Source organism: Ammospiza caudacuta, chromosome 4 (assembly GCF_027887145.1).
Source record: "Ammospiza caudacuta isolate bAmmCau1 chromosome 4, bAmmCau1.pri, whole genome shotgun sequence".
Taxonomy (NCBI): domain Eukaryota; kingdom Metazoa; phylum Chordata; class Aves; order Passeriformes; family Passerellidae; genus Ammospiza; species Ammospiza caudacuta.
Genome location: NC_080596.1, coordinates 5,726,557 through 5,798,645, shown reverse-complemented (window position 1 = coordinate 5,798,645; position 72,089 = coordinate 5,726,557).

Genomic DNA, 72,089 nt, shown 5'->3' with positions numbered 1-72,089 from the left:
GATAATAAAATAATAAATCAAGCCTTCTGTAACATGGAGTCAGATCTCCGTCTCTTCCCTCATCCGAAAACCCCTGTGAACACCTTCGCAACTCTCATCAGTGTTGAAACATGAGCTACTTTTTGTTTTCCTCCTCATCTTCAGCAACCCTGCAGAAGGAGCTAAAAGGGTTAAAACTGGCATCTCATTGCCTTTGTGCAACAGAGAAACAATTTAGCTAAAGAAAATGACAACCAATAATGCTTTGCACTTCCCAAATTACCTGCAAATGCATTTTGCAGAGCTTGTCAAAAAATCTCAAGGATTTCAATAGCCAGAGGCTGGGCAGGCAAGAGGAGGATGGTGTGGTAGGAGGAGGCTGCACGGTAGCCCAGCTGAGCACAATGTATTACACTGCGCTCTGCTGATGCTGCTCTGGGAAGAGGGTTGGGTATTACTCACTGGAGGTCTCAGACTAGTGGAAGCTATAATTTTTTGGAAGGGCAGATTAACAATCAGAGGACTTTTTTCTGTCAGCTTGATGAGAGGGGGTTTTTTTTTATGTTTATCATGTCTATTTGAAACTCCTCTGTCAGGCATTTTGGATGTTAAAATAAGGTGTGAGGAGGTGGGCTAGTGGTGAAAGAACAAATAGTAAAAAGATGTGCATGAGAAAGACAAATGGAGATCTTTGTCACATATCACAAAAAGTGGAATAAAAAAAGGTGTAAAATTGGGTTTCAAAAAGTCTGCTAATTTTAAATGTTCTTCTACTTTTGGTGGATTTTTCCAATAACAAAAATATTTTTTAAATTAATTCTTTCATAATTGTACATATTTTAAGTGGATCCAGTACATTTTTTCAAGTTTTCCCCTAAAAATGTTTATTCGTATATAATAAATATAAGAATTCTTTACAAACTGAAAAAAAATGATGAGACATTTTTAACAGTATTTTAGTACTTTCCAGAAATTACAAACAGGGAATCAGAAGTAGAAAGCCCTATGATGTCCATGAGTTTCTTGATATAAATTGGACATTAGACAGTATTATTTATTTTCTCTATCATATTTTAGTCCCTCACAATACTAGAAGAAATTTAATTTATTACTGACTCACTCAAGCTTTTAGGCTGTTCTTTTGTGTTCTATAGAGAAAAGATGCTACTGAGTACTCTTAAATCAAATTACTGTGCATTCTTTTAGAGATCTTTAATTTTTTTCGAACCCAGAAAATAAGTTTATAGAAATACTCTATGCTATTTCCTACCTACATAATGCGACTGCATCACAGATCTTATCTTTATTATTGACAAAAGCAGTTAGTTCTTCAGCATTCAAACTTTAATATTGAAAAAGCTTGCAAAAAATTCCATTTCTGTAGAAGGGTAAAGGGGCATAAGTGCTTTCCTTTGTCTGTTAGTACTGTGATGCAGGAGGCGAGTGGTTAGATTGCTAAGGTTTATGCCTAACATATATTTAGCCTAATTAGCAAATGAGGTCAGCAATTAGAGAGCTGAAGGGAATCAGTGCATGATCCTAGCTATGTTGTAAAGGTTATAAGAAAAAAAAGCACAAGCTAAAATCTTTGCATTAGCCTTGAATTGCAGTGATAAATTGCCAGGGAAAAAAAAAAGCTGCTACAAAATTTCCTCACAGAGGACAGAAAAGCCATTTGATCAACGGCTTTGATCATTGCAGTGGCTGATCAGCAGGGTAATGACATGGGAAATTGCATATTCATTGAACACATCCCACACTTCATCTGCTAAACTGGCCTCCATCTGGCAGGTGGGGTTGGCAGGGAAGTGGGGGTGCTCTGCTCTCTGGGGGAGTCACCACAGGCTCCTCCCTGGTGCCAACAGATCCTGCGCAAGCAAACAGCACAGACCCGATCCCCACCACTTGTTGGGGTTTTAATCCTCGTTTTGCACGCTAGGGTACAACTTCTCTGGCTCCTCCATCACCTGCAAACTAAGCAGGATAGATGGTCTAAACCCCTTGAGCCGCCCATGAGCCACCATCTTCAGTATCCTGGAAATACTTCAGAGTGTTCTATAATCCAGTTTCTGGACACGAATCACAGAGGGAGGAACATAATATAGAGGGATAAAAGAGAAGCTGTCTTTAACGAGCACATGGCTCTCTGTCATAACAAATTACCCTGTGATGCTCATGATTAATTGTGCTGCCACTTGTTGTATGGCAGCACAGTAATGCAAGCCAAATAGGCACAATGCAAGTCTGTCTGCAAAATTCGTAGGCTTTTTAAACGTTGTATTTATCACTGTCTGCCAGATGTGACAATCCTTCAACATGTATGTGATCTTGCCTGAGATGTCCTGAAATAAAATGGATCATAAAAAGTACTGGTTCAGTGCAGGGCCAATGAACCTATGCAAGCTGATGAGCCAGAAGGTGCTACAAATTAAAATGAATTTTTCCCAATCTCTCTTGAGCTCTTTGTGATATTATTGTGTTCCACTCTGCCTCTTTTTAAGATATTCTGTCACCATGCTTTTCCATGTGCGTCATCTTCTTTTATTCTTTGCATACATTTCCTTGCAATTGAGATATATTTTTCTTTCTTGTACCCAGTGCTTATATTTTGCACCTGTTTCCAGATTACTAATATGGTGCTATTAAAACTGAGTCACAGTAGCACCACAGAAATCCCAGTCCAAATTCTTTGCTGAAATCAAAGTATTGGTTGTGTGTGAAGATTGCAGATCAGCCCCAGGTACCCTGCTTCCTGGGCTGGCAGCATGATCACTCTGCATCAGGTAATAAGCTATTGAGACACACATTACGAAAAGCATATAGTCTGAACAAAAAATTTCTAAACTACCACACCATGCTGCCTATGAATAGCTTATCACCTGCTGTCTTCGATTATGTTGCTTTACATTATTTTTCAAGGGAAATTTCTCAAATTTTTCAGAGGTAAATCTAAAAATTAGGTCCATGATGGCAAGTTATGTTTCTGGAATATTATTAGGAATCCAGATAGCCTTTGAAGATTTGGGCTTTGATATTTACTGAGCTTTGATCTCCCTAGGGTCCTACCACAGAAAGGACAATCCATACAAACTGTGCTTTTGAAAAATTCTCTTTCTAATATTAAGGGAGGCTATAACCTCAGGTTCTGGAGTAGACAGAAACATTTTTGCTCCCCAGCCTGCCTAACTGCACAACCACTGAACACTTTTTCCACTCCCTGGAAGAGCAGGTCAGTAACAGTGATTGGTTTTGTCTTAATGCTATAGGCACTGCACAGCTATGCTGAAAGTCACACCGTCTGCTTTTACACAACTGTGTCTGCAGACCTAGGAGGGCAAGGCTTTTAATGGTCTACTCAGCAGAAGAATATGGTGTTCTCAATGAGTAAACTGTGAAAAACCAGGGCAAAGTGGTTTGCAGAGTTGCATAGTCTAGCAAACTAGGACTGGCTTACATGGACCAAAGACACCATGGTCTATCTAAAAGATATTCAACTTGTAATTCTTCTGCCAGTAAAAATGATATTAATGACTATGTTTTTCTGCTGAAATATTTAAAAAAAATCTATGAGGTTTAGAATAATTATTGCAGCTCAGAAGTTTATCTGAGATGAAAGAGATGGGTTTTCAGAAGAAACACTGAAGCTCTGCTTCTGGAAGGAAATGCATTATTTAGCTTATTTATGGAGGGTGAAAAAGCACCAAGCAGTAAAGAGAAAATTTAGGACAAAGAGTTGTAAAAATAGTGACCCAAGTTTTTTCCTAGATCTCTTTCATTTTATTTTTTTTTTTTTAGTAGTGCAGTAGGAAAATGTTCAGCACTGACAGATGGAGACATGAAAGGATTCATCAGAATTATCTGTGACATCACATCACTTAACTTTTTTAGTACTTGAAAAAGAAAAAGCCTTCTTTCTGGAAGTCTTAATTTTACTCCTTTTTCTGATTTTTTTTCCATAATGAATTCTTCAATTATTTGGTTCATAGACGTCTGATTTACATATGGACTATGATATTTTTATCTGTGGAAATGCACCAAGGCTGACTCCAGTTCATATGAACTTTTCTCCCGCTAAGAGCTGTGAAATAAAAAATTATTAATTCTGGGTACATGATATATTGTGTAAGTTAGGAAAAAATCTACCTATGCCAGTGTTCCACTACTAAGGGAAACAATGAAACATGTGTTTAATAAATCCAAGCCCATTTCTGAGCTGTAGCTTTTGATCCACTCCATATTACTCCCAAAGCAAGAAAGTAACATCTCAGTGTTATGAATATAGCAGCACACCTTTCATTTAATAAAAACCAAATAGTAATTCTGTCTTTCTAATGCATGATGAAGAAGTAAGCAACAATTTTATAAAAGGATTCATTAGCCAGGCCACAGCTTTCAACCCAGAACCAGGACATTCAGATTCACTTGTCTTAAGAGAGTTTATGTGCATATCTTTCTTGGAAAGCTGTCTTACCCCTTGGCAAAGGGCTGCTCTGGGATTTGAGTACTGCCTTCCTCACCTGCTGAAAATCTAACACTGCAAAAACTTCAGGTTACTCTGGGCTGAAAAAATGCATCAGACTGTTGACTTGATGATCATTTTAAAGAATAGGAGAGTTGGGCTTCAGGAGCTCTCCTATTTAAAAGAATAGGAGAGTTAGGCTCTATCATTCATTTTATGCAACTTTCTCTTGAGTATTAAGTGCTGAAGCAGTGCGTCAGAACAAAGTGTGTATGTAGGACCCAGAAAAAGCTGCAGGCTGCCGTTCTGCTGTGTCTCTATTTCTCTGTTAATTCTGGCTTCTGTCCATACTGAGGGGAAGAAAAAAAATTTCACAACTGTGTCAAAACTGAAATGCCTTTGGGTGTCCAGGGAAGGGGGCTGAAAGTGCACATTGGGAACAAGAGGTATCTCTGGAGGCTGTGTTGAAGGGATAGTTTGTAGTTGACTGGGAAGATTCTCAATGTGTGACCAAATTTTGTATAAGATTCATAAGCCTTATCTTGGATGTGTATGAGTTACATATGACTTAATTTTAACCTGGTCATGATTTTACAATGCTTTTTAGACAAAGTAAGAGACCTTGCAAATAGATGGGACATAATTCAGAAAATATTTTTAATTTTTTTTTTAAACTCCATTGAATAATGTCTTACCTGGAGCTCTCTAGTAAAGTATCGAAGCACTTGCCCAAAACCATTAATATTCATTTACCCTTAAACATCCTTATTCCAAGATTAGCTAGATCCCAAGATGCAAATGACCACGCTTGACTGAAATGTTTTATGTTGTCCCACACAACTCCTACACACATTTTCATAAAATTGGTTTGCATCACTCTTGGGCTAACTTCAAGGATCAAATCCTGTCACTTTTGCTCCGGTTCGTGATGCCTCACTTTGCAAAAAATCACATTAATTTTGAGAGCTTCCTCTTCTCACGCCTCTCCTGAGCTACAAAATCACAGAGTCTTCCAGCAACATACTTGACGCTGACAGCAATTAACTCTGGAAGTTCTGCCAATAATCCCTCATTCCTCCAAGTGTGCTGACTTCACTGTGAGGTGGGATGTGCTGCCAGGCTGTGCACAGCCCAGAGCAGGAGACAGCCTGTCTGGCAGCCCTCCAGCTCCTCCATACCTCAGGTGGAGTTACTGCTTCCTTATCTTGCGTGTGAAAATTAGTTTTTTCCTGTGATATACCATGTTCAGACACTGCAGTGATGAACACCAAGGAAATGCACCATGGAAAAAAACTGTGTGTGTGAGTGGAACAGCAGCTGTTCCCAGACCTTCCCTCTGTGTCTGGGTTTTGCTGCTACTGGAGGGAAGCAATGCAGAAGGTCCCGTTATGCAATGTAGAGCCTCAGGTTATGTAAATCAGATGCAGTAAAACTTGACACCAAGCAAAGCATAACTTTGACCCTGTTCCAAATAGATTATTAAGCACCACAGTAATTTTCCCTATAGCACCGAAGTCTGAATCAATCTTAATATGGACATCATTTACCCTAGTGTGACTCCATTGATTTAACACAGTTTTGCATCAATGGGGGCAGAAAAGGGTCAGGAAATTAGCTGTAGGTGTCTTAGTAGTGTATAATCCACTCTTAAACACCAAGTATAAATGACCAATTTCATATTGGTTAAGCAACCATGACTTCATTTTTAAAATAAAAAATGGTAGTGGTATTTAGTATGTTTCAAAAGAAGGTTGTTCTTTACTGAGATGCCCAGAAATGGCTTCAGTTTGCAGTGATTACAGCTAATACATCTAATCCTGTTAGAGAAACGAGGGGCTCACTGGAGCTCATTAGCAGGAGAAACTAAATGCTATCTAATGCCACACTATAAATGTACTGCATTTGGAACAGCCCCAAAGATACAGTTTTATTGTGCAGTCATCTGATTCATACCTAATCTGAAGCAAGAAAAATATAAGGATGAGCCCTGACATTTTCTGTTTCTTTATAATTATCCTCTTTCAAATTCCTTGTGATTATATTGATTAAAGTTTTCTTTCAGTTTTTCTGTAGCTGAAACACATTTCTCAATTATAGAAGTTGGCTTTATTCTGTCTTTTCCTTCTGTTGTAAGCATATATTTAATGTTTATTTATAAGGATGAAAGTGAATTTTATTACAATGCAATCACTGACAGAGCTATTAAAAACTGCATTTTCTCTCAGCATTTTCCTGACATTGCTGAATCTGTGTTCTCTGAACACGAGATAGACCTTTACTTGTGAATAAATTTTTCACATTTCTTTTAACAATCAAGAATGCACAGATGCACATATATATACAATTTCTATAAATTTAAAAAGTCACATCCAAAAATTTAAAATATTTTTAATAGATAACAGGCAGAAGGTATAGACAGTCATGAACTGCCTTTATCATAAAACTTGGGTTAAAAATCAAATCTGTAAGTAGCGAGACCTTAAAATATAGGCAGAGAGAACAGAGAAAGAATAGAAATTACTTTCCCAGGTGAAAAGCAGCAATATCTTGGCAGCTTTTACAATGAAGCCCAAAAAATTTAGATTCCTGGCTCTCCTTTTCCACAGATCTTGCAACTGTGATAACAGCTACGGCAGTAACATGACTAAACCCTCAGTAAGTATGGTCTGAGAGGAGGACAGCAAACCAAATGCAGAAAATGGGGAGAAAACACCACATTCCCCTCAAAGCCCACCATGACTTCTTCACTAAACACTTGAGCACGTTCCTTCTGTTTCAGGCTGACGGATTTGTGTACCCAACCAAACCCAAGCTCCAGCCATGCCCTAGAGGGGATGTGTGGAAGCAGTGCAGGGGTTTCCAGCACAGTTTTTCCTGCAGAAGCTGTGGCCCCACGGCCCTGTTCTCCCACACATGCAGGGCTGCTCTGCCTGGCACAGCCCAGTGCCAGGGCAAACTCTCCATTTGCTCTGCCCGTTTGGTGCTCTGCCCATTTGGATTGAGCCTCTCTGCTTTGCCTTTCATAAGGATTGGGTTAATGCATTAAATACCAGCCATGCTGACAAACATCTGGGAACCAGGCAGTTCTGTGAAACCAAAGGGTTGCTGTCCCATTTGACTGAGACATGAGCTGCAGTGTGATCCTTCTGACTCTGAGCAGCTCCGCTCATGATTCCCAGGATGAATTGCTGCAGACGCCTCCTTCCCACTGGCAAGGGGAACAGAAGGGATCCCATAAATTCTGCATGCACACCCTGACTGCCAAACCTCTTTTAAGGCTTCCTTGATCAGTCTGTGGATTCTTCAACAGACTCTGTCTAAAATACCTCCTACTTTATCATGGGAGGTCTGCTATCCCTAATGATCATTAAGAAAGGTAAAGAAATTATTATTTTAAACAACTTCTGCTTTAATTCACAGGTTTTTTTTTTTAATTGAAAACTAAAAACATAGAGTATATTAATAAAACCATTATAAGTTTTGTTGTTCTGTCCTTCAACATCGTTCCTGCAAATAATGAGGACAGGAAATAAATTTGCTTCATTTCATAAACCTGTACTTGCAAGAAGTTACAGTCTCTGTGGGTTTTTTGCCAAATTAAAGTTCATTTCTTGAATTCACTATGCCAACACATATTCATTTTGCAGCTTTCTAACATTTTAAAATCCAAAATTGCATTGTTAGGTGCATATTTACATTTTAATTCTGAGACCTACAAAAGTAATTTATTTTGTTTACAAGTCAGCAATTCTGATATTACATTTCCACACATCATGTTGTCTATTAAAATTATGGAATTGCCATTAGTAAGCTAACATACATATATATTTCACATACAGAATATCTTTATCTCTCAGGTAATCTATATTTTTCATTACTGAAAGGGATCTGTATTTTTTTTCCTAAATATAGGTTAGCCTTTCTGTTTTACCTAACATTGTCTAATTATGCATAGTGAAAAACTGCATATATCAAGCATTTTTCTAACTTGTGACTTAATTGTGTTTACTTTTAATAAATAAATCAATTCCCAAGGCTGTTCTAGGTCCACATCAGATTTCTGTTTCTCATGGAAAGAAGGAGGGTGAGCAAGGTAGAAAGTTTTTCCTTCACCTCCTAAGTTCCATGTATTTTATCTCTGAAAAAAACTTTGAGGAAGCAGTTACAAAGAAAGGGAAGCTTTGAAACTTTGAATCACAGAGGAGAGAGAAGAAATGTCTAGGGTCTTTCTACAATTGCCTGAGCTCTTCTTATGAGAAGTCAAGGCTAAAGGTCTGCTGGATGAATGTCAGTGTCCTACCCCTGCCTCCCCTAAGGATGTTGCTGTTGTCAATAATATGTGAGAAGAAAATTATATAAGGACCTTTACTTTCTCCTGTCAGTTCCTTTCATGGGAATTTCCTCAAAAAATAGAAAAAAAACATAATTCCTTGAAAACTGAATTCAGAGCTGAAGTCCTGTATTATTCAGGTTCATGTTTCTTTCCTCATTCTCTGAAAGCAAATTAAAGCAAGAAACGGGGAAAGGGCTGAAATTATCAATTGGGAGGGCCATAAGTGGATTTTGGACTGGAAAAAAATGCTCAGACACTGGCAATCCTTAACAATACATCAAGAAATCTGATCATGAGCTGAGCTGCCAAAATATCATCACCACTTAATGCTTTTACTTCTTCATCATACTCTGCCATTTGAATAACTATTCTTGAAATTCCAGTCCTTCTCCTGCCTAGATCATTGATGTATGTTGCACTTCCTATTTCAGCTTTGCTAATCAAGATAACTTCACAACTCTCCAAATCCTCCTACACTACTGAGCCCATTTCCATCCCCTGATTTTTTTTCTGCCTCACTTTCCCAATGCAAGTCAGATAAATTAGTTCTTAAACTTTGGAAATACATTTCTGATGGGTGGAATTTTTAAGGTTCTAACTATTCCTTTTATTTTCCAAGACTACCACTTGTGATTTTCTCCACGTGGTGCTACTTTGGCAGTGGGAATGCTGTATGTAATTGTGTTTTTCCTGTATTTTTCCATATGCATTTAGTGCTTAAAGATTGATTAAAGAAAGTAATGAACTTGCCAACTTGAGTGGTCAAAACCACTTGTGAGTCCAGTCTAAGAAAGGAAGGTTATTCACTCAAAGGCAAAATACTGCATTACCAAGCTCAGAGAGAAAACCATTGCTTTAAATATTGCTTGGTAAGGAAAGAAAGAAGAATGTTCAGGTGTGCTAATACACTTCAGTTGAATAATGTTAACAAATATGCATATTCCACAAGTCCTCCCTAATATAATACAGAAATAGTCCCTAAACCTACAATTAATCCAGGAGGAATAAATAATATTAATACTTAATTCTGTTTTTAGTAAAATTTAGCAACTGTTCATAGTTAGTATCAAATTCTATCAATAAAAATCACATTCTTGATCAAAATATTTTAACTAGTATGTAAATTAGCTCTAAAACTTGTTCAGTTAATCCTGTCAATAAAAGAAGACATCTTTAGCAGTGTCTGGGGTTTGGGGTTTTTGTTGTTTTGTTTATTTTTAAATCAAGAAGTCATATTATATGGACAACCAAAATGTTATTTTTTACAGTCTGAAAGTGGGTTTAGCTTCATAAAACAGCTTGAACTAATTGAGAGATGAAAGGTAACTCCTTGCCACCTCCACTGCACAGGCACTATTGTATGACTGTAGATGGCAAAAAGAAATGTCTTCAATTTAATAAGTTCTCTCACCTTTGAGATTTACACAGGCCACCCTCCTAATATAGCAGACTAAACTGTGAAATTAGAGTTGTTGTTAAAAAACTGCATTTTTTTGTTTTGTTTTTTTTTTTTTGGTTTAATCTTCATCTTAGGTTCCCAGGTGCTCAGTGTACAAAAATTTAATACATGCAGTTCAGTTTTATATTAATGTATTATCTTGCTCTTAAAATTCTCGCTAAGACTTTTTTTCTTGGCTATTATTTCAGATAGATGTTATGCAGGGTTTTTTCCAAAGCTGCATGGAGGTTCATGCTGAAAGGGTGTTCCGGGTTTTCATATGGTTAAATCACATTTAGAAGACAACACAAGTATCAATCTTAAAAAGAGGGCAACATTCTGCATTGTTCAGGTCAGCTGCCTCAGTTATTACTTTTTTGGCAAGGCTTGGAAATTTTTATTGATCTCCCTTCTGCTCTGAGTTGCAGTTCAATAGCTGAATTACTAACCTACTTATTTCATTGTAAAAAGTGATAAATGATACTGCTTTTAGATCTACCGTGCCTTATTTCAGATTCTGGGTTTCTACCACAAATTCAGATACTGGTTCAAGCTAAAGGCTATTCCTTTTTTGTGAAGGATATATCAGCCCCTTTGAAAGTAGATTCACAGAATGGACATATGTGTTGTTTGTGTTTGCCAACAAAGGTCAGAAGGCAAGTATTAGCATTCAAGAACATTCAGTAATTTGGAAGTTGCCTGGAGGATATGTCTAGCAACTTAAGGCTCAAAATCCTGCCTCCATCTGTCTACTGCCAAAGCACAGTAAAATATGCCTGTGCTCCTTATGCTACCACTCAGAAATGTCAAGATAGTCAGCTTTCAGCATGAATCAGAAAGAAGCACTTCTGAAAACAAGCAGCATAATCTTCTGGTTTTCTCCTGTGATCAGAGGTCTGCACCATAAGGATAGCATGCAAATTTCATTAATCTAGTCACCTAACAGGGCTGCTAGAAACTGCTTAAATGTCAGGTGGAGATGTCCTATTGACAACATGCTTTCCAGCCATGATGCAGCTATGCCATTGCTTGAACACAGACCTTAGTGTCTTAGAGCTGAAAACATTATCAATGTACCTAATTCTTCTCATGCAGTGTTGTTTTCTCAGTCAACATATGCAGGACTCGATTCTGCTTTTTACTCTGAACAAGTCTAGATTCCTGTAAGTGTTGCAGCAATTTGTGTAATTTGCCTCATCTCTTCCTGGCTATGTAAAATCAGAAGAGGAAAGAATTTAACAGAATGGATGAAAGCATCTCTTAAACAAAATAAAAGTGAATCTATAGGTAGTGAAAGGGCTCTTGGGCACATCCACTCAGTGTTATGGCAATGATACAACATTGACCAGTAATGACCTCTCCGCTGCCACTATTAACATCATCAGTTTGTAATCATAAGTACTGAAAAGAATATCAAAAGTCTTCTCAAATCAGTTAGGTAAGTGAGAAAAAAAAAATAAAATCAAGCCCTTTATCAGAGTTTTATGCAGTAATAAAAGCCTCTATGCCTACAGGGCACAGATATTTGCAGACCAAGCTACTCATATTTTGCTTTCAAATGAAGAGCTCAATAGAACTGGCTAGCTCTTCTGTAACTTCGATGCTCAGCAAAATAATTTATTCAGCAGTTAGGTCTACATACAACTGAAGGGTGTCATTGACCCTCTTATTACCAGGACCCCTAGCCTGGTAATAAGTTACATAGACTCTATGTATTTATAGAAGGTTGATGAATTTTGTTATTAAGAAACCTATTGCTTTTATAGACAGCTACAATATAGGTGGAACTAATTGGTCCTCCAATCAAAACACCATAATCAATGGCTAAGTAAGAAACTACTATTTGGTAAACAAATCTCCATAACACATTTTGCATGTTCACAATATTAAGTGTAGCAAGTTAAGATAAGAATTGTTTCTCATTCTTTTGTCTGATCTTCTCAGAGACTTTCTCCAGAAGGATGCCTGGGAAAGTTGTGTTTCTCTGTGTGGCCAGAGAGCTGCTGCCACGGAAAGGTATCCTACTTTCCTGACCAGGGCGTCAACCAGTGACAGAAGTCTACTTTTCATTGTTTTCTTATCTCCCTGCCACTTCTAAACCATACCCTGAACCATGAACTGTTTTTACTTAGTTTTTAACAGTTATCTGTGGCATATTTTTTAAATAAAGATGGGAACAGAATAATTTTTTTCTGACCTAGAAAGATCATGGGAGACAATAAACATTCAGTTCACGAATGCAATCTTTTTAACAGTACAATTCACCACTTGCATCATTTAAAAATAAATTTAGTTGCCACAGACCCACATATGAGAATCAGAGTGAAATATCCAGATGGAACCACATATGCTGACGTTTTCCTGCATCATCATCAAATCATTCTTGGTTAAGCATGCAAAACAAAGAACATTATCTTCAACAAGGATCATGTTGTACTTATTGTCTACAAACATGAAAAAAATTGATTATCTGTCAAGTACACTGAGCTCCTGCAACCTCTTTTTTAAAGTAAAATGAGAGCAAACAAGACTTAATACCTCAGTCAGAATATGTGTCTATTATTCTGCACTTTTGATTGGCTGCTTGTTCCTTTGTGAGGCCTTCAATTAAAGGGCTGTAGGTCCTGTATTCTCGCTATACTTGCAACAGAATTACTCAACCCTTTTGACACCCTCTGTTCTCTGTGTGTTTCTGTGGAATAGAAATTTTCTCTCCACTGCAGATCATATTCAAAGAATACTTTTTCTTAACTTTCTGTTAGGGTTGATCCACAGTATAGCTGCAAATGTAGCACAGAGTTACTCAAGTAAACTTTCAAGAATGAGAACTTTGAGCCACATTTTGGTTGCCTTTATTTTGCCTGCTCTATGGACCACAGCTAGCATGAATTTGTCAACACTGCAGTCTGCTGTGGAGGACAGAAAGAGCCAATACAACGAGCAAATTAAATTAGTTTAGGATTTGACAAAGCTGTTAGACTGCAAATGCCATTATGTCTAGCCATTCCAGAATCATACATCCTTTCAGCAGCCACCCAAACCTGTGGCTGAGAATGTCAGCACGTGCTGGACAACTGAAGAAAGGGAAGGGCTTCAACTGGAAGAACCCATCCCATTTGTAATATTGCATTTTTCCCAGCGGCCCTGCTGCCTTGCCTTGTTGCACAGCTACAGGTCTGTGAGTCCTTCATGTGTCCTTGGAGTATCACCCAGCATTGTGGCAACACCTGTCAAAGCTTGAGCTGTTTCTGTGCTGTGAAGTTGGTCACCTTCTCATGCAGCCATTGTGGCCCCACTTGTCTCCTGAGGCAATATTTACGTGGATTTAAAATCACAATTAATCCACACCAAATTAGCCACAGAGGAAGCAGGTTATTTCTTCTGGCACAGCTATGGTCAGATTTTCTTCTGCAAGGAAATTTCCCTCTTGGATTGGCATGACAGTGAATAGTGAAAAAGTGAAGAACATCTCATTACTCAACCCTGTGGGCCACCTACACACTGAGGAAAGTATCATATAATGCTGTACATAACATTCAACATATAAAGTGAAACAATTCAGATTGTAATACCTTTTCCTTTTTCCACATAATAATTTACCTGGATGGCACCGGGTAATCAGTTTGAAAGGCGATACAAATGCAGCTTGATGAATAGCTAGGAATGGAAATGGTGTTTTTTTCTGAAACCATTCTGTTTCTAACACTGCTCAGATTGTTTCAAACTCCTAAGGTTTTGATTGAAATAATTCACATGTGTATTTAAAGTATGTCCTTTACTGCCACAGCAATCATTGGACTTTCAAGCTTTCAGCATAAGAAATTAGGTGTGCAGCAAAGGACTTAGCTTGAATTTGAGAAGAAATGTTGTATTTCTACCAGACAATTTTCCTCTGTGCATTCTCCAAACTGATTTTATCTTTTCAGGAAACAATACCTTAATGCTTCATTAGCATTTGTTACTTTGAATTAGTATTAAGTACTGCAACTGAGTAGCATATTTCTGAAGTCTCTGGAAGCCCACCTCTTCACTTTTAATAAATAGCACTAGAAAATACAACAACATATGGTTGCTTGCACATCAGTATCTCCCTGAATCAGCATGCCCCTGTCCAGAAGAGTTACTGATTAGAAAACATGCATTGGCATGTGTCTTAGCCAGTTCTTTATCTGGCTTCATATCCATATAATCTGTGAACTGTAAAATCCTAAACACCCAGCTAGCTGTAGATGAAGATTATTTACCACTTTATTGTAGCGCACCAAAATAAAATAAAATCAGTCCCAAGGAAGGAAAATGGATCGTGATAGGGAGATGTAACTTTATTCACTGCTCTGAGAAGTACTCAGAGGCCATTTTCCAAATGTTACATAAAGGAGGAAGAATTGAATTCACACATCAGTAGAGCCTGGAAAAGAAAGTTACATATCTGTGAAGGAATGCTGCAATTTCATATCCTCTCTGATAAGAACATTCACCAAATTTACATCTGCATTTGACAGTTATAATTTTCTTCTTCCCTTTTCAGTATTTAATGTCTGTTCTTGGTATTGTGAGACTGTTCTCTCTAGACTAATCCAGAGAAAAGGAGGGAAAAAGTCATGAGAGAGAGACTCATTGCCCAAAAGCTGAATGTGAACATTTTTATGTACAACAGTTTCTGGCAGTACACACCTGCTTGCCAGTTCTCCCACGCCTGCCTTTGTCTGAGATCCCAGATCTCTAAACATTAAAGAGGTCTTTGATTGACAAAACTATTTACAGAGAGCATTCTACCCCATGCCTACAGATTGTCCTGCCATTTCTACCCAGGTTCTACAGAGGTTTTATCATTGCAACAGAAAACTACAAATGGAAATTCCCAGAAGGTAGAGGGTCACTATATTTTAACATGAAAATAGTTGCATTTTGAAATCTATGCAGAGACAGAAGAAAACAAAAAAATATTAAAGTAATAACGTAACTGGTGATAAAGTTAAAAGTTTCAAAAGTATGACTTGTCTCCAGTTCCTTGGAAGAAAATGGGGCTGCCAGAATTGATACCAACATTCAGATGAATTAACCACTCAAAAATACATCCAAACTAATATAAATCAAATTATCCTATGGTCATGACCTTTCCTCTTCTAGAAAAACCTATAAAGTGAATAAAAGAGGTAATGATAAGGCTGCAGACACATCATCAGAAAACATGCCTTGAAATCTATTTGCAAAGTTCAGAATCAATTACAGTAACAAAATGAAAAAGCTAAGTATTAATCATATGAAACTGAATAAACTAAAGCTCTTCACTTGAACACATACCTGAACCTACTACAGAGAATACAAAATAAGGCGATACTTACAAAAACACATCTTGCAATGTATTGTGAGGAAAATAAATTTGTACTAGGGAGTTATTTTATTTTCTGTGAAAATATTTAGGGTCCAATGCACAATTCCAAAGAAAGAAAATTATCTTTACAGAATTCAGAGGCAAAGAAATAAACTATTTATTCAGCTTTACTGCACACAGAACTAAAAATCAACTGAATGTATTGGTCAACCCTAAATGTCCAGTAAATCTAGTTACTATAACAGCCATGTGTGTTGGCTGTTAGCCACACTGAGAAACAAAACCCATCAATAGAAATCCCTGTAGCTTTATTTTTTTTTTTTCATTTTGGTTGTATATTTCAGTGGTAGAAGGATAAGGGTAATAGTAAATAGATGTATGGTACAGGGGATTGCTTCTTAGCTTTCTGCCACCAAAATTATTCCCCTTGCATTAATCCAGCTCTGGTTGATGTTCAGAAATCATTGCTTAACTTAGGGTAAGAAAGTTCACAAGTTAATAATAGCTCTCCATTTGCATTTTGTCTTTCATTGTTAGACATAAAAAAGAATATTCCAATGCTCCAGTGATTCTCTCTTTTACCATTTAACTGGGACCTGAAAGATGAAGCTATGCAAAAACATCTGGGCTTATTTCTAACACTTGTAGCAACTCATAAGAATAGTATTTAATCTACTTAACCATCAGTAATTATTATTTAATGGTAAATGCATATCGACAGAAACTCTTGTACCTGTGCTCTTTCCAGCTGAATGAATACCTGCCTAATTTCTGCTTAGTGACATTTCAGTATTTTATGCCCTAAAACCTATCTATCCATTTTCCTTTAATTTAAAAATCTTTATTTAAGGAGGTCAAGGGGAGATAAATAAAGAAAAAAGCAAATTGCATATGGATGTTCCAAAAGTACATTTTTAAAAAATAAAACTACTGTACTAAAACAGAATTGGAAAAGATCTCTACTTGAAAGAGACTTAAATATACCTACAGTTTCTCAGAAGCTCTGTAAAAGCTACTGTGTCAGGTTTATACCAGGTTAATGTAGATTGTGTTACTAATGTACCTAATGGAATGAGAAATATGAATATTGTTCTAAGATAATAAAAATTTTTAGTTTTTTATTAATTACTTATCAATTAATGGGATGTGATGTGATGGTAGGGTTTTTAAATAAATATGATAAATAAATAGATAAATATGGCTCTAAATTAATGGGGGTTTCTTCTCCTACTATTTTATATGCAGTTTTAGTTATTCATAATAATAGGGTATCTCTAAAAATCATTTATTTCATCTGAGTGAAAACGTATTAGAATCATGATCAAACTAGTGGTAGAAATGTACTCCTAAAATATATATATGACAACATATTAATTTTAATTGCTTGTTAGCTTTATAGCTAGAGAGTTAATAAGAGCTCAGTAGTAGATACTTTTGTGGTGCTGAATAAAAAATGGTACAGCCTACATAACTGTTCACATAAATTAATGGGAGAAAATTATGAATATTTAACAGAGCAGTTGAAATTTAAATTGTTGGGAAAAGACATGACTATGAGACCAAAAAAACCATACTATTGGATGCCTGGCCTCCTTAATTTTTGCCCAATTCAGTATGTTTCTGCCACTTCTGCTATATGACAATGTGACTGAAATTCCAGCACAAATATTCAAATGTTTCAGAAGTCAACAGTATCAAATTCTTCAGAGTTTATTAAATCCTACTACTCATTTATACTACAATGCAAGCATTACCTTTGTGATCATGCACTAAGTAAGTACAGAACAAGCATGACTTTGCAATTAAGAACTTAACCACCTACTTCATCCACAGATGATGAAAGGCAGGTAATTTATTCTCAAACTGATTTTCTCTTGAAAAGGAGGAGTGAAAGAATATCCAAGCCTGGTGAATAATGGCAGTTGCACTCTTAAAGTAGCAGTAGGAGATTCTTGGGGGAAATGAACTAAAAGGAAGGAAAGGCAGACAGAGGAGTAAAAACACTGAAAAGGAGCAAATATCAGAAGGACCAGCATAAAATAAAGATGAAGTCAGCAGAAACCACAGTGAAGAACTATGTTGTTACTAAAAGGACATCACCACAGGCAAAAGCAATACATATAAGGGTAAGTTTCCCAAAGTCTAGGTAAATAATTTATCTGTTTCTCTCTGACTGACTCCACAGTCCTGCAGTCTTCTAGAGAGACTACAGAAAAGATGGATGGATATACCAAATGGATCCCATTTTTCTCACAGCATCTCAATTTGATTTTTAAATTTCACAAGAAATTATCAATTTATGAGGAAATTAAAGTGTCTGCTCTCAGCTATTTGTTCATTCATGCTTGGTTGGCTGGCACAAATATCTGATTGATGTGCACCATTAATTATTCTTACAACTTGAAGGACTCCATATGTGACTGTTTTGGCTTCACTTGAAAAGTAAGGTACTGTATCAAATGGAAGCAATGACTTCCTCATCATATAGAATGAGAGCTAAAATCTATTTTAAATTAAAACATAATATGATGAGACAAACTAACCTAAGGAACCATTTGAAAATGGAAAAAGACAGACTGAAAGCTCTGTTCTCAGGTCAGCATTCTTTATAATGCAGGTGTTATCAGAGTGCCTCCTGGACATACTGCTGCAAAGTAGCCAGCAAGACATAGCAAGATCTAAGCTGCACAACAAACAGATTTCAGAGGGAAGACCCAAGCCCACTTGTCTAAAACTCTGAATTCCTGGGGCATCCATCAAATTGCTCAGCCCCCCAGAATGAGTTACATTGCACTCGTTCTTTCCTCGAAAACAGTTACTTCAAAATTTGACAAATTCTTATAAGAGGAAACACATTAAGAGAAAGTAGCCCTAGACCGCTAATCCCATTTCATTGACAGCATCTGAGGCCTTACAAGTGATCTGGTACTGCTTTAGCCACCGCCTCCAGTAAGTAATAAATTATCTGTGACAGGGGAGATCTCAGAATCTCTTATTTTTCAGCCTCTAGCACATTCCTAGGCCAAAAATAGCATGTTGTAGACTCCCAGAAGAGCTGGTTGATTTTTCTGTTGCTTTCTTCTAATGGTACCCTTTTAAACAAGCTCAGTTTCATAAATCAACCATAAAGCCATTGTGCTTGACTGGAAGATAACATGAGTGCCTGATAGTTCTGCATCAAGTACAGTACATAGCCAACACATGCAGCCAGTGCACAGATCATAGGCAAAACACTAAACTCAGGAGAAATTTGTTGAGCATGCAGGTACCCCATGGCTCACTGGAAAAAGGAGGAATTCAAGTTCTTAATCAAATTTTAAGTTATTTGTACAAGAACACGGCGTCATGCCTCACCAAAGATTTTACTAATGAAACAAATGGGCATTTCTAAATGATATTTGCATTTATGCTTTAAGAGGGGACACCTTTATATACACTCTTTGTGTCTTTGCAAAGAAATAGAGCACTGCAAATGTTACAAAACAAGTATAAACAGCCACATAAAAGGACAAATTTCAGAGTATACTAAAAATGACTAGGTAGAACAGAATTGTTTAGCAGTGTTCTTCGGTGTTCCAAATACCAAACAGGGACTGTAAACACCTCTTTTGTTTTCTCTTTGAAAATATGCTGGTGTACATCAGTCTTGCCTTCATGAGCTGCCTTGGGACTTAATTCAAAGTTTCATCACGAAGTATCCTATACAAAGTTATGAGTGTTTAAAAAGAAATATGTATCATGGAAATTCCTTTTCATCCTCACAGAATTTCCCACTAGAGTCTTACCATTCCAAACATAATGGAGTTTAACAGTGAACACACCCTGCAACTTAGACTATAAAAACAAAAATAATGGCATACAGAATTCCTTCATTCTTGAAGGCAGTACTGAAATCAGAGTAACACAGACCCACAAAGTGCACCTAACCCTCTTCATTTTTCTCAGCTTTCAATATATAAAAATTGTCTTTCAGTATTCAACTGAATAGAAGAAGAAAAAAGAATTAATGTCCCTGTCCTGTTCAACACATTATATTCTTGATAGTTACCAGCTATAGAGGATGCACTTCAGTGCTTACTAGGAATTAATCATGCTCACTGCTAAAAGCAGCTTCTAAACAACTTCAAAATGCATTGGTTATATATTACTAATTTCAAGTTTGAAGGCACCATTTCATTAAATTCTGAAATTTACATCAGCCTCTTTCCTTGATCTGTCAGAAAGCTCTGGATACCTTGTCCTTCCTCAGAAAACACACTAGGGTGAATACACTACAGCTTCAGGAATAACAACAAATTCAAGTACCATTAATAAAATACCTTTAATCTCTAATTTATTTCTCTATTTCATTTCCCAGCATAAGATTGATGATTCAGAGCAGATCTGCTGCAACATGGATTAGAAAAAAGCAGTCTGCCTGTCTAGGTGAAAGAAAAATTTTATTTCCAGAAAAAATAGCTATCCAGCAATTATGCATCAAAAGTGCCTGTCATATGTCCTTAGTATTACTGTCTCCCACCCATTTCTTACTTCTTCTTTTATTCAATTCATAGATGGATGAAGAGTCCTGTAAAGCACATTTTGTGTCTAGACTTCTGTTGAAAGATTTCTCTCTGACACCTTTGAAGGAAGGGTCTGTGACAAACTATCATGGTGACTGCTGAACATACATTAATTTTTTGAAAAAAACCCCAACATCTTAAATGTTGTCAAAGTGTTAGTTTATCAAATTAGTGCTTTCAATATCAATTTTGCACTTTTAAGATTCATTCATGTAATTTTTTTTCAGTTTTTATATGTGAGAAGGGCAAAGTTTCTAATCACTCAAAAACTTTGAACTGCTTTTGCTTGAGCTTTTTAACTTAACAAGCAGGACTATTTCTGACCCTTTGGATGTAGGAACAGCTCAGTGAGACCACTGCAGAGACTGCAGAAAATGCTAAGGGGCTCATTGTATTCTACCTGACAGTGCTCTCACACTCAGTGCCTCCACTCCTCGTGGTGCAGCACGTGGGCATCTCACCCTTCTCCCTCTCGGGTAGAGTTGTGATGTGGCAGAGGTTTATCATCACCAAATGCATTAATAAAAATAGATGATTTACTCAGAATATAGGTGAAACCTCTTAACATATTCAATGTACATATTCATCTTCAATGTATATGTAACATCTTCAATATTCAATGCTATCATGGCTACTTGGTTGCATATTAATTCATGAGAAAAGAATGTAGAAATTTTTTTGGAAAAAAATGCGAAAAAAAACCCTGCAAAGTAAGGAGCAAAAGAAGCTACAGAAATATTCAAGTGTATTTAAAGTTCCAAAAATAAAAATGGTGTAAATTTCAGAAATTAGAAAGCTAAAGACTTACAAGTCCTATAAACATAATTTCTGATGTGTGTAGCCATATTATTGCCTCTAAAAAAATCCACACGGCTCCACCATGAATTTTAAGGGTTTAGCAAAACCTGACCTCTGTCTGCTGAGACTAAGTGTCCAGAACACATGAAGATAGAACACAGCATGATTTCATCTCCATTAAAGTGCATTCAGATACATTTATATCCATGTATGGATATAAACAGTACTTCAGAAGTAAATAGGAACGCAAAAGCAAACACATTAAAAAATTGCAGAATAAGGATACTTTGGTACATGAAAATGGTTTAACTAAATACGAGATTATGCATGACAGGTATTCATTTTATAGCTGGCTGCTTTTTTAAAATGTCCTTTAACTTGCTCTCCCTATGAATCCAGTAAAATCATTCAATTAACTAAACACATAAAGGTGTTGTTGGTACTATTGTTATTACTATTGAGTTCTGAGCACTTTTACTTAATAGATATGATCTAAAAGAAAGAGAGTTTTGTGTATCACATGACTGCATTAATAGATATTTTAGGCAGCTGAAGCACATAAGAAGGCAGAAAAGTAAACATCCAGATCAATAAAGATTTTAGTTAATATTCAAAGAAACTTCTCGCAGATCCAGTAAACAAAAACTGTATTGCAGTTACTAACACCTTCTCTCGGGAATCATTTCAGTGGCATAAATGATACCTAATTATACATGCCCAGTGTACTTAATACATCAGCTCCAATGATAGCCCAGAACGAGAGTCCGCAGCTCTGACAGCTGGTATCCTAGCCTGACCTTATCCCTGTGAACCCTCTGTGGATCAGCAGGTTCCATCTGACTCTGGGCTTCCTCACTGGGTCTGATCCTGGCCACTGGATTGATCTCCTGGACCTGGGACCCTCTTCAGCGCAGGCTGGCCAGATGCCCTGGGCTGGGGCTGGTGCCCCCTGTGCTGCTGCCCTTCATGGGGAGCCCCCACTGCCCCTTGCTGCACCAGGACACTTCAGGGCCCTCAGACACCTCCTCACACCCAGATGAAGAGGCTCAGCCTGCCCAACCCGACTGACAGCCGTGACAATCGTGCACTGGCCCCGTAGCCGCTGCAAAGTGCATCTTCCCAGCCTCCACCCCAGCAGGATTGCTTTCCTGCCAGCCTGATTGACAGCCGGGGAGATCGGATGGGCCGTGTAGCCAAAGATAGAGCATAGGGCTGACAGCTCTGAAATGGCTCCATTTGACGATGCAGCAACTTGGACATGTTTGTCAGTAACTCTGAATGCAAGCAGAAAGGGCAAAAATTCCTCAAAGCAATATTTGAAGAAATTTTAAAGAAATGTCCTGTTCTGCAAGATGCTTTGGTAAAAATTGCATCTCCTTAAAAAAAAAAAAAAAGAAAAGAAAAACAAACAAACCTGTCTCTATGCATATTCTGAATGTGCTGAGTCTGGAAATAAAAATAGCTGTTTGATGTTTTGTGATCTCATTTGCCCTGCAACAGCATCACAGCTAGAAGACTGAACTAAATTTTTGTACATCTTCAAGAGGATTTTTTTTCTACACCTAATCACTTACATCTGCTATCAGAGAATGGATGAATAACAGAGAGTTTGTTGCACAGCTGTCACTGATGCTCTAATTTGGCTTCTGGGTAATGGTGAGGGTGAACAAGATGGAAAGGAGTCAGCTTGGTTTCTAGAGCTCACACTGGGTCACTAAGAAAAAATTGGAGGAAGAAAATTATGTAAACTACCTTTGATCCAATAAAGAGCTTAGCCTCATGGTCAACATTAAACACATGTAGAAGTTCTCTGCCTTGTAACTTTGTGTGTTTTATACATCAAATTGAGAAGGAAGAAAAATTTACAGTGGATATCCATTTTCTGTATAAATGCATTTAAAAATAAATGTAGTCCTAGGAAATGCAAAGAAGTTAAACTGCACACAAATGCAGTTTCTTGTTTTTTTGGAATTATCTTATTGACTACACATCAGCTCTGAAAAATTTCCATTTTTTCTATATAGAAGGGACATCAGAGAAATTCAACCCTCCAGATAGGTCTACTCTGGGTTTAATGTTTTGAATTCAGCTCAGAAACAGTATATGGTTCCTCAAAGCTTACCTCAAACACTAGATTGTATTTTTGGTTTTCAAACCATTGATCTTATTTTGAGAGTCTAAAAATTATAAGGCCAGGTAAAATGGCATCTTCTCAATTATTGTATAAACTGCTCCCTGCCAGTGATGCTAATTTAGTATCATCCAAATACTGGTTGGAATTTAAAACACCTTTTCCTTACACAGCTGGGATTTTTTCAAAGCCATTACATAAGAAATCCAAATACTCCTCAGGACCAACCAGGAGGGAAAATGGGGACAGTAGCCAAGATGATGACTATGATTATAGCACCTTTCTGACAACCATCTCCCACACAGCCTCACCAAAAAACAGGTGACATCAGCAATAATATTTTACATTGAATGAAATAATTGAGACATATCCCAGGATTTAAGAGATAATGTGGATACTCTCGCAATGTAGTAGAAATAAATCAGTACTTGCAGCTGCAAAGAAAACCCATCTCTGTAGGTATTTTTTTATTTCTTCTGAAATTAGCTAAGATCACAGACTAAGCGTCTAGTTGAGTATTTTCCTTCTCAAAACTCTTGGCATGGAATGGGAAAGATGAGTGAGATGGAAACACAGGACTCAGGGAGCTGGTCCAGCATCATATTATCAGAAGCTTTGTTAGTTAATAGACTATTTTATGTCCTAGTTCTATGCAGTAATTCTGTGTTAATCACAGAAATCTTCTTCCTGTGCTATGTCTGGCGATTCCACTGCCTGAGTCTGGAGCTCCAGAGTACTGCAGAAGGGCTGAGAGCTTTATTTTGGAGGTATAGGCTGATAAAATCTCACTTAAATTTGTCTGCCCTGGTTTCAAAGGAGCCTTACAGTAGCTGGGAAAAATCTGCAGTAATTTAAGAACATTCTCTTGAGCATTCTCTTCAACAGTCTGAAATCTAGGATGTCACTTTTCACACCCTTTAGACAATCCCTTCTGTTTCATAGCACGACCCAGCTGCTCTTTGTACAGCCTTCTTTCAATGCAAATACAATATCTTTAATATGCTGTTTAACTATTGTTTAGAAAAGTAGAAATATTTAGGTAATGAGAAAAAAAAATCATCAAAATCCCTACTGTAACTAGAAAGTGCCTAAGAAGCCACTGCAAGGAAATCTAAGTGGTTCAACAAATGTTTTAAATGGAAAAATTAACATTAAGAGTAAAATTCCTATTGGGAGGCCTTCCTAAAATCTTGCTTTATTAATTTTAGTGGGATACTATCAGTAGTTGTAAGAAACATTAACCATTAGGAACCTGATCATTAGGAGAAGAACTTGAGTGCTGGGTTTTTCAGTTATTCAAATTAAAAACTGATTACTCCCAAAGTTTCTGAGCAATTTACTCTAATATTAAGGACATTTGCATTATACCCAAATTTAAAAAAGATTCAATGTGTTTCAAGATGTAACTTCCCCATCTACAAATCCCAACTCTGCTCCTGGAGTGGGCACATTGTTTCATCTTAGGGGAAATGCCATGATAAATGTACTGAGATAAAACTTTTCTGATAGAGAGAAGAGCAAAAAGAAATTTTTTGGACATACTTATATTTTTGTCAAATAAAAGTGTCACAGAGAAACTGCATGTGGAATGCTGATTAATTCTTTTAAACCACAGCTGAAATGACAGTTTAAATCATTTTAGTTGTCAAGCTAAACTAAAAAAAAAAGACAATACTAATTCCTAATTTTTTTTCTATGGACTACAATAAGAAAAGAAGCTGAGGAAATTGATTTTACTAGAGCATTATATTTGGAAGAAATCATATAGTTATAAATCATTTTCCAACCAAAAGAGGTCAGGAAAAAAATCTCTTATGGCAAGGAACATCAGTTAATTTAAGCAAAAGTGTTACTCTCCCATTGCAAGGTTTCTTTCATGTCCAAGTGACATATATAGTCTTTGGAAATGCCTTTCCTACAGACAGAATAAAAAACTCACTATGCAGATGTTAAAAGAATTATCATTATTGATAGGAGTAAAAACCTATATAAAAAACCAAGCTTTAAGATTTTTAGCAGCTCCACTCACTCTTCTACCTTCAGTTCAGTCTTCTGCCAACATCCAGATCCTAAATACCTGAGGATTGGTAGGAGCTGGTCAGAAGGTATGTACATTTATTAGGGCAGATTTGGAAAACTGCATTAAAAGAAACACTTTTAAAAATTTCTCATGCTCCTCCTTGAACCAAATTCAACAATATATTTCTACTACAGTCCCAACTCCTTTTGCAAACAACGTAGTACTAAGGGTATTACTTGAATAAATGGATTATTACTAATACTAGAAATTTACAAGAAATTGTTTAATTTTTAGCAAACCGCTAAGTGTCTTATTGTTCTCAATCAAGAGGATTTAGGAGCACACATTTAGAATCAGTTTCTTTGTTTCTTTAAGGTTTTCTCCATCTTCTACTTTGTTTTCAGTTCCACAGGTGATTCAAGAACAGAATATTTCATAAAGAATCAGTTTTAAATGGGTCTGCTGGTTTTAAAAGGAATTTTTGCTCTAGTTCAGTTAATTATTCTAGATGCTTAATGTTTTGTTAGGAACACAACAAAATTCCTTAAGCATAAATGACATCATATGTACATGAGTATACTTTAATGTAAATTTAGTTTGTGTATGTAAGAAGATTAACATCTATACCATTGTTTGTTATAACAATAAAATTTCTCTGATTTCTGCTTATTTTTACTCCAGTAACCTTTGAAAGTATAGGCAAATCTCTATATTTTTGCAGCTTAATTAAATGTAGGGTATGCTCATAATAATGAAATCTAAAGTTCACCTCTTAGCTTTGATTTGAATTTTATGATTAATTTAGACCAAAACAGTGCAAGTTTCCTTGCACTGGAAATACTGACAGTGGAAGGAAATACTGACAGTGTGTACTAAGTCCCTTCCACTGAACTAACTACACACAAGTCAGCTTTTAGGGTAAGAAGTACCAGTAGGAACATTTTTATAAAGCCATTTGGAGTACCCTCACTGCAAAGAGAGGTGCATTTTTGCTAGGTATAAACAAAATTTTGAATTAAATGAAAAGTGAAATGTAAATCTGTATCAATGTGTTGGGATGCAATGGGACATGTAGGCTATTATATTTCACAGCATCAAACTGAATAAATCAATGCATGCACCTTTCTTAAGAGTTTTGGTTTTCGTGTTTGTAATAATTTTTCTTTAGTTACTGTATAATAGCAGCAAGAGGCTGCTGCATATATCAGAAAGGTAAGTGGCCTCAGTATGCTGATTTAAATGCCCTGTTTCTCAAGTTTATTACATAAAGCCATTTCCCCCCCTTTTCTGAAGATCAAAAAGAAATTCATGTTGTATCGCATCAAAAGAGACTGATGAAGGAATGAAGTGAACTTGGAGTTTTCCTCTGATTACAAAGTATACAACCTGTAATTTTATTAAATAATTCATGTCTAAGAGTGATAATCACAACGTGAAATGACCTAATATCTATTATTCACAATCCTGATTTTTCTTGGTAAGAATTGTTTGCTTACTGAAAACTTGCTTATTTATTTATTGAAGAAAATCTTAAATATAATCTGTGTGCAGGTTTTATTTTTGGTAAAATTGTATTTTTCATCTATCTGTGTCAGCTCCCACAGACTTTCTAGACCTTAGTCCATGTACTTTTGAATCATATGCACATGCATTACCCCCATACAGGAAATAGTATTGGAAGTGCCCCAGACCATTATGGAATATTTCAATGTTGGAGCAGCAAGTCAAGACTAATTTCATCCAAAAAAGCCCCAACAAACCCAACAATAGAAAGTACAGTAAAAACTGAATTTTTGAGAAAGACAGACAGGACTGGATGGCTTCTGTCCTTCCATTGGTATGCCTTCATTGCAGTGTTTGGACAGAAGTGTTGTAGGGCAGACCAACTCAGTGTGTTCTCGAAGACAAGATGGCCTCTACCCTTGACAAAGGTATTAAAATCCATGAAAGTCTTGTTTTGAAGGAATTAGCTGAAGAAAATTAGGCTTCTTCAAATGCAGGAATTTTCTCATCCATTCAAAATTTTTGTTGAATGGAGAAAAAAATTGTGTGTAGGAGATTTCATTAGAAAGATGCCCATGTGATGCATTTGTGCTGGCACTAAGATGTAGCTGCCAGAGAATATTTTTGCTACTGAAAGTAGTTTTTGGAAATTATATGTATTAATATAGCTTTTAAGTATACTCAACATTTCCTTAGGACTGTGAAACATCCCCCAAACTCTTTCAGTAACTCATAGGTTGCAAAATGTTATTCCAAAGGAATAAAAGGGTAGAAATAGGTAAATGTAAAACTAATTAAAATAAGCTCACCTATCCTTAAATTTATGGGGGTATAGGGAGACAGTGGTCTTTTGTATTGCAGTTTAAAATTGAAAAGATTATTGTCATGGTTACATTCAGACAGCAACACAATATGGAGGCAAATCTTCCACAGTGTACTTGTCAGCACACTTATTACATGTGTAGCAAATTCCAGAAACAATGATCACCCATGGCCTCTTCACTGTGCAAAGCTTTCTTCCTTTTGTGAGCACATTTTTAAACAGACTTCAGTGATGGGAGCATCCTTCTCCTTTCTCTCTGAATTAATGCTAGGCACCCACCAACATCCTTTGCATTTAAATAACACAACTGCAGGTCTCACTCACTCCTGACTGAACACTCAACATAATTTCCTTTGCCTTTTCAGCAGTTCACTGCACTGGCAGCATGAAAGAAACTCAGAAATTTCAAAGACTATTTTGTTTCTTCATCCAGATCATTGCTGTTTACTCAGCATAGTCAATGTTCTGCACTTCATGCGGATGGATAAACAGGAATCGCCCATGGCAACATACTAGAGATACAAATAGGATCAAGACATATTTTTATGATTGCTGGGCTCATATCATTTTCACGGTACAGATTTGAGAGGCTGTTTTATCTGTTTAGTACTGCAGTCCCTGGACATTGATTTTTACATTGAGGCATTCAGAAATGCAGTTTAACCAGCCTTTGGGCATTTATCATTGAAACAGCTTGTGTGAGAGGCAATTTATTGATCTGTTAATTGAACAATTATTGCCTCATCTTTATCACATGTGTCCTGATAGAACCACTGTTACTCTGTGACCCCAATCCTGTTTTGAAGCTCTCAGAATCTGCAAAGAAAACAAGAATCCCACAAAAAAAAAAAAAAAGAAAAGAAAAGAAAAGAAAAGAAAAAAAAGATGTAGAAATGCATGAATACTCTTCAACAGAAGCTTTATATATTACATAAACTGACCTAGAAACACATGCTTTAAGTATGAAATCCCTGCTGTACAAAGAATCATCAAAAGGACGTAAATGATGGTGAAACTTCCTTCCTGACCTTTTCTATAGGGGTGAGTTTCACTTCAGGGCCAGTGCAGTGACATTCCATACACCTGTGGAAGAGCACTTTGACAACAAGACTTAAAAATTATCACCAGATCTGGCTTTATGCTGATATTGGTAACCTACATGTCTTGTTATTTCTCTCAAAGTTCTGAAAGGTTTTTTCTATCTGAATTGTTTGTTTGGATTGTGGAAGAATAGGTGACCTTTTCATTTTGTTCCTCATCTTTTCTCTTTTGCTCTGCCTTCCTCTCTAGTGAACTATTTCCTTTAATTCCTCCCTTAAAATATGAGGACAAGATTGTGTCTGCTTGTGATCTCTTACTAAAAAACTGGGAGGATCACCACCAACCTCTGACACTTCACTTCTTCCCTACCTGAGCAATGAGCAACTGATTTTGACTGTTAGCTGAAGCTAATAGAAAACTTTATAATAACTTAATCACTTTCAAAATCTTCTGAACTGAAAATGCCAACGTAATGCATAATTCATGCCAATGAACTTCCAGATTCTCTGATTTCTAAACTGTAATTCAGTTCTGGCAGAGCTAGAGGTTTTAAATACTTTCAGAAATTCTACTTCCCTCCTCTCACTATTTTCTTCTGCTTAAAATATTAAAATGTGAAGAGAGAGCTGATACTAAAAGGAAGAGTCATATTGGGTTCAAAGCAGACAAATCAAAAAGAAATATCTGTATGTGTGCACATTTTAGACAAGTTCTCAGTTTGGATGAAAGTCGGCTTAGTTCCATAAATTAATACTAGGACATGGAGGTAGGTTATACAAGGTAATGGACCTCTCTCTCCATCTATAATCTCTGTTATTTCAGGTATATTAAAAATTTTCATGAAGTGAAGAATTTTAGAATTTTTAATCAGCAGTTAAAGTCACCAGATGGTACCAAAAAGTATAATCCTTCTGACCATATAGACAGATGTAGTCAGTCAGTTTTGGAGAAGGAGTATTCCTAAAGAAGTAAGGCAGTATGACCAGGAACTTTCCCTCTGTATTCCATTTCCTTTTGGAGCAAAATCAAAAAAAGGGGCAGATCTGTGTGAATTGATCATTGTTGTCCCGCTGAACACATAGAAGGATGAAATTCTGAGTACATGCAGTCTAGGATAGGGAGACATAAAACAAGGGTACTACTCAGTGAACAAAACTTCCCAGATGCGTCAGAGTTAGGATGAAACACATTTCTCTTGAGTTTTCCAGTTTGTGGTATTGTAACCAGGAAGTTCTCCCTAGTCACAGTGACAGCTGTGGAATATATCCCTCTCTGAGTCTGTCTTTGGAGAGGCATCTCTTTTTCATTTGTGTGACACCTGGAGGTCAGGGTCCCCAGTCTGTTCCTCACTGAAGGACTTTAGGTTAAGCAAAGCAATATACATTCCTCTGCATGCATAAGTGAAAATAAGTTTGGATTTTAAATGAGCTATTCATTTGACTATCTAAGAATCACATTGATTTCAGTGAGATGAGATTAGGCTCTAGAAAGGAATGACTTGAGGGGAAAAAATTGACATGAGAAAACATGGTTATGTTGCTGTTACAAAACCATAACAGAATACCTATTAAATCCAGAACATTTGATTATTAAAATTGGGTAGATGGAGTCCAGTAAAAGACAAATGGATTAATTTATAAAACATATTAACAAAAGAAAACAGTGATATGAGACAAATTTTTTTCTCAAAATTTAAATGAAGACATTTTATATTCAGAACTAAAGTCTTAGACAAACTCTGTTTATCTTCTTAAAACTGGGATGAATATATAGTCTGTGAGATGAGGTTATTTACATTGTAAGTGTTCAAATGTTCCCATGTCAATACAGAGAGAATTGAATCTACAGACTTCCACTAGCACCGAAATGCTGACATTGTCATTCATTATGACATTGAAAATTATAACCATGGGTTGTTGTTCAGGAAACTGAGATTTCAGCCCATGAACAAATGCTACAGACTACTCAGATAACTGGGATCAAACTGAAAATTAAGTCAGTAAAAGAGCTTCATTCTTTAACTGAAAATGAAGTCAGTAAAAGAGCTTCAGTTCCTTTTATTGTAGGGGGAAGTGGGAAATTCAAGCTCCACAGAAAACTGCAAAAATGAGTCACTCCAGATGGAGTATATTACATTCCTAATTAAAGAGCACATACAGTTCTTCGTGATTTTAGTGCTCTTAAACAATCTCACTGGCCATAAACATTATGCTAATGTCTGTTGTGGGGAAAACCACTTCTGACAGTGACAGTATGTGTTTGGGTGGATAGCAACAGCATCACTTTATGAAATCATTTTCTTTTCATACAGACAGTTCTCTTATTTCTTTGGTTTCTAGAGAAATCCAAAGCATCTGCTGAGATGCTGCTAGATATGAATCAAGATGGGAAACGATATCCTGCACATTAAAGTCATTCACCTATTATGAGGTGAACTTGAAAGGAACAAAGACTGTGAGTTTGATTCACTTTGATTTGATCATTTCCTTTGATTTCATTGCTTAAAAACAGAACTAGATGATATTTAGAGGACCCAAAGAAGAATAGCATAGAACATATAAAAGTATCTCTTTAAAATTCATTTCCACGGTGATAGATGCTACTTTGAATTTTATCTTCTTGATAGAGACAATATCTCAGCAAAAATTTGGCATTCACCTGATTTCTTTTAAATGCACAATGATATGAATCAGCAGTAACAATAAAATTGATTGGCTTGCTTAACCCAATTCAGGATCTGTACAGTGATGAATATTCTTTCTGGCCTGGTTTCAGTTGTAGTTTACATCTTTTGTCAAATGGTAAAATGTATCAGATTTCATGATAAATTTTGTGAGTAAAATGAATTTACACTTACCTGTCATGCTATCACTTCTCCAGTAAAAAACTTTTGCATGTCCTGTTGTGCAGGAGAATTCACTCTATAATGTGTTCTGCTGTACACAAGTACTTAAAGCCATCATTTAATATCAAGAATTTCAATCAATTTCAATTGAAACACAATCTGTATAGTTCAAAATGTAAGAATACTAAAAGATATTATGATTTTTAATTATGGTTAACAAATATTATGCTGGTTTAATTATGGTTAAATAGGCTTTTAAAATCAAATACATTAACTCATTTTCTTAAAAGGACAAACTGCAGGAAGTACGCACTACTGTTGGAAACATTTTGGCATTACTAAGTGCTAAGAACTCAGGCAACTACCCAAAGGAGCAGGCTGAAAGAGCATTTGCATCATTTAATAATCTGGAATTGTTTCATTTAAGAAAATTTCTCCCTGACCAGAGTGTAAGCTAACTTTGTCTTGAGAGCACTAGACTAAGGTTCTAAAGGACAGCATGTGCAGTGCAGTATGTGTGGGGAAAGCATAAGAAGACTGGACCAAAGAGAGGCGAGCCATCAGAGAACAGCCTAAACCAGATCTGCAAAGAATAAAGGTTGCAAATATTTGGAGTTGGGAGGTTGGCCATAATACTGGGCCAGGGAAAAAGGTCCTTGATGGAATCATGGGCTGATGTAAGAGTCTGAGCCAAGAAACCAGCTTAGAAGGAGAAGTGACAGAAGAGTTGGCAGCTATTACTCCATGTTTGCCTCCAGAATTTGGAAGTAGATCCAAGACTCCTCAGCCTTACCATTCTTTTGGCACTGCTAAGCACTTTGTCAAATCCACGGGCAAAACATTTGTTCACCAACAATGATCTCAGCTCAAGCATTTTGCCTCTTGCCTTCTCTTCATGGATCAAGTATCACCAGGGACATTCAGCATTGCAGACAGGCAAGATCGGGAAGAAGGACACCTCAGCCCCACCCTCAGTTCCTAGAAAATAACATGTTCTGTCCCAGAAGATTATTCTTAAATTTGAAAAGTCAAGGTCTCAGAAGTAGGGTGGTTCGTGTAGCCCTAATTTAGCCAATGAAAAGTCATTAACTGCAAGATCTATTTTATCCACACTATTTTTATAAAACATCTTAATCAGGGCAGAAAGTAGACCTGCTCTAAGGATGAATCAAAGATGCATGCTGAAAGAGCCTGCTTGCAGGACTTTCACTTGTTCTAGAGTTTGGAAAGAAAGAATTGCACAGGAATACAAAGATGGTCTCATACTTTAGACAGCAAACTTACTCTGGGGAACAGGATCCTACTTTTGTTTTCTCTGAGTATTCCCAGTCACCCATACAGGTCAGTTCCATAGACTGGAAGGTCAGCAGGTCAGTGGTTCTGAAGTTAGCAGATTTGTCTTCAAGACAATCTTCAGGAAGCTTCTGCACTGCACTTGCAGATAGACCCAGTCTGGATGCCTCAGGACTTGCATCTGTATCACAGAATTAATATAATCCCTGTCTCCATACCCAACATTGCACAGTGAACTAGCTGCACTACTATGGTAATACAGGAGAGCATCTGAATATATTTCCAATTCTCCCTTCAGAGAGTGTTTAACAACATGTAGTCAACAAGGAATGGCACCACACATTGTACAACATGCACAAAGTATTGAATTAAGATTGTAAGGGCAACATTTATGGTGACATTTCCTACATTGTTCTGCTCTCTGTAATCTAAATGTTCTTTTAATATTGTTTCTCACTATAATGCTTTTATAAAAATGCAACCTAAGTACCCATCCATATAATAACATTTTATTACTTTGTCAATGTCAAAGTGAAAAGAAATACTGGGATTTCTGAAGCAGATAGCTAGTAGTTTTTAAAGTGAAATATACATTGCTCTCTTGCGTATCTTAAAAAAAGGAAGGAACTCCATGCTCATATAAAATTTCATTAACATGGAAACATCTATGATTAGAGATTGGAATTAAAAAAGAAGACTTTAGAAATATGATTATTTATTCTATTATATACAGGTGTTATAACTTTATCATTCATCCTATGATGTTCTCTTTATCTGCAGTAGGCTCAAATATGAATTATTTGAGCCTACTGTTACTCTCATAATGCATTTAAACAAAGTTTAAAATATTTACATACATCTCTAGTAGAAAATTTTACTTGTAGTCTTGTCTCAAAACAGCTATGCCAGTGATGATAGTTTAAAAATGAAGGGATGACACAGCTTTTGCATTTCTTGCAGTACCATTAACATACCGGAAAAGTAATAACTTTCAAGGACTCTGGCTGGTTCATCAACAGCTGCACTTAATTTGCCATTCTGCTAATTTGCAGTGCTTAAAAACCTATCAAATGACACTTCTAATTCACAGCGTACTCTGTGATTATAAACTGATTAAACTCTATGATCTCTCACTGCCTTGTAAATACTTCTGTCACCTTTTCCAACAGAAATTAGTCAGAATTATTTCCTATGCATGTACACTGTGTTGTTTTCTTGAGATAAGTTTCAACTCATAAAGTCAGCTCTAATTGTTACTTTATTGTCATCTAGGCAGTGCAGGAGTTATTTTTGTTAATGCTTCTATAGTTATTAAAGCAGATAGTATGGATGAGGCTGGCCTAAGAAAAGCAAATAGAGGTGCCTATTTTGTTAGCAAATGCTTCTTGAAATTCTGAACCAGTGTAATAGTACTCTAGGCTTCCAGTTGACTGTTCTCTGAACCTGAGGGAAGCTATCACAAATGAAAGCATCTGCAAACATTTCTCTTAAACCCAGCTGGAACAGAGTGTTTTCAGACAGTCATTAGAATGCCAGACTCATTTGGATAACCTGTACCTTACCCAGAGGTGATTAACTTGGCCCCTTGGTGACCTTTGCCAACGAGTATCATGGAATGGTTGAGTTTGGAAGAGACCTCTGGAGACCATCGAGTTCAACCCCTGCTCAGACTGAGATTGGCTGGAGTCCACTCAGACTATTAATGTCTCCAAGGAGGGAGACTCCTTGTGCCAGTGCTCGCAGGAAAAAAGCTTTACTTACGTTTAAGTGGAATTTCAAATGGATCTCAATGGAGTGTAATGGGTCTCAATACTTTGGAGAGCAAAAAATGCCTCAGGCCACTTGTCTGTTGCTTAGACTCAGGAAAGCATAAAGCTACATCCTTTGCTTTAAACATATTGGGGGTTTTATTAATGGAAATTGAACAGAAGGTGGGCTTTTCAAAAATCTCAATAGTTGCTTATCCCCATTTTTATGTATATAGCATATTGAAAGGAATCCAGCTCCTACCAACTTTTAAAAGACAACCATCTGCCTCTGTGGTGTGCAGTGTAACTTTCACATTCATTTGTTGCAGGTTGATTTAGTATGTAGCTGGATGATGTATAAGTATGCATCACCTTAATAAATGGAATTCAAGCATTCAAATGAAGAAGACATATTCAAGAAGAAATGCTCATTTCTGAACACAGTTTTTGGGATATCACTTTTGTAATGCAAATATGGGAGTGAGCAGATTGAAGGTCAGGTTCTGAATGTGATTATGGTCACTATAAATAAACCATAAAGAATATTAATTTGAAGAAAAGGATGCTAATTTCTGATTTAATTTTAAAATCCCCTATTGGCCATATCATATAAAATTTTTCTTTCATTTCATAATATACATCAAAAAAATCACTTTGTAAAAATAATTTTGAAAATAGATGTTTTGGGGTTTCTCTTTTGCTGCTGTGCCTCTGTTTCTGCAATTACTTTTCCTTATCCATTTGTGCTTTCCCACAATATGAAAGGTATTCCTGTTTAGGTAACATAATCCAACAAGGAAACATAAACAGTACTTGTTTACTCAAAACTAATGTCAGCTTGTAAAACGTTTCAAATCACTAAAGTTGTAGTGAACTTTCAGGCAGTACATGGGTAAAGTTCTTTATAACTACTGTAAAATGCTAAGAAACTGTAATCTGTACTGCAAAAACTACTGCAGAAGGGAAGATAGAATACACAGACAATATATCTTACTTAATTTAACTTTATTATTCTTACTCTTACTTATCTTACAATATCTCTTACTTAATTTTGGATTTGTGTGTACACTTCCATTCTACACAACTGCTATCAACGTAGAGGTCACATATATTTGCATCGTAAAGCAGTTTGAGAAGTGGCATTGAAACTGGAAACATTTTGAGACTGGCAAAATACAGAAAAACTGGAACAAGACTTTCTATATCCCAGCCCTACACCTCTGCCTTCCCTTTTCACTCTCTCAGGGGTCCATCTGGACTGAGATGACTGGTTACTGTGTGCTATTCATTTGGTTATTCATTGGGCACACAAACATTCATTTCCTCTGCCCTCCACCATAAGTCTGTTCTGCAATTATAGAAAGAAATATTTCACTTTCTGTTGCGAGTTTGAAGTTTTTCTCCCTAGTTAAAACTGTCTTTTAAGGGCTGTTTTTGCAGTAATCCTGCCCAAAATCCCACAATAAGACTGTACAGATTATTACAGTTCTTGTGGAAATATTGCTTTTCTTAAGTTATCAGTAGAAATGCTTCTTCAGTTTAACATACCTTTACTCTTACAGTGTCTCTTGTAAAACCTCAATTTTTCAGGATTCTCTAGTACCTGAAGCAACATTAAAAAATCCAGAATTTCTGTTCTCATGTTTTAATTCCTTTGGATATCCCAGCTTTATGACAGTCTTTATCTTACGCCAGCTTTCTGACAGTCACTTGGCACAGCACTAGACTCTCATTGGTTTCTGAATAAAACATGTACCTATCCTGTAGTTCTCAAGCACTCCGCATTATGTCAAGTACTTCAAATTTAATGGAGAATGTTAACTACACTCTGCCTGTTTGCCAAGGCTTCAGCTAGTTAAGATTTTAATTAAAAAGTTAGGATCAAAATAGGGTGACTGCCTTGTAATAACACAACACAGGGAAAACCAGCACCCAAGGCTGAATGGGAAGAATAATCAGAAAGATGGGAAAGAGAAATGGGGACAGGAACAAAAGAAAACTTGATTTTCTTTTTCAGACTGTGCCCATAGACACCAGGTCTGTAGCCAAATATTCTAGATTTACAATTAACAGCTTAACTATAAAACAAGATTTTTTTTTTTAACTGAAACTCACAATAATTTTATTATAACTGCAAAGCAGAATGTCCCTCAAGGTCTCTTGACCTTTGGCAGTGCTTCAGAAATCCAATTCTTCATAGCAAGAGTTACTGGACATGGCTAATGGAATTATGAAAGCGCATGGAGTGATCTGACATGAATGCAAATGTCTGAGTCAAAGCATGGGAGAGACAATATTTAGGATGTTTAATTTGTTTTTAGAGACTCCTTAGGTTTTTAAACCCTTGTAAACTCCTCTCAAAAGTGTATAAAACAGGATGTGGTTTGTGTTAGTTTGTTGGATTTCTTTGAAGGATGAAGTGCAGGTGGAGAGGGACAGAGTGAATGGCCCTTGCTGGGATGAAGAGAAGGGCACTTGACTGATGCTGGCAGAAGTAGGATGCAGAGGACAGAAATTGTTAAATTTGCTTGGGGTGAAGACAGTGAAATTGGGGGCCATATAAGTTGACAGCATCTTTCTTCAGATCAGCAAGCAGGTATCTCAGGTAAAGGAAATATCTGAACCCTTAAACTCTCAGTGGCTCACAGCAATCCAATACAACTTCATTAAATAATCAAATGGCAGCAAAAAAGATGAAATGCTAACCAAGGACATGATATTCAAGAGTTTTTTTTGTTTACTTCATAAAAAATTAGACCCACATATATAATCATGTAAGCAGAGTGTAGGACTTAGGGAGATGTCTTTAGAGAGGAGCTAATTTCTCCATTCTGCAAGCTGGAAGGTTATTGCATAGATTGCTCTCCTTCTCTGAAGTTTCTTTTATCCCTTGACATGCACAATCCTGCTCAGACTTTTTCAGACTGTTTTCAAATCCTCTTCCATAGGAATCTCTTTGGTAGGACTCTGAAGGGTCAGTTTCTTCTCCAGTTCTGTGTTTACCTTGTGCAACATCGCTATGATCCGAGAGTATCAGATAACTTGGACAAGGCCCCTTATTCCCTACATAACTTACTCTCCATCTAGGCTGAAAGGTCCTCTCAGATATACAGAAGGCTTAGCCAAAGATAATGGAAAAGAGTTAATACAAGGAAATAAATGCTCCAGGATTCAGTAAATCATTAAATTAATCAGTTACATTGTACAGAGTGAATTAGATTACTTACACTGCTATGTATTAACAGTAACCTAACTATGAATTAAGCCTATTTTACTACCGATCTTAAATAAAGTATAAAAACACATTTCCTTAGCTCATATATCACTGCTAGTCCTGGACAGAATAAAAGATTTTCTTGTTATGGATCATTTTAATGCTGAATGTTTTCTCTCGGTTTAAATAAAAGGTTGTACTTTCATGTGACTTTGGATTCTCATCTGTCACTTCCTACAAATGAAAACATGAAAAACAGAATGAAAATCACCCATATAGACAAAAATAACTACGTTATCCAGAGCAGGACACATCCTGGACTTTGAAACACTAACCCAAAAGGAAGAAGAGTGAGTTTCAGTCTACTGCTCTGAATGAAGCAAGGCCCCAGACCTAAGCCTCAGGCCTCAATATGATAGACACCATTAGGAGCTATTTACTTCTCTGTCAAGTCTCCTCCTCCATCTGTTCTTACCTTATTTTACAGAAGTGCCTTCCTTTATCTGGGACATGGTCCTAAGGGGAAGATTTTCAGTTAATGATTTTATCATTGGTTTAGTTTAAATTGAAGCAAAATTAAACCCAAGAAAAAGCCTCATTTTGTTCCTGGTCCTTTTTCATTACTATTGCCAACTGAAAAACAAGCCTGCACATTCGTGTCCCCATAAAGATACTCTTCTATAGATAGAGTTCAAAACAGATTTCTCCCTGCTTGAAGTGTGTGGAGCCAGGCAAGGTGTTGTAACTCAGTCATAATTCCCTTCCTGACCTACTCCCTGGGTATTAGAGCAGTGCATAACTCACTTTCAGGCCATATAAATTCACCACATCATTGTTAATAATTGCTGTGGGCCTTTGTGGTTTCTTCTGTCATTTTATAAATACGAGCAAACCCACAGCTCTGAGAACTGAATCAGCATTTATGACTTTGATGCTATTTCCAGTATAATGTGTACCATGGCCTCTTGGTGCTGCTTCGATCCTACAAAGTGCAGCAGTATTTCTTTTTCCTTATTGTGCATGTATAAAATACTGGAGAGCTGGCTTTGAGCAAGAATTAAGGTTATTCAGACACTGAAAGGCACTTTCTGAAAGAAGGTTACTTGCAACATTCTTTATTGTGAAGAGTCATATAAATAAAATGAGTATTTTTAGTAAATTTCAAGAGATGCAAAGCTAAAGTTATGTCCTTGAATATTTTCAGCTTCACAAAAAATTCACCTCAAGGATCTATTAGGAAGTAACACTTCCTAATTTTACAGATTTCTTCAATAAGTATTTGGATTTCAAACTGTTGCAAAATAAATGTTTTCTAATAGAAAGGTGTCACTAAATTACTAGAGGGGCCATTGGCTGCTACTTCTTTTGTAAGTGCTCCTTGTTTTACAGTGATTAGAAAATTATATCAATAGGTTTCTATTTAATTTTGTAGATGACTCTGGAAAATAAGAAACTGGTTTTGTTTGAATGTCATGATCAAAACAGATATATCCTATTACAATTAAGTATGTGATAACGTATGTGAGAAATTAACAATTCAACTATTTTTATAGAATGAATGCCTCAAAAAACAGTCCCTCACAAATGACTTGTAGGTCATTGTCAGTGTCAACCCTTCCCACAGTGTCTTTCTAGCTAAGAGAGTAAATTCTTTACAGTGTTGTGAAAAGAAGAGGTGACAAATAAAAGTAGGAAAGGATTTGCATCTCTGTACACATCACTAGCAAAGATCAGTGCTAGAATGCATTTTTGGAATGGCCCCAGGAAAATTTGTAAACATTGAGAAAAAACAGAAGATAAGTCTGTAATTATTAAGAGATTATAAAACAAAACTATCATATCAGACTGATGAGGCTTAACTATTTTGTTTGTTTAATAGCCAAAACATGGCTCAAACACAGTACATAGGTATTTGCACATAAAAAAGCCACTAAAGGAAAGACTTACTGAGACTCAATGGCTACAGAAAAAATCAGAGAAATCCAGCCCAGATATAAAGCTGAAGTGTGTATATAGGCAAGTTTTAAAACAAACTATTACAAAGGGTGTTCAACCCAGTTTTATGGCTCCTCTCAGACAAGATTTTGTATCTTACTAAAGGATGTGCTCAGTAAGCTTTCACGGTACTCTCCAAATCTGAAATAGTTTACTACATGAGGATCTGTAACCTTACCATTTAAAGAATTTTTATTTTTCACAGACTTTCAATTTTTCATTTCCTTTAAGTAAAAAGGATCTATAAAAGTATGAACATAATTTGTCTAACATTGATTTTTCCTCCTTTTGAGATTTCTTGTTATAATTTCTGATGAATAAGAACCCTAAGCAATGCAGTATACTTTCACTACTTAGACAGAAGATATAAACTATATGAAAAAATATTTATTAAACAGTAGAATATTTTTAATTGCCTAGAGGGTTGGCCATGTTATTATTGTTCATGTGCTCTTCAGTGTACAATCTGCTCTATCTCCCAGCAGCAGCATTTTTCAAAGAAAGTGCTGCTCAAGTAGTGATCTGAACTTCTTGACAACGGTGATTACTATTTCATCTCCAAACACATATTATTTCAGATCCCTCACATTGTTCTTTAAAGGAAAATTCTAAAGTGCATTATGACTCAAAAAATTCATTATTCCTTCCCCAAGATCTTACTGGATGCTTTTGCTAGCACTGAGGTTTCCCCAGCTGAGGGGCTTCAGGTTTTCCTCTGTCCTGGGCCTGGCAACTCCCCTCACTTGTTAAACTTAAGTCTTTTTGGAGTCAATAAGCAACACTTCTTTTCCTTTCCCTCAATTTTTGAAGGCATTTCTCAGAGCATAGCTAATAGACAGAGACACAATCAGAATGGAGGTGGATAGAGCTCAGTTAGGAGATGTGGGTTTAGGCTCTGCCTCCAGACAGAGGGACCTGGTGTCTAGGAGCACGTTGGGTAAGAGGAACACCTTCTGTCATTGAAGCTGCTTGAGTACTGAGGTGAGTGTTTTAGCTGCAGAGTTATTTTAGTTTGGGCAGGGAATCAGGGAATACCTATTTTGACTACAGAGTTTTTGGCAGACTGGCTTATTACTTGCAGTCTGACACAAGAATTTGATTTTTTTTTTTACAAGAACCAATTGAAAGTGGTAGGGCAAATATGAAGAGAGGTGTCAAATGAAAAACTGTTTTAAAACTGTCAGAGGCTCATAAATTATGGAGCAAGGTATCACTGAGGACCTGAATAGTAACATCTCAAGCTGTATTATTGATTCTTCACTTCTCCAGATTGGGAAAAAAAAAACTTAGAACAAGTAACAGCTGCCATGGCTAGGTTTGTCTGCACACACAGTCTCCCTAACTAAGTTCCCAACGGCATGTTAAAATTAATGCAGGTTATCTTGATTGATATTCAAGTACTTTTGCCTATAAGAATGTATAATGGTTTTGAAGTCAAATTTGACAATAAACAGTCATGACATGCTATGCAAATATTGTCAAGCCTACTTCCACTGACTGCAGTGGAAAAGCCTGAACTTGAAACTGTTTATACTAAACTTCCCTGCTGAGCAAAAGCCAAAAATGCAAGAAATAAATGTTCCTGTGAAAGGCGAACTGACATAAAAGAAGTTTTAAGTAACATCTGTCAATAACAAAAGGACACACAAAAAGAAACAAATAGAGCTCTGGATGTAAACAGGGTTAAAAAGAATAAGGTAACAAAACAGACCTGTGTTGATGAAATGAGTAATTACTGACAATGACTCAGATGCTAATGATAGAGACTGTCTCTAAGGCACAGAACATATCTTGGCCAAAATAACTTTCTGCTTCCTCTTATCACACCAGATTAGCAGTAAGAGACATTCCTTAGTGATCCTTCAGCAGAAAGTAGAATATAAGAATCTGAGGGAGAAGAGCAATTTTGGATGGAAATAAAATGTTTCACAAGGACTACAGGAATTGTTCTGAAGAATATGTGAATTGGATCAGACTTGTAAAGTTTTCTTTTGTTGTTTTAAATCAATGTCTTAAAGAACATTCTGAATATTGCACAAATAAATTCATATTTGGCCAGGATAATTTTATTTTTTATATATGGGCAGGAAAGAAATCCAAAAACTAAGATCATGTTATATAGGCCAACATATTAAAGCCTGATTGAGTACTAAACAAGAATTAAAAATGAACTGAAGAAATTATACAAGTGGACAGATACTTGTGATTATAAACAGAGCTAGGGATTTTTGGTCTTATTTATACAATGACCAAGACTGTGAGTCTATAAAAACAACTTCAACATTCTGTGTGACAGAAGCTTAAAAGCATCTCTGCCCATGAGGCATGGCAAAAGTATTCAAACACATATGATTGTGACATATGAGAGAACAATGTCTAGTGAGAAACCCTGCAAGTGCTTTTAGATAGTCCATGATAAACACCTGATTCACTGTAAAGTATAAAGATAATTTGAGCTATATATTTTATTTGGTTTATTTTCAAGTACTATTCCATTTTTCCTCAGTTTTTCTTGCCCTCAGGGAAGAACAGAAACTTGGTTATACTTGGGTTTTCATTGTGATTTTAAAGACTGCTGTTTCCTGAAGCAGTGAGCCACAATAGTTACTGTAAGAGTTACTGTGTTAAAGCACCAGATGTTTCTTCTTTGTGGAACCTGTCATGACATTGTGATACTCTTCACCCTTTAGAAAAGGAAGGCGTGACTCTCTTACAGTTATATAGTCCATTATCAAAATCAATGATACCAGGACCCCCAGAACACACAAAACTGGCACTATCCATGTCAATAACTTGCCACTCATTACATTTCTCTACATAATTAGGATGAGCACCAAAACTGCCCAATCAGTGCAATCAGTCAATTGCCTTTCCCAAATGAGGAATTATCTCACTGTAAATTTTTAAGAATGGAAGCGCTGCTGCAAAATGGAAGAGCCCTGTGAGTTATTTCAGTATTGGCCATCCTTTTCTATCATGACTGCTGACATAGAAAAGCATTCAAAGGCCAAATTCTGAAACTGGGAAAATATGAATCAGAACTTCAGCAGAGTTTTATACACATACCGTATAATTTACTTGGCCAACTGACTGTAAAATGGCAGTGCAGTTTTAAGGCCAGAAGGCTTGACTGCTTTTCCTAGATTGCAGCCACCCAAGCCTTCCTTCAGTGTGTCTGTGTGTGAGGCATTCGAGTTTCAGAGCCTTGCAAGCTTTTCAGAAGGCCCAGCGTGGCACGGCTTGGTGCTGAGATGGAGCTGTGTCTTAGCCCTGGAATGAGAGCCTCACTGCTGCAGTGCTGTGCACCAGCAGTGCTCCCCACAGGCATCACTGAGCTGTCTTTGGTCCCAGAGTGACGCTGCTTGTCACCTGGGCACCTGTGGTGGCTCTGCTTGTCCAGCCTGGGTAGGGATGTGAAAAGTGCTTGATGTTATAGTACCAGTGCACTGTAAGGAAGAAATCAATAACCACTGAATTGCTGGTTTATCTGCCTCCTGTAAACTCAGTAGATAGCATCACTGTAACATTCCTCATTTTCTATGGCACCCTAAATATGGTTGTATCACTTTCTAGATAATATAGATGGAGATAAAACACACACAGTCACGATAACCAATACAAAAAAAGGGTAGGAAATTGCTGATCAAAAGCCCTTCATGAAATATAACAGCTTTGAATGTCTGTTCAGGCAGCACATACACAATAACGGAAAATCATGAGTTTTAGGCTTAGATTTTAATGAGATCTAAATGAATGAGTTCAATATTCTATTACAATTACTGTTGCAAGGATACCTTCATGGCACATATTTCCAGGAAAATTAGAGCTTAACCAGTCATATTGCAGAAGATAGGCATTTTTTGGAATATCTTCTTTAACAGATTTTAAAAATAATTTTAATTGATGCTAATAGCTGTAAGACCTGATGCTTTTTTTTCCCCCATGGACTCTTTCTATATTGTTAATTTCTAAATGTACTATGTAAAACTAAGATGAAGAGAAGCAAGATACTACACTACAAACTTATATGGGATAAGGCTAATTTTGACTGAAATTGGGGCAGAGGGGAGAAAATCACATCTTCATGAAATTTTATGTGAGAACAGATTTGAATGGAAGAACTATAATCTGATAATTAAGGGCGAAGTATAGGACACTTTAGCTTTATACTGCCTCTCTAGGACATGTTACCACAAATAATAAATATTTATGACAAAATATCTTTTTTTCCTGACTGGCTGAAAACACAAGGTTTAGTAATGGCTTTAATAGGAACAGTAGTTTAAGGTCAAAAGCTTCTGTTTCAAGTTCTCAATCAACTGACACTTGACAAAATGCACAGATTAAAGCAATTCACCACGAAAGTCCTCAATGTAGTTTTTTAAACTTGTCATTAATATATTTCCTAGATGGATTTTGAATTGTGGTAGCTACAGTTCATGTCAAACTAAATTTGGATTTTACTATCTAAATATCAGCAAAGCTTTAAGAGATATTTGTTTTTCCTTATATTAAGTGGTTTTTTGTGAAGCATCTCCAGCCAAAGAATATGCTGTGAGTTTTTGCAGGTGGAGGCTATTTTCTTTCTTGTCATGAGTGAGCCTGTCCTGTGACCAAGAACACTGGCTGCATTTTTAGGAAGATGTTTTCAGCCGAGTGTCTCAAAATATCTTGAAGTAGAGGCAGAGGCTCTACTTTGGTTGTGTGCTTTGGTGCAGGTGAGAAATCCTGAAAAAAGATATTCCATTTAAAACCAGCAGGAACAAGAACATGAAAAGCATCCAGACTAACACATTTGTATGGTTGTGTTGCCTCTGCTCAGTCCATGTCTCTTTTTATTGCCTTCCTGTTAGGCTTTAAGCAACTGGGGAGCCAGATTATTTATGAGTGAATAATGAGGGCCTTTATGAACCTCTCATGGCTCAGACTCAGGCCACAATATCCTGAATGGTTCCTTGGTGAGTGAAATTGTGTGAAGGGCGATGTGGTGGTACCAGTCCCACCATGCTGGCTGTCATGGATGCCTTTAATTGATCCCTTCATATACTATCAAAATTGTCATCAAATTACTGTCTTGTTATCAGCCTCAAAGCAGACGTGATACCCCAACAATTCCTGTACAGAATCAGAATCTGTACATTGAGATGAGGCAAAACCAGGAAAATCTGTAACACATTTTTGTGTCACTGAAGGCTTTTACCATAGCTTGGTTCCTGCAGCAGCAAACTTAGCTTTTTCACAAGCACTCAGTCCACTCTTGAAATGATGAGAGAGAGCTATTTGCTTTTTTATTTATTTATTTCTGGTTTGAAAAGGAAGTTGCTCCTGGCCCAAAACACTACACACCAAGGTTCAGCTCAAAACATATTTTATGGTTGAGTTATTGCAAACCATTTAAATTAGGGATTTATAATGGAAATGCTGACACAACCTAAACTCTAGCTGTTTGAATGGCATCACTATAATTATATGAGAATTTAATGATTTCAGCTGCAGCTGAACTGACAAGCAGCATAACCAAATAAACACCAGCATTTATACAGGCCATGAGTGAGAAAAAACATAGTAGCAGACTTGGGTAAACACTCATAGGAATCTGATGGAAATTTTAATGGGAAAAAATCAGGAATATTCCAGGCTATAAATAAATACCACCTTAATTTCCTTTAGAGTGAAAAAGAATAGAGTCACGATGCAATTACAGAATCCTCCTCTCCCTTTACATAAAAAGCATGTGAGACCATCCGGAGAAACACAGGATGTGTTAAACTACAGACTGACGGGTGACTCATCAATACGATAAAAATAGATTTAAACTGAGGAACGAGCTGAGAGAAATGGGCTTAGCAGTGAGTAGCAGGCAAGGAAAAAGGGAAAGATTAAGAAAGCTAAAGAATTAATTGGGAAGTACTATTCCAGAACATGCATTTCATTTCTAGCATCCTTTTCTATATCATATCTTAACTAGAGTTTAAAAAAATTGCTTAGTGAATACTGTGCACTCTTCTTGCAAGCGCAAAGTTCGTACACAGACTTGTGTCCAACAAAACCTAACCTTTTATGCTATGACCAAATTATTAATATCACTATTTCTCTACTCTCAGATAAAGATATTTCTAATAAAAAGCAAATTTATGACGTTGGCTATTTCCATTTCATTTATATAATTTTTAATTTGACAGGTACTTCTATTGTAATATATTCCTCTGCAAATTCACAATCCCACTTCACACCTTCTGGGTAATATTGAATATGTGTAACAGTTTCTAAAGCAAACTTTGCAGGAGTCTGCTCATATATCAAAACATTTTTGAACACAGTATATCTATTCATGTTTCATTAAGCAATCATCTTTCCTCCTTTTCACATTTTTGAAATTTTAATTCTCTCCAAAGAGCTTCTGACCCTGTCAAGAACTTGTGTATTATCATACCAGGTTTTCATCAGATATCCTGATCCTTATAGATCAATGAGAATTTATACATTTATTAATGATATCCCAGGGACTTACAGGATTTTCTTGAACCCTTCATATGAAAGATCTGTATCATTTATTTCAGTGATCGTAGCATTAAATCCATATATTTTTTTATTAACACTATATTGAACATGGAGAGAAAAAGGAATAGAGAATAGAGAATTAACAGACAACAAACTAAGAGGAAACCCTACTCCTATTTGACCCTCAATAAGAAAAATCATATTTGTCACCACCATTTAAAAAGAAATTATTATTTTAATGGACATATCCAGAATAATTTAAGAGACTAAAGCAGGAACATAAGCTAAACCTAGGTACTAGGGCAGAAAAGTCTGCACGCTAAAAATATCTATGCAAGCTGTCACCTAATTCTTGAAATGTCTAAATTCTATATTTTTTAATTAAAGCACATCAAATCTATCCTTTTTTAGGTTTTGCTTTTTGGTATATACTATAAAATCAGTGTACTGACTATGTTGACTGGGTTAACATCAGCCTAATGTCTAAATTTAATCAGAATGCTGAAATGAGGTTTCTCTGCTGCCTTCATTGGATCTATTGTGAGGGCATTAGTTATACTTTGCTAGCGAAATACAGAATAATATATAGAAAAGAAATCCCAGAATGGGTCTGGGAAGTAGGATTTCATTACCAGTCTGATGGATTTAAACTTTCAGGCCATGGAGGCTACTTTTGATTCAGCTCACTGGTGCAGTGTATCTTGAATTCTACCCTACTCAGTGGCTCTGGGCTCAACAAATGTGACTGACGCAAGAGTAGGAATTTCTGATAATTTATCTCCTTCTTGTTTAAGCCAATCTAAATCTGAATATTTAAGTAAAAACTAGATCTGATATAGTGAAACTACTGTGGTTTTTTACAGTGAAGACTGTTGAATACTAAATTCCTGGCAGTACAAACATCACTCAGAAATTGTACTGGGGATAAAGGATTTAAAAGGTTAAAGGGTTAACTGTTGTCATTTGGTTAAACATGCAGATAATTAATGGATTAGTATCATCACTCCAAAATTAAAAGATAATGGACTTTTTATCAGGACTTCTCTGGCAGGGATCCAACAGTAGGATAAATAGAAGATAACCGGGAAAATTAATTACTGATTATGATGAAAAAGTGCAGTACTCCTCCTTTTGTTTCATTTTTATTTCACTCTTAGGCAAAAAAGAAGCTCCCCAAAAATAGAAAGATCAACATTAATTCATATATGCTCTTATGAGCATGCCAATGAATTTCTCATCCCTGTTTTCTTTAATGCTTCTGACATAACGGCAACCTTGTTTAACAAATTAAGAATAGAAATCCACCAAACTATTTTAGTGAGTCAAATGACAACCAACATTAGTATCTGATTTTAGTCAGAGTGCGCTTGCTACTGTTGTGCAATTTGACTTCATAGCCATCCTAGTGGGACTTTTAACCACACCAGCACTGCAGGAGAGACAACATGAAAATCAAATGGGTAATTATCTAAGTTAAAATTTGCCTTGAATACTAATCTTAATACAGTTTCCTAAGAAAATTTCATTTCCTAATTGTCTTTATATATTTTTCAAAATATAAAAATTCATATACAAAAAGATCTGGGACAAAAAATTGGAGACATAAGTACTTCAAATTCTATCTTTCTGTAAATTGAATATAAACAGGGAAATCAAACAATTTTGAGTGCACTTTCCATTTATTTCCAAATATAGCATTATATGTCCTTTTACTTATTAAGCATTTTCTCTCTCCACTTCCATAATAATTGTGTGAAACAAATCTAGAAGTACCAATACTAATTGATGAATATTTATGGATTTGGATTTGTTGATCCTGATGAGTCCCTTCAAATTCAGCATATTGTATGATTGTTTTGTTATCAAGAAAATGAACAAAAGCTCATCTCATTTGATAAAGAGTAGATGAGATATTGCAATAATTTGATAGTATAGAGCAGACTTGCTTTCCTTGATATCCTTCTAAATTATCCTTCCTTTATGCAAAAGTTTTCCTGAGTTTAATCAGTTTTAATAATACTATGTATTCTTTGTCATCACAAGATTGTTATGTATTATATCTAATATCTTAGATATAAGTTATGATAAATATATCTCAAATACTGTGCTAATCTATTGTAGGAAAAAAATAATAGCAGTAGGACTTCAAGTTGTTCAAATCTATTTTCATTAAAAGAAAATAAAATCGCTTCTCAAATCATAGAATATATTTCAGATAAATTTTTAAATTAAAATGTTACTCTTTACAATACCCTATGCTAAATATTTCATATACTAAATATTTATAAATATTTAATGTTTAATATTGACCTTGTACTTAATATTTAATTAGATTATTTTTGGATCAAGTCTGCTGAATATGCAGAAATTCCTGTAGGTTTTTTTTTAACTGAGGTAAATATTTAATTTGGTTTCTTTTTTTACTTTCTTGGATACTAAGTCTTAAAATGGAAATAGGCACCTCTATGGAAATCATAAACTCAGAAATTTAAGTCATCTCTTTTTTTCATTTAGTTTAATTATAGGACTGTAAGCAGAAAGTGACGGCTACCTATAGTTTCACCAGAAATGCTTATTTTATAGATAGAATTCTGCTACAAAGAATGCCTGGCACTGATCAAGTTTAAATAGATAGGCTCTTCAGCTCCCTTTAGTTGCTTTCAGTAATTCAGTTCTGGTTTTTGGCCTTTATAGACCAGATACATCGAAGTGTATCCTCAGCACACCTATTCCATCAGGAGTAATGTGATGGAATAGCTCAATGTGAAGAGAACTCTCCTTTGCTTTATGGCTAGCACAGTCATTTGGGATGCTTGCTAGGAGTGTCCAGGCTCTGGCTGACACCAATCCACAAAATAGACTCAAACAGTCTCATGGCTACAATGCTCGTGCTGGGGCATAGATCCCCTCCCAGCCTCTGGCACAGGAAATAACTAACACAAACTATTGTAGTATTGGCTGAAGTGACTACTGGAAACGAGGTCTTGTGGTGTTTGTGAGGTCCCCAGGATGAGGCGAGAGATGAGAATTTGACTCCAGGTTCTCAGAAGGCTGATTTATTATTATATTATATTATATTATATTATATTATATTATATTATACTAAAACTATACTAAAGAAAGAGAAAGGATACATCAGAAGGCTTCACAAGAATAATTAATAAAAACTCATGACTCACTCAGAGAGTCCAACACAGCTGGCCGTGATTGGCCATTAATTAAAAACAATTCACATAGAACCAATCAAACATTCACCTGTTGGTAAACAATGTCCAAGTCACATTCCAAAGCAGCAAACACAGGAGCAGCAATCAGATAATTATTTTTTTCATTCCTCTCTGAGCTTCTCAGCTTACCAGGAGAAAATCCTGGGCAAAGAAGATTTTTAAGAAAATATCATGGCGACAAGGTCTGATCTCAGATGAGTGCCTGAAACCCTTCACTATGGATTCTCACTGGCCCAAGGAATTGAATTATTCTGTTCAAAGCTGAGCATGATGTACAAAGGGTTCCCTGTGCAAAAGGTGGCTGGAATTTGCTCTTTGCTACACCCTGCAATCTGAGTGTTCCCATCCCTTCAAACACACATGTGATCGTATTGCTGCTATTCTCCATTCTCTAAGTTTCTCCTTATGTGGAAATCCTGGGTCATTAATTCTTTTCTTCAGATGCTGAAGGGGATGTTCTTGCTGTGTTTTGAAACCACGGACTTTTTACTTAGATTTATCTCCAGTGTTTTAAATCACCTTTGCTTGTTGCACACTTGAGGTTCCTTTATTTTCCATGGCCTGCAGGGAGGCGTAGTTTAATATAGCAATTCCACATCAAGTATGATTTTAAAGAGAAGAGGAAAAAGAAGAGAGAAGATAAAAGTAATAGTAATAAGATCACAAAGCTGCATAAACCAGCTATACGTGCTGCTAATGTGTTCTGTTCTATTATTTTTATCACTTCAGATTCCCAGGACACCCATCTGCTTTTGTTGACTGGTTTCTGTTGCATTTCCTGGAAACTGTTTGTTCTGAGAAGCCTGGCGTGAATGACAGTCTTATATATTAATTCAAGGAAATTAGGATAAGTGAGTACAATACAGGGTCTCAAGTGTGTTGGCTAAGCGATGCCAAAGAACAGATTTTAAATGTAGTGCAGTTTACAGTTCTCATGATGCACAGTAGCAAAGAACTCATTAGAATTCTAGCAATTTTCTGCTTATTTTCAAGAAGTATGTAAGCTGTAAAATGAACGACAGATAAGCTTTGCATCTTGGGAAATGTGTGATTAAATTACAGCAATTTAAGATAAAACACATGAAGAGTTATCATTTTGACATGCTATTTGCTAAAAACATCCTCTCCTATTTACTCTACAATGTTTAGTCTAAAATATATGCCTATGTCCTTTAACCAAAAAAATGTGATTTCTGTTGGAGAACATGGTACCATTATTTCCTACTTCACTTGCTTTTCAACATCTCCTTTGCAAAACTGCATCAATTTCTTTTTACAATGACATAAGACTTAATCAGAGGGTTTGTCATTCAGAAGGGTGGAGCTTCTGAAAGCATGAACGTAATGACAAAAGCATAATGCAAACATCTTTAAGGTGGCTCCAAGAACAGTGGGCCTTTCCAGTGAGGATTATCTACTGTCCAAAATCACCCGTGAGCTCATGCTACTGCCTCCCATTACTGTGGCACAGACCTTATCAGGTTTGCTGTCTATTTTCTCAAAGCTTGTAGAAATTACAAAAACCCTTAACTGTACCTAGCAACTTTGAAGGTAACAAAGTGGATAAAAATTAAAAACTTGCTAATGGGGGGGATACCGTTGCTGAAACCTTGTTTTCTCAGACAATTACCTTTAAAAAAAGAAAAAAAAAAACAGTGATGTGGAATCACAGCTTACTTACAAAGAACATAATAAATGTGAGACTTTGTGGATCTGTTATTTCAGAAAGAATTTCAGTGAATACGTGTCCTTGTATAAACTCCATGCAATTGAAATTATAGCCATATTGGTTAACCCCAGTTTCACAGATAGAAGCTTGTTGAGCTGGTCTGCAGCATTCATTAATAGACAGTTAACTCTGTTTTCTTTCCACATTTTTGTGTGTGTCCTTTTATCTCTCCCTCTTAATTTATTTTTCCCCAGTTGTTTAAATATAAAATCCAGAGACTAGTGCTGCATTTATTTCTAGTCTGATTTTCAGCTGCTGGTTCTTTTACACCTCCTGCTTCCTTCCTGTCTCCATGTAGGACATGAAGAAGTGATAGACAGAGAAGACGTTTACTGTTTATGCTGCAAATGAACTCTTAGTGATCAAGAGGAAATTAATTTTCTAATGCTATGATTCTGACAGGAAGGCAAGAATCACCTTGTTCAGAAACTACCCAAATCTAAATGTCAGGCTTGCAGATGACTAAAACACATAAAGAATGATGAATGGTCATCTTCTGGTTTTAGGTAAAACACAAACTTCCACTACAGCAGAGAATTTTATATAGCTCACTCATGGAATCAGAATTAACTTCTGTGAACTTCTATAAGTCATTCCATTTAGTAATTTCTTGGAATGTCTATTATTTAGTCTATCTCTAGTGCTGGAATTCTCTTACCCACTGCTGAAACAGTGCACCCTTTCTAAGTAACTTTTGGGATCATAATTGCTTCATAACATATCCGTCCTAAATGTAGAAGTTCTAGAATAAAAAATAATACATCATCTCAATAAAAGAAGATCTCATCCCTACTTAAATATTTCCATACATTTCAGAAATAGAAAAATCTCCTGCTGGCACTGCAATTGATATCTTGACTCTTGCATAAAGCCTAAGTAATCAGGCAAGGAGTTTTCTTCTCAAAATTAGTTCAGTGATGAGAGAAGTACATAGAGAATATATTTCAGAAAGTTGGTCAATACTTTAATTTTACTTTTTACTGATAGAATCAGACTTAAGTGATTTAATGAAGATCAAAATGGGCTCTTGAACAGTACAGGCATTTCTGCAATTGTGGTGAGGATTCCCTTACTCTCTATCCCAGAATGACACATCTCATGCCCTCAGGCCTCATTTCTGTTTCCTCTCAGTGACAATTGTACAGTGTTACAATGTGAACATGACATACCTTTGCTTATTTTGTTTATTTGTTTTTAAAAAATTTAGAAAGCCCAATAAACTTTTCTTTAATAGCTGCATCTAAAACCAAACCATGGTGTGCCACTGTCCAGGACTCGTGGTCTACATAAGACATTACAGACCAGGCTGTGGATAACAGGAATGTCTTCTCAAAGGAGACAGCACAGTTCAAACCTCTCTTCATGAAGAAGATCATCCTGAAGTAAAAGTGGCATAGGCGAAAATATAAAATATGTCTCTTTTCTCACCCACACCCATCCCTGTCCTCCTCTGCTTTTCCCTGAAAAGGTGTTTACATATTCCACTAGCAAAACAGGGAAACAAGAAGAGAAAATTACTGGGCATTTAATGCTCATGTTGTAACATCTGTTCAACTAGAGATTTTTTTATACTTTTTTTGCACTAAATACCCAGTTAGGTAATGTGTTGTTTCAGTCCAAAACTAAATTGAGGATACTTTATATCATATTATCCTTCCAGTGTGTCTAAAATCTGTTAGTGACACAAAGGCAAAATGTTTTAATTAAGACATTACCTTAACAGTGGAAGTAACGAATGCCTCATAAAACATTTATGGAAAACCAATTTAGAGCTTCTGTGCTATAATAATTACAAATTTTCAAAAGTCCCTAAATGCTTATTTATATTATAGAATATAATGGCTCTCAAGTGGTCATTTATATCTACCTCATAAATACCATCCATGTTTAGAAGCTCTTTATAGCATGCTTTTGTCTGGATGTCCCAATATGCATGTGAGAACTTTAATTTATGGTGTCATTTATGATGTCAGCATTTAATTTGGTTGCTTATTTGAGTGTTTCCTTAATTTTCTCATTTCTGAACAGAATCACAGCAATTATTTTACTTTCTAGGTTTACCTTTTGCACAGGTACTCCAGACACTTGTTAGGACCTGTAAAACAGAAGACAGCGTGGATTATAGGGGAATAATATACACCTGACCTGATATGGTATGTCAGAAGCAGCTTCAGTTTTTTTGTGAGACAATTATGAAAAATATAAAACAAAAACTTTTTAAACAAATCCTTCTTAGTAAAATATAATTTCAGAGAGATCAGATAATGCTGAGCATTTTTGTGCAGAATTTCTTATGAAATCAGATGGCAAGGACATTTGTTTAGAAGCCTAACAAGGGGATGAAGTAGACTGGAATTTTGACCTATCTGAAGATAGGGGTCAAATTCAGTCTGTACTTGAGTAAGAAGTTCCATAGAGGAGAAGACAGGACCTAAGATACTTTGCCTGCATACACACAACTTATGCTAAATATTTAATCATCCATATGAGAAAAAAGGTCCAAGTTCCTCTCAAAAAAACCCTTGGAAATACTGAAGACCACAATATTATTTGCTGTCAGTCAGGACAGTTTTGCATAGCAGATAGTATTCATTTTTCATAAATGGTTAATATTCCTATATTATTATAAATCAAATTACTGAGTCATCATTGTATACCTCTAGTTAGGATTTCCTTTATCATCTTCTTCATCTTCCCTATATTGAGTATAAGATTGTTTAGTGGTCTAATCCCCCAAAGCCATGATAATTTACTAAAATGTAGCTAAAGAATGTAACTACACAGAGAAAATTACTACAAAATTTTTAAGTTGCTGGTGCTATCTTGAAAAGAATGTCAGCACTTGCTCAGAACTGTGCTTTGATTCAGAAGCTCCGTTCAGCAGCAGATGACCTGTATTTCTTTGGCTAGTAATTGCTTAAATAGCTGGCATCAGTATACAAAGATCTCATGGGCTACAGCTGGACTGAGCATTTGCAAAACATAGCAATGCACTGAAAAGCTTTTTAATCTTGCTGTGATATGAGTGACAGTCTAAGAAACATCAGAGAGAGAGATAAAAGCTAGAAGCTGAACACCTAACCTTTCTGCAGGGAAATCATGCCCATGATGCCAGATCAACACTTAAAACACCAATGTCTATTTAACAAAATATAAAAGTGAGGTAATTTCTCATTTATAGTCATGTTATATGACAAATATAAGGAGCCTCATTAGAATGATTTGTTGTCAGCTTCTGGCTTCAGAACTCAATTCATTCAATCACAGTTGAAAGTGTCATCTACAAGAGTCTACACTGAACAAATTGGTAGAAATAATACAGTAATTACTTTGAAGGACTGAACAGCAATACCATGATTTATGACATTTTCAAGGAGACTAGTCATTCCTAAGCTCGTGAGTTGCAATCTAAAACAAATGCAATAAGCTTTTTTTGCATCCTGAATCTGTTACTGATTACACCTTCTAAAGGTGTGCTCCTGGCACCTCTGTAATGCAGAGGTTCTGTGTACCAAAGTGAGAGAGATCTAATTGCACATGGAATAATATTCTTTTCTGAGCATCAAAGGAAAAAAGATCTTACCAAGCCTGACTGAACCAGGAAAATTACCAAGTGCTATTTACCATATCCTGACTCAGAGCATTAAAAAGTTAGACTCACTAAGTCATGGATATGGATTCTTCTGTACTTTGACTCAATTGATTTCACAAAAATCACATCAGGAAATGTAGTTTTCTATTAGGTTTTCTTTGTCTGGGTCAGTAAAATATTATTAGCCAGCTGGGAAAAGATTGAAAGTATTGGGAAAATGGAAAATACTTCAAGAAAGCATGCAGTGCCTGTCAAAATACTATATAACATCTTCAATACAATCAGGAAGTTTAGACAGATTAATAGAGAATACTGAAAGGTAAACAGTGCTGGCAAAAAACAGAGATCTGAAATAAGCAGAAAATTATAGTGAAAGTTACTGAAGAGCTCACTTGTTTTAACACACATTGTTTTAAAACAAAACACTAAGGAGACCTGTAGCTAAATACATGTTTAACTACTGTAAAATGTTTATATATTTAAACTTAATCAGTGTATGAGAAAGTTCATATACATGAAAGAAATATCCTGCCATCCTTTTCAGAGACATATAATAATTTTCTCAAAACTAACAAGCACTTTTCCTGTGCTAGAAATATAACACATGTGAAAATAGTTAATCATTTAAAAATTCAAAGTATTAAATCAAAAATTTCAAGTTGCTATAATATTTATCTGTGTTTTCAAATCAAGTTATTTTTTTATATTCTGTTCCTACCCACTACACCAGAAATATCATATCTATAGTGCCAGCAAAATGATGCAATTCCTATCACAGATCACTTTTTCTGGATGCAGAAATGGATTTCAAAATGCTGTAAACTAAATGCTGTCAACAAATTGCCAGAAAAAATAAAGCAGTTGACAGACATTGTATCAATAAATAGTTACAGATTTTGAAGACTTAAAAATTAACTATAGTTCATAGACATTATTTATTGTAAGCTTTTAATTGCTGTATGTTTTCACCAGCAGACTTCACTTTGAAAGTAGATTTCTTCATCACATTGATTTCACAGTTACAATCAACAGTGTTGAACATCTTAATATATTCAACCACTCATACTGTAAATATCTATAATCATTAAAACCTAATTTCATGTTTGTGAGCAATAAAATTTATACTCAGTCTCTTTTTCCAGTTCAGGAACTGATCCTGTTTTCAGAGATCATACTCTGCATTTCCTTTGTAGTTTTAAATGCAATTTGATCCCAAATATGATAATCCCTTTAAATTGCCTGATAGAAATCTGTTCCTCTTACTCTGCACAGAAAGAAGAACAAGAACAGCTGTTTAAAGTATGCTTAACACTAAAGCTCTCTGGAAGATAAATATTCCGTTTTGTGGCAAGTTTTGAGGTTTTCCCTTTGCTTTTGATCTGCATTAATGCAAGGAAACAACTTTTAATAGAGTATCAACTTTGTGCAAAAATGTCTATAAACAAGTGAGCTATCAAATTTGTCTTTATTTTTCCCCCTTTTTTCTTTCCTCTCCACCCTTTTTCCTTTTTTTCAAACACATAAAGCTACCAGAAGGTTCAGGATTTTAAAAATTCCTTTGTAAATTTTAACAAAGTCATATTTCTCTGAAATACCACATTCAACAAACCCACTTTTCAAAACAATTTCACCTAAACAGAAAGATGCCCTTTATCTACTCTTATTACTATGCATGCCATCACACAGAAAAGCATTATGGCTTATTGCAGAGAGCATTGTGGCAAAAATGTGCGGTGCACAAAAATTCCAGAGTAAAGAGCTCTCCATTAGTACGTTTGCTCCAATGCCTTTCACGATGCTGTACACAGCACCATATGCAGCTCTGCAGGGACAAAAACGTCTGAGTCATCATTCAGCTGCTATCTAGAAACTTTTGCAAAATAGCATCTGTGTTTACACAGGCAGACGTTCCCAATGCATCTGCAGATCCGGCACGTGGCAGAGATCTCTCTGCAGTCGGGTCCTCCTCTCTGCAAGCACTGCATCTGCCAGACCAAGTGCATATCAAAATAAGTCATGTTTGGCTGCAGATACTTTCTGAACTTTCAAAACACTGCAAACTCTCTAACATGATCTTCAGACAGCAAATGTTAACAAAACTCTTCTCTCAGACATGATATTCCGGGCTCCAAACCAAGGATATTCATAGTTTTTCCCTGAGCCAACATATCTTCCCAAGTCACTACATGCAACCCAAACACTGCCTGTTAAAAAGTTATTAGAAATTAATACGCACATTATCCACCTTATGCACAAAATGGAACCCATATATTCAAAATTCTACATTATCTAACAGCACAACGCAATGTAGATCTTCTTCTTGAACCACACAACACAGACACTTAAATGCTTTACACTGTCACTTGCTCTGTTAAACACGATGTTGAACAAAAATAAACATCTCTGGACTAAAACAATTAATTCAGGTCCTGCTAACTTGTCAGCATTTTGAGAACCAGACTTAAGCTTTTCTGAATCCTTAGCTTGTCTTCTGTCCTTTTAATTTTGAAACTGACTCATAATTTGCAGACCTGACTTTGTTCAATGTTCCAGATGGTCTTTTCTTCAGTTATCTTTCTTCCTTTAGCCTATAATCTTACCTCTAGACATGATAGGTACAGATAACATTAAACTACTGCCTGTTGCTCTAATTATTGGCTGCTGTCTGATCTTCCTTTTGATTTTCATATTTACTTTCTCCGTTGGTCTTGATGTTTGCTCATTTATACTGCAAGAACAGCTTCTGTCATGATATGGAGCATCATGCACACCTCATTTCTGAGCCTGATCATGCACCTCTCTCATTCCTAATTTGGTCATAAAACTGGTAAAAGAACAGAAATTATTCCTTTGCACTACCATATTATTCTAAGTAATCGTTCTCCCTAATTATTGAGACTTTATGGTGGTAAACAATTCAATGTTTCCATTTTCCTCTTTAAGTAGGATCATCTATTCTTTGAAGATCTCAAAATAAAAGCTATGACTACAAATTGGCTCGGAGATTTCAGTGCTAGGTATTCAATTTCTCTTAATACTCAGACTGCATTATGTTATTTCAATGCTTACAACAAGGGATGTATATTACATTCATCTTTCTCCTTCTGCACTAAAAATCATGCTCTGTCTCATGGCTACCAGTTTAAAAGTTAGACTGCAAAATTCTTTTTATTTTCCAGCGAAACATATATTTAAATATTGCAGGAAGCTGGCGTCTTCCCAGGAGATATTTTATTAAAGCCAGCTGTGAAGTAATTATTGAACATGCTAAAAATAGCTTTTGAAAGTAGAACAATGTGAGTTTTGTCCAATTTTGATTCACACACTGAGCTTTGACTAAATACTGCATTCCAAGAACTCACTCTCTTATGAAATGTAGTCTGAACAACTTCAGAAACATAATTTCTGAGAAATGTGAGAATCTAGGTCAAGGACTGATTGTAGCAGAATTTGCTAACATAAAGGGGTATGTTTTTCCTAAATAAAAAATGTACTTTCAAGCACCACTGAAGACAAAATAATGATGCAAGCACACAGAAAACAATTAGAGAATAAAAACTTTCCATGTAAAATTCAAGCTGTATTGCATATATAGTTTCTTTTTACAGAAATAAAGGGCTTTGTTTCATTGGGATTTGTAATCCAGAAACATTCTGACAGAGATATTGCATATCTCTGATGAATTTCCCAACATTTGTAATTTTTGGGCACATTTGGACATATATTTGTATACCATATTAACTTCTCACATCATATTCACCTCCATGAATATGAGGTGGGGTTTTTTAAGCATAAATGATAAATAATTGTCTTCAGGAGGAGCATGGCCTAATTTTGAGTTCTTTATGATTACTCCTATATTTTATAAAAAATAAAATTCATACCTCTAGCAATAAATTCTAATTGGTTCTACATTTGCATACCAATGGATAAAAGTATTTAAAATCCTACACATATCTACTGCTGGCTACATGCAACCCAAACACTGCCTGTTAGAAATTAATATAACTATCCTATGTATTCACAGCTTGACATCTGTAATATGTAAAGAATGATCATTCTTAAAGGGGCCATGCTTGTGAATGCTGTGTTTAATTAACACCCTAGGGAAAGAGAAAAAAAGGAGGAGGAAAAGTACTGTAGCCAAAATTATTCTGAATTTGTAGTGATGTTAAACATTGCATGCCAGGTTTAATGGCATGTATTCATCCAGCTAACAGTGTCTTCCTGAGAACAAGTGGTGGTGTCTGCCTTCAGGAGATGAGGATTTTGAAGTGACTTTGGGAATGCACAGTAGATTTCTATTTTATTTTTGTGTTAATATGTGATAGGCACAAGCACCCAAGCTGCTCCTTGTATGCAGGACAACTTCTCAAGCAGGATACACAGAATTCTTGTTTACCTGTAGTGATGTCTTTAGGTTTGTGAGGAGAAGGATTCCATGCAGCAGCAATCTGTGCAAGCCATACCAATAATTTATATTGAGACTGACACTTCCCTTTTTATTCCTAACTGCTACTGGTATGTGTGAGAGTACAACATTATTTTTGGTATGAAGACATTACATGCAACAGATACATTTAGAAAGAGCAAATACCTGAGCAAATTAAAGTCAAAGACTGAAATATCCCAAACAAAAAATCTTGTATTGTAGGAGGAGATTTGAACATCACTACAGCAGTTAAAAAATAACAAAAAAAGAAAATGCTACTATACCATGGAACTGTGCATCAGTACAGCAGAAAACACCTTCTTACACATGCCACAAGAATATTACCCACTGCAGCTGTCCTGGGTCAGATTCTGCTTGGAGTGAAAGTTGTAGCTGAAGGAACACAAGATCAGGACAAGAACAGGGTTTGATCCTACCTGCCCAGCTGTGGCAGCTGTTCAGTAAACCAAAAGAGAAGAAGCTCCAGGTAAGATTGACAGACCAGTCCTAAAGCAGTAGGCCCTTTAGGAGAAACAGTCTAGATGAATGTCAATAAAATAAACCCAAGAGATCAGGAAAAACAGTGTCCCTTGCAGCTGCTTCTGTCCTTAGCACAAAGGAAAAGGCTACGAAGGCTGGACTTCTTTGCTTGTTATTTTTTCAAAGCTCAACTGCCAATTAAGACTTGAAGAGAACATGAATAACAAAGGCCTTATTGCCTGAGTGAGAGATTATTTCATTGAAACAGAAATCTGGGAAGACATAAAATATATATTTGTGTTTGCATCATTGAAAATTTCCATGCTGTCAGTACAGTGATATTATCTCAATCTGCACATACAAAAAGAGTAGCGCACACTAAATGTCAGACTGAAGTGCTACGTTATTGAATCTTTGTCATTAAACTGTGAACAATGTAAACATATAAATACCTGCAGAGGGGAAAGAACCCGGGGCAAAACAATGTGAGGGGATGAGCACAACCCAAGGAGATCCCACCTGACTTGATCAGAGCACAAAGGTGCCGAGGCTCGTCCAGCTCTGGCCGGCACCTCAGCCATGGTGCCAGACACAGCGCAGGGCTCTGCCCTTCCCACCTAAATTGTTACTACAATTTTCCTGTCTGCAAACCCAGAGAGCAGCAAGTCCCTGGCCCTACACAGCCCCAGGCTGGGTCCTGTGCTGCCAGGTCTGGTTCTGGCGGAGCACTGACTGAGCTGTCCCTGCAGCCACCCAGGAGAGGGTCATGTCCTTCCCAGCAGGGCAGCCTGGGGCAGGCACAGCTCCAGGGGAGCAGCCAGAGTCCATGGAGGGCTGGGCAGTGGGGACAGGGATGGCCCAAGGCCAAAGGCAAGGGGGCAGTCCTGGGGATGGTTTGTGCCTCACCCCGTGGCCATCAGCAGGATGCCACAGTGCTCCAGGCCTGGAGAGGAGGGACAACATGGTACAATACAAATGGCAGCGCTGTGGAAACCAAGGTGTGAGGTGGGAAGCCCTTCAAGCACCTTGAAAGAGATGTCCTTCCTCAGCTGACATCCTCCACATGGACGTCTCGGCCAAAACACCCACTTAGGTGTTTGGAGGGCAGTGGACACCTCTGAAGGATACACTTTGTTCTGATATCTAGATCTTCCTGTCAGTCTGGGGGCAGCTCTAGCAGCTTAGCATGGAGAAAGCCTCAGTGCCTTGGATGAGGTGTGTGGCTTTTCCCCAGCTGCAGTGGCTGATCTTACTTTAAGGTTGCCTTCTAAATTAATGGTTTTAGGCAGCACTTGATGTCATCCCATGCCTTTTGATGGCTTTCATTTTTGTGAAGATTTTTTTTTCAGGATCTATGCCGTCACTCTCAAAACTTCCCCTCAAAGTTCTGTCTTCCTCCTTGATTTTTTTAACCCGCTTTTGCAGCATCTGTGAGGTTAGTTTTGGAGTGTTTTGTCCTTTGCACTGCACCTCATTTCCTCCCATATCATTTTCTTGTAGTCACTAAATTTCCAAATTTTCTGGGTTTTTTGGTTTTTTCCAATTGCATTTCATTTGATCCTATATCCTTTCCAGAGTGTTTATGTCTTTCTTTTCTGTTTTGCAAGATTTCATTTCCCTTTGGGAAGTGAAAAAAATCTTGCGATTTCAATGGGGGATCCATGACAAGTAGATTTGTCTTTTATCTGTAGTATAAAAATGGTTGCATCTGAGCACCGTTTAGTCTTAAGAAATACTGCAGTGTTGGTCTTGGTCCTCCTCTCTGTTTACGTTCTCACACATTACAACAATTGTAGGTAGGTTTGTTTTCCATCTTGAGATTGTATTTACACAACTAAAGGAAGTTCACTCCTGATTCTTCCAAACTAGTTTCAGATTTCTGCTGCAGGGGTAACACAAGGATAGCATGTGGTAACACTCAGCTTCAGGCAAATTATCCGAGTCAGAGCTGCAGATAAAATACCTGCGTGCCTCTTCAGCAGAGCTCCCTCCCTCCCTCCCTCCCTCCCTCCCCCAGGCTGCACTGAGCTCCCTGCGCCTGCAGATTCGCTCCTTGTCTCCATAAGCTGCACTCGTATCTCCGCTGCTGTACAAAAATATCCTCCCAGTCTGCTTTCAGAAACCATCTGCTTCCTGCAGTGGAGAAGTAGTACTTGGGGTCAGGATCCTTGACAGCAGCTATTTTCACTCTGTGATGACTACTTCAGTTAACAGGCTGCTGTAGTCATCTTGCCCTTATCAAAAAATGGTATTTTTTTTTTTGTCCAGTTTCTCATTCACTAAGAAGGCCTACCCACAGACCCTGACATCTGTGGTGTGGCAGAGTGGTGTGACTCATTCAAACTCTAGAGCTGATGGTCACTCGAAAGAATCAAAGAATGCACTTTGTGGTGGGAGGAAAAGGATTCCAGACCAAGTCACTTCAAGGTATTTGAAGCCTGAATAATCTTAGGGTTTATCAACTGACAATTAACTCTGATATAATGAATTTATACTGGCCAGCTAGATCTGGCAGTTTCCCTCACATATCAATAACAAAACAATGTCTCTGTAGCACCCGAAGAAAGGGAGACTTATCATTGTAAGCAGGAAAAATGTTTTGACAGACACTTAGAAAACAGATATTTACAGATAGAGCAGATATTTGCATTTAATTTCTAGAAGTCTCAGCTGTGATGTCACCTTCAAACTTTTCTAACAGTAGCAAGTATAAAGTACAATCAAACCTTTTCTATAATCATATTAAATACTGTCTGAATTAAATATTGTTCTGTGTTAGAAATTAACACTTTTCAGCACCTTTTTTTTTTGAGGAAGGTTTCCTCCTTTACTCACCAGGATACATGCTACCTCGTATAGAGATACTGCATCAGGAAATGGCAAATCCTCACCAAAGTCCTGCTTTTTCTTTTTCAGTAAGGCTTAATAGAAAAGAAAAGAAAGAAAAAGAACATAATAGAAACAGTATATACTTATGTATAAATATTTATATATTTGTAGCAGAAAGAAAAAGAACATAATAGAAAGAGTATATATTTTTTATGCGGGGCCTGCAAAAAGAAATGTAATGCTTGAAATCCATAAATTTTTTTTAAACTCTTCATGAAAAAGCGTTAGGACATCTGTGATATTGTACATAGTCTAAGAAAATTATGAATACATTTCTTAAGAGGCCATTTTATTTCTAAGAGTTTTTCTACTATTCCTAATGCAGCACTGACTGGCCATTCATGAGAAGAAGGAAACCATTCCAAATCTGCAGAATCCGTCTTTTTCCCTGTGCAAACACTGTGTTCTCCAGGCTAAAAAAGAAATAGGAGAAGCAACTATACCACTGAGACTCAGAGTCAGGCTCTCTGACTGAAAATCCTTGTTAGGAAGCACAGGCTAAGAGCACTTCCCAGAGACCTTGGCAGGTGAGCTAGGATTTGTACAACAGCTGTGGGTCAGTAATGGACCCTACTCACCCTCTGTCATACCAACCAGTGTCTCAAAAGAGCAATATTGTGATTGTGGGTTATATGTGTAGCCTTTTAAATGCTACATTTTTTGCTTTCCTGCATTCTTCTAAGGCATAAACATCACTTTCTTGATGCTTCATTGACTTTCATGTCCAAAAATACAGTAATCTGAGATGGCATAACACAAGTATGGTACAACAGATATCTATGCTGCAAAACTCTGGTTTTTGAGATAAAACAGTTTAATAATTGAACTATTTTTCTTAACACTACCAAAGGAAAACAGTCTCATTTTCAGTGCACAAAAATCTTCCTTACATAAAAAATTATTATAAAAAATCAGCAAAATAAGTAACTTTTGAAGGATGAAATAGATTTAGCTTTGACCACCTAATAATAAAGTTGATAAAAAGGGCAGATAGTGATTTAATGGATTGATTTAAGTTCTACTGCCATTTTTAAAGTCTTTTTCTTTATAAACAGAGAGGTTATAAGTATGTATTGTTGTCAATCAGAGGTTTTATGAATGTGCAACTACATTCTTACATGCATTAGCATCTTACTAACTTGTGAAGGAAAGCATATCTTGAACAGATGAGAGAATTTCTGAGAATTCTAGGATAAAATACAGGATCCAGTGTTTGCAATCTTGTTATAAGGAAGCATTTTAAGAGACTCTCCTGAAACAAAATCACTCAGAAAGGAAACACTTAGGGCAGAAATTATTTTTTATTAACTTCTATGTTTTTCCTTTTTTCACTGTTTCTGCTGGAAGAATGTGGATGTAGTTGATTTCTGGAAAAGGGACAATTTGACTGATTAAACCAGGATGCTGCACTTTAAATATTCAGCTGGTTACCATGGCAACAGTTTTACTTTGACACACAGCTTATCTTGTTTTAAGGAGTGCAGCCTGTTGTTATGGCAATTTGGAACACCACTATTTTTTTTCCCCCACACAGAAAATAAAACAGTAGTTAAAATGGGTTCGATAATTAAAAATCTAAGCCTGATTCAGTATCTTGTAGAATGCTGTAGTTTATCAAATTTAGCGAATGAAACTTGACTGAACTGAGAAAGAAAGAAGCAAAGTTCATGAAGATATAAAGATAAAGGATTATAATTTTTACCCCTAAAAGGAAAAGTAGGTTGTAGAGGTATTTTTAATGATGAAAATTCACTGTTTTCTGCTTTCATGAAGAAGCACATTATTTTGTCTTGCTGATTCCTTCAGAAGCAAAATCTAAATAAACAGATACAGAAGAACCAATACAAATTATTCCCTAAAGCTCTTAACATTGCAGCAGAATGAATATTTTCTAACTGAAATTTCATAAACAGTAATATTAAAAGATCAAAGTTCTGACCTAAACTAAACATCTTTCAAAAAAATAAACATTTTTTAAGAACCTAAATTTACACACTACTCCCCACTGATATACGTATTTTACATTACATGCTAAGCATCATGCACATGCTTGCATATTTTAAATAAGAATGAAATCTATATGCCTTTTGCTACAGGCATATTGAATGAGTCCCTTCTCTTTAATCTTCAGAAAAACTCGGTTCATGTTTAATCAAAAATTGGGATGGTCCTGTGAGTAGAGGAGAGAGCTAAAGGGGCATCCAGCAACCTAAAAAAGAATCAGGAAGAAACTTTGATACTTTGATCCAGTTGTCCAGTCTCTAAAGAGGTAATAGAAAAGGTCTTTGCATTAAGCAAGTTTAGTTAGGATCTACCTGAAGCACTTAAAGCTTGAAAGTGCAGTGAGGTTTTCTTTAGTCTTTTTAAAATTATAATACATATCGATATTTCAATATTTACAAGATTTGTACTGGGGTAGTTCCTGGAGGTTCCCAACATCCTATCACTATTTCATTTTTTTACTATGAAAAAGAACTGACTTAGTATATAAGATCAATCAAATTAATTTTGAGTTTCCTCTTCTATCCTGTCTATAAATAAGCACTGCCATAGGTGTGATGTCTCCAAAGATTTTTACAAACAATATTCTACACAAAAAAAAAAAAAAAAAAAAACTAGAAATTATGAATTCACTTCCTGAATATCTATTTTGGGAAAGAAGCATGAAAAGAGGGATTTTAGATAAAATCTGAATGTTGTGCTTCAGGTCTCTCTCTTTGTGCAATGGCATCAAAGTTGCTCTTAGTTTTCTTTTAGTTTCTTTAAAACACTGTTACTGTCTTGCTGTATTGTCTTCTCTCCTTTCTTCTATGCCTTTTTTTCCCCTCTGATAATTACCAGCTTTAACAACTATTAGACCCAGTCTTGTCCTCCTTCCTGGAGTCTATGAATTTAATTTCGTTCAGAGCTTGTATCTTTAAGAGCTTCATTCCCTCCAGCATTTTGCCTCCCTATTGCTGTTTCTCAGTTTTTTCAATCTTACTCATGATACATGAGGACAGATGTAATTTCAGACATTCTTTTCTCTTCCTTTAAGAGAATCCTACTGCTGCTTTTGTTATGGAGACCACGGATTTGAAAAGTCTTTTCCTGTGCTTCATATATCCACAGAAAGGATGGGGGAAAAAACAATGTGAAGCCGTAAAACATTAAGCTGGATGCAGCTTAAAAAAAATACTTATGGCTGGCAATGAGAAAGGTAGCAGAGCTAAATGTCTTTTGACTCTTATTTTCTGGGTGACTGCATGAGGGGCAGATGTTTTCCATTTTGCCTAACAGAGCACAAATCTGTGACCTGGCGGTGAATTCATACACGAAGGAATAAAACAGTGACCAGCTCATACAAGATACCAGCTCTAAGTATTTGGTGGCTTTTAGCAATGTCCAGTAGTAGCGACCAGTCCCTTCTACAGGCCTGTGAAGGGGAGGGTTGCTGTGTGCCACTCAGTTGAGGCAGACAGAAGTTGAAGCGGCCCAGACTCGGTGGTGGGGCAGCTCCAGAGATGCCTTTGAGCAGCTGGACTGGGATTGCCCAGGGCCCTGCAGAGGAGCAGGGCAAAGGGTGGCACTGGCAGCCAGGAGTTCCCCCCCCAGGTGACACACTCTTCTAGAGATGGGTCTCCTGCCCCTCCTGTCAGTGGAAATTCTACGTTAAAGAGCTGGTTTGAATTATTGACATGCAGCACCTTCCAATAGTTATGTGAGCAGATGGGAATGCAGTTTATATTGAACATCTGAGAAAATCATCTTACTGTTTAATGTATTAAACAGCAGCTTCCCAGTTTCAGATTATTTCTTTAAGCTACTTGGATGTCAGCCTCGTGCATTCCTAATTGGGAGATTTCAGCAATATGATTATTCTCTCTGAAATTAGATTTGCTTATTGCTTATGTTTCTTGATTGCTATCAGTGCCTTTCCACTTTTGTTTCCCAGCTATTTAATACTGTTCTTTTCTCTTTTCATGCCCTGTCTTTTCTGTATTTCTTTGGTTTTCATTTTTTCTAAAAAAAAATAATAATGGGAATTTAATAGTCCAGATAAGATTATTAAAATCCCATTTAGTAAAATAGTAATAGGAGATTAACATGTGATAACAGAGAAGAAATGAATCTTTCTCATTGGTTCAATAAACAGTAAATTTCTGCTAAATTTGAGAATAATCTCCACCCAACCTATATATGATTTCTCTGTAAATCCATTAGTTGCATGATGAAATCAGCAGATTTAATTTATATCTTCAAAATTTTCTCATTTATCTTTTACAAGGAGATAGAGTCAAATAGTATGTGTGCTATTTGCTCAAACTGAGCAAAAAGAAAAAAAACAAACAGCAGAAGGTTTCCAACAGAAAAAACAATTCTTTAGCTCTGAATCTTTCTAATGCACACATCTTTAGATTGCTGCAACTGACTACAGCTTTCCATTTATAGATTATTGTTACCATTATCACATTCTCTAACACTGTCACAAATGCTTAACTTGCTATTACATCTGGATGCCCCCAGCAATTTCACTGAATAAAATCCAATTGCAGAAGGAATGCTGGTGAACATGATAGAGAGATACAGCAAGCTGAAATGGCATTTCTAAATTTTTCTAGATCCTTTCTACTCAGGCCAGTCCAATTACTCAGCTTGTTCTTATTACCTCCTTTGATACAGTATTTGATGGTTTTCTGCTGTGCACATTATCACATATGGAGCTAGCAGCAGTTTGCAGCTGGTTTATGAAGAATCATTTCCAGAGGAGGGGAAAAAGCAACACTGTGCATACTTAAGTTGGACACCATAGGAGTTTGGTCCTAAGTCTCACTTTTGTAGTTTACTGTGTGGGCATGGAAAAGTCAATTTGACAAAACCCTGGAACTGTCAAGTTTCTTTTTCAAGGACAGGAGGATGTCATTGCTGTTACTCAGCCTGAGTCAGCAATAATTGCAGTGAGACTTGGGATCAATCTAGAAATACTTTTTCAATAGTAGTTTCACTTGTTTATTGAGCAGACTATTTTTTTTTAAAATAGCAGGACACTAGAGATTGTTCAGCTTGCAAACAGTATGTGGGCCAGAACTAGTGTAGTAAGCAGGAACGGCTTTTAACTACATCAGAAACCTGCAACATCCTGCTGTTTTTCAAACATATTTCAGAATCTTTCTCAAAAATATTTTTAGCATTTTTCATCAAATTTCAAATACATGTGTACACTAATGACATCTGTTTACCATGAGAATAGATTTATTAAATTTGCATATGTAAAACAACTGGAAAGAGTAAATATCCTAATCTAATGTGTTCATCTTTTATTGAAACTCTTAAAAATCTTAAAAAAAGACTTCTTAAAAATCTTCTTCAGGAAGTCAGCTAACACTGAGGTTTTTCTTCTACATCACTAGCAAGGCATTCCAGCAAAGGAGAATTCAGATGTTCAAATAAAGGTAAATAAGAAAGAGACATGGCTGTCAAAGTCTTTGAGGATAGTCTCAAATGTCTCAAATGGTAGCTCACCTACTGCCCTTTTGGTTAGACTTCTTCCAGCCATAGAAAATAGTATTTAAAGTATTTTTTTTTTTAATTTAAAACCCGCTTCCAGTGGACTGCATTTTATCTTTTCACTAGTCTCCATGAGTGCAATATATTAGTCATGTCTTTTTATGTTTTGTTTTTAAAGCTAGTTTTAATTCATTCTCATCTCCTTGGAAAAAAAATTGTACAGTGTATACTGAGGTTGCTACTTTAAATATCCTGGAGGGTATAAGCATGCCGTTTTCTTCAGAGTGCCTGTATAGTGTTAATCATAGTTAATTCACTTAACAGTAACATGAACAGTCAAGTGTGTTCCTTCTTCAAAAATTCTACCATAGCCCCATCATTAATTAATGCAGTATTATCTTGTAATAGCTATCACCTCCTTGACTGCACATCATATCACCTACCCTGGATTAGAATAATACAGTAATCTGTAATGAGAGTCATATCTGACAGAAAGAAAATGTGCTTGGCTTTTTTTTTTCATATTCAGACTATTTTGAAGAATCCTTTGCCAACATACGATCTTTGAAAGAATTCAGAAAGTTTTTTGTTCAGAGAGTCAGAGTCTTTTGTTCCACAACAAAATTTATCTGCTGGTTCTAATTCCTCTGGATTTTTGTGTTTCAGCTTCTCTTCCTTTTTGAACCTCAGGCAGTAACATCACTTGCTGCATTCCCTTCAATCATGGGCACTTCTCAATAGCTGCACTGTCAGAAGTTTAATAACAAGCTAGAGAAAGTCTTACAATAAAGAGCTTCTAGGTAACTCAGCAGAGAACAACCACAGCTGTAATTACAGCTAGAGAGAAATCACAAACGGATAAGGTGGCCTCCTGCAGCCATTGACACATGTTAAATTATAAACAGATGCTATGCTATTCCTTCAAATTTTTTCATGGTCACGCTAATATTCCATCCATCTTGCAAGCAATATTTTTCCCCCAGTGGAGAGGGTAGTCTCCTAAAGAATTCTGTTTCTTCCAAAGTTAAAGCTCCCAAAGTTAAAGTTAAAGTTTCACCACTCCAATTCAGACTGGACAGAGCAGTCAAAAATATACAAAGGCAGAATAATTGCTGGAACTATTATAAAGATAGTGTTGAATAAACTAAAGATAAAACAAGATAAAACCCAAACATCCCCACACAATCAGTCTGAGTGTGCTTGACCTCTATTTCCCCATCCTAAGCCAACTAGCATCTCTTGTGAGATAAAAGGAACACTGGGAACGGAATGGGATAACAGGAACATTGGCAGGAGCCTGGTGTTGATTGCAGCCAGCAGCTGGAGGAAGAAACCTGCCTAACATCTTTTTCTCCTTCTCTGAATCCCCAGACAAACCTTCTGGAGCCAGACTGTGGCCTGGGGCTGTGAGGAGCAGGAACAAGCTGTCCTCTTCCTGAGAATGGAAAAGGTGAACTGCTCAGCTCGTTGTGGGGAAAATAACAACGTCTTGCTCTTGACATTAACTTTGATGAATTCTTTTGTATAACAGCATTTGAATTTTAAAAAGAAGTTTTCTAATTTGTACCTAAGCTCTGCACTGTGCATTACATGCAATGGTTGTTAGAGTGTGATGGGATTCTTGACACTTTATGCAGCAGAGATGTCCCACTGACCCTTTGAAGGGAGCTACATGAACCAAAAGATTTGGCGAAGATAAAGGGCAAAGAGGCTCAGCAGATGTCACAAGGACAGAGATGTGTATGCTTTCAAAATTCATTTCCACATAAATATGATCTAACAGATGCAATAGCAGACTCTACAACACAGCTCTGCTCTCAAGGTAACCATCTCTGCCAGTGCTCTAAAACTGGTCCTGCTGTGCATTGTGAATTATGTCAGCTCACGTTGGTGAAAAGTTCTGTACTCTACAGCCTTGGCAAAACCAACACAATCAAGCCTGAATGAGCTGCTGTACCATTCCCTACCCTATATCAGTGGAGGTGTTTAATCTACTTAAGCATGTCAGTGCCAAATACACTAAGGTAATTGCATTGTGGCCCTAACAAAAGGGCATCATTTCACTTGCAGCATTTTTGTGACAAGTGATAATGTGCAACAAGGAAAGAAGCCAAGAGGATCTAATAGCCAGGACTGAGTTTGCTGAGCTATATTTACTGGGGGGGGATCTGCAGTTGTAAACATTATTATCTTGCGTGACAAAAGAAATGCATACTTTTAAATGTAGTTGGCTTTACTGAGGTTTTCATTGTGTTGACAATAGGAGTAGGAAGTAAAACTAGCAGAAGTGATAAGAGCCTCTCAATAAGCACAATTTAAAAGTTAAATACAATCTTCAGTTTGCCTCAAACAGGTTTAAACAGAGTCCCTTGGAGGGCTGAACACAAGCCATTGTGCTGGTCACCAGGATTTGTCAGTGACAGAGGAGAGCTCTACCCTGCTACATAACACAAGGCACTGCCTTCTCTGCTCCTGACTGAGGGTGGCATGCTAAGGAATGGGATGAGGGGCAACCCAAAGCCTTAACCACTCACTAGACCCCAGAAATCTGCTGCGTTGGCAGATCACTGACTCCCTCAGTAAAGCAGGCAATGTGCCAATCTGAAATTGTGCTGTCTCTGCACCAAGTTCTGCTTGTAACTCCACAAAACTGAAGAATAAATATAGAATTGGCTTTTAGCAGGGAAATTCAATGGCCAAGCAGCTGATACCATTATTCATTGGGAGCAAAACCCCCAACACTTATCTCCTTAAGTTTCTGCCAGGGAATTTAATGCCACAATCAAAAAAGTAATGTTTTAGCTTTGCTGATTCTGGCCAGAGCTACTTGTCACTACAGAGAGACAGATCATTCTATCAGTTGTGTGAAATCTGTCAAAGCTCAAAGTGAGATGCAGAATTAATAGTCTGACCACTTCAAGGTCCAGCAGAGGCATTTCTGTATTCCAAAGAGCCTTTTAAATTGTCAGATTCAACACAAGGAAAAAGAAATTCATTGAAAGTTGGTTGCTCTCCCCAACTATCCCAAGTCTTTCACTGCCATATTAAGGTAATATGAATCGGTGTTTCATATTTGTAACATATCAGGAAAGTTTCACTTGACAGGATGAAAGGCAACATCTGCTACAATTACATACTCCATTCAGCAGTAGTCAAATGGTTAGTTAGAATACACAACTACTAAATTGTTTCTTTAGTGTTCTAATGTGTTCTATTAACTTGCTATTGAGAACTTTTCCAAGGGCCCATTGAAAATGAGATTCTCTATTAGTTCTTAGAGACTGAACAATTTTTTAACATCTGGTAATACAAACTATTTTTTAAACCTCTGTTGGGACTTCCCTTTTCCATTTCTGGTGGAAATAAAGGATCAGCTACTCCTCAGAGTACCTACCATATCTGTCTTAGGCAGCTGTGGAATTCAGATCCCTGAAGGGAAATGTTTTAGCTGACCTAAATCTCTAGGGTTGATCACTCATAGTACACAAAGCACTAGCAGACCTCTTCCATACTGCATGTGTTCCCCTTCACTTATAATACTTACTTACTAACTGTGACTATTACAATTTTATTGTATGCCCTTGCTGCTATGGTAATGTTATTGGGTGGATGCCAGAAGCCCATTCTGGTTATTTGCATTTTATTTGTCTAGAGCATCTCATGCTTTGGGAGGGTATTTTTTGTGAAGGTATGATCACTTTATGTAAATGTATAGCTAGTTACACAATACATGGTGTCAGGTAAAGAGTAGCACCAAGAGAAAGAAACAAGAATAGTTACTGTTATACAATACCTGTCTGCTCCAGTTGACATCTGGACAATTAAAAAGGAATCATTTTCCCCATAGGCAATAACCCTTGATAATGTAATCTCCAGAGGCTAGGGATAAGATTAACCCAATTCTACATGTAACAACCAGGAGACCAGAAGTAACTCTGAAGAAGGCCCTAAGCTTAAATTTTAGGGCCTTTTTTAACTTTACTGAAAATGAGGTTGTACCCCAAAGGACACAAAATATGCTATAGGACACAATTAATGAGAAAATGTGCTGAGAGTCACACACACAGATTTCTAATGTCAAATTCTTGAACACAAAATTCAACCTTCTGGAAAGAGGAGAATTAAATTTATGACTTCATGCAAGAAATTTTTCTTTAGTTCTTTTCTGAAAAGATCCTTTAATTAGCTAGCCTGTTTATTATGCCTTTGTACTTGTACTACCTTGGTTAATGGAG